The 72089-nt window shown below is 35.7% G+C and overlaps 2 protein-coding genes across 2 annotated transcripts; one reads left to right on the top strand and one right to left on the bottom strand.

The window, feature by feature from the left end:
* Positions 1–28791: 28791 nt before the first annotated feature.
* Positions 28792–29601, bottom strand: LOC137407935 (uncharacterized). Its single transcript, XM_068094322.1, has one exon. It carries the CDS (start codon positions 29599–29601, stop codon positions 28792–28794), a length of 810 nt encoding a protein of 269 aa, XP_067950423.1.
* A 6488-nt stretch (positions 29602–36089) lies between these two features.
* LOC137407934 (uncharacterized) lies at positions 36090–57506 on the top strand. Its single transcript, XM_068094320.1, has 9 exons — positions 36090–36095; positions 39931–39997; positions 40122–40162; positions 40819–40868; positions 45544–46603; positions 47616–47684; positions 50544–50608; positions 52316–52354; positions 57351–57506. The coding sequence occupies exons 1-9, from the start codon at positions 36090–36092 to the stop codon at positions 57493–57495; spliced, it is 1542 nt and encodes a 513-aa protein (XP_067950421.1). The 3' UTR covers positions 57496–57506.
* The last annotated feature ends 14583 nt before the right edge of the window (positions 57507–72089 follow it).

Raw genomic sequence — 72089 nt, 5'->3', positions numbered from 1 at the left:
TAATAAGTTGTACTTTTCATGCCAGAGTCTAATTTTCCATCAAACTCTCTAAAGCAGATCATGCTCTAAGCTAGTCTATATACTGTATATAAATCTCAAAGTCTGTCTGTAGTTCAGTTTGTCCAGCTATAGCTATTACAATATTGGTATGAATAATTCGTATCACAGAAGATTTGATCTGGGAGCCTCCCGTCTGCCAGTCCATTCTCTTACCAATTAAGCACAATATGTGTTGCTATGTGGGTGAAAATATGCAACCGCTCTACATTACGGCGAAATGTCATTCTATGCATTAGTATAAAAGCTTAGTTAAATTAGCCATTGGACATTGCTAATAAATTAGACATCGCTTATAAACTGACTTTTAATACACCTGCAACGTCAGACATTCTGCTAGTAATACATATATATATACACAAAAAATTAAAAATTGTTTTCTCACCCCGGTTTACCCACATGGGCGGTAATATCTGCTCTAACTCGGGTCTCCTACCAAAGACCTTGAGAGTTTGAGCACTCAACCGTCTTTGAACCAGTAGCCCATTTTTCACTGCCTTGTCCTGGTTCAGCTACAGGCAGCACGGTCTTTGATTGACCGGGCGACGTCTGAGCCGGCATGGCTTTGGTTATTGCACTCATCATAGAGGTTATAGACAATATACAGGCAAAGGTCATATAAATATATATATATATATATATATATATATATGTATGTATATATATGTATGTATGTATGTATGTATGTATGTATGTATGTATGTATGTATGTATGTATGTATGTATGTATGCATGTATGTATGTATGCATGCATGCATGTATGCATGTATGTATGCATGTATGTGTGCATGTATACATGTATGTATGTATGTATGTATGTATGTATGTATGTATGTATGTATGTATGTATGTATATATATGAATTACTAGTGAAATGTCTGGTGTTGCACGGGTATTAATAATCATATTCAAGCTAATTTTGTGTGTGCATGCATGTATACACAAAATTAGCTTGAAGCTAATTTTACAAAATTAGCATGTGTGTACAGGCATGTGTGTGCATGCACGTGTGTGCACATGCACACACACAGGTGCATACAAACACATGCAGGTGCACACACACACGCACATGCTCACGCACACACACGCACACACACGCACACACACACACACGCACACACGCACACACACACACACACACACCCACACACACACACGCACACACGCACGCACGCACACACGCACGCACGCACGCACGCACGCACACACACACACAAAGTCTTGTAAACGCATGCAATTGGGGACACAATCTTTTTACCATCACTTTGAGGACAATTTTCATATGTCATTAAGAGCTTTAAAAAATAACCTATCGAAACATTTTTTGTTGGGTTTACGATTGCACTGATTTTGGGAGCTGTCACTTTATTTGTTTTTCAGTTATAGCTCATGAAAATTTAACACTAACTTTGAGGACTTCACCTCACACACATGTATGAATTTTTTATCTAATAACTGGGGACTTTTGCATGGAGAAGATAACTCTGGCATATTTTTGTTTTTTCAACCATTTAGGAATTGTCGGTATGTGATATTTTTATACACACAAACTCGGATATCTTTAGTGTCTGAATTAAATGCACAGTTTCAACACCAAGCTGGCCAGGAATTCTCTTATCATTATCAGAGTCAGTTTTCCCGCTCTCACTGGCCTGTTTGCTAAAAGCTCAAGCTACAGTAAAAATGAAATGCTAGCCCAGGCATTTATGATCTAATGGCATATAGTGGCCTAAATTGTTCTGTGTAGGACATAAAATTGACACTAAAAACTTCAGAGAGCGTTATACTTAGGTATGTCATAAAAGACTGGCTTTTCCAATTTGAAAATAATAAGGAGCATTATATTGAAGCAAACAGTATACTTGGGAAAACTATTATGACTCACTAACATACAGGAGATAATAACTCTCTTTAAAGTTGTTTCACTTGAATTGCTTTCTGCAACAATAAACATGCTTACAATGTACATGTACACGTATTAGAAAATTGTTAAACAGTCTATTTTGCAATCCAGTGAAGGGAAATTACTAATTAAGTGAATTATATTTGCTCCAGTTGAGTTGTACTCCACTAAGGTATGCGATCTATACTAATCAAATTGCTATGGGCCATAAAATTTCATAAATTGATTTTTTTCTAGTCTGAAATACCACTCGGTCAAACAGTAATTACAATTTGTACTTTTACTTTACTTGAGTAGACCAAGAGGCCTCATGCAATGTCTGTGCATGGAAAATTCAAGGGAGTTCTGAAGGATAATATACGGTAAGATGCTTTTTAGCAATTAAACAGCTGCTAGAACTTACTAAGCAAACTAGTGTGCAAAGCTTTATTGTTATATAAAACTTTGCGCTATGCAAAGCTCTATTGTGGTGTATGTTTTATGCTATGCAATGCTTTATTGCTATGCAAAGCTTGATGCTCTGCAAGGCTTTATTGTGATGTAAAGCTTTACTCTATCTAATGCTTTATTGCTTGTAATATTTATGCTGTACAAGGCTTTATTGCTAGCTAACTCTAATATAGCTAACTCTTTTCCTCTCTTCAACCTCATATTTTAATGTCTGTAGGTATGACTGATAAAAAATCAGAGAGTGGCAGCACTTTAGTAGATTTACATTTATGAAAAGCAATCAGTCTACTAGGGGTCTAGTTCAACGTTAGCTTGGCTATCACGAGTCTCTTCTTCAACACGCGTGTCACGGAAAACACTTCCTTTACCTCCAATACCTATTACAAGAATGTTTTGCTTATAAATGCTTTAGAATCAATTTAGACATTCCTGTTTGCTATATTATGACCAAAATATAGTTTGATATACATGTAAACTTTGAAACAATAGGGGGAAGCATGATTTAGTGCTAAGAAAGCTAATAAATGGGCTCAGGAAAGCATGTTAAGATCAATTTATATGTCTATGTCTATGCAAAGACATATGAGTTATTTTCCTGTCAAGCTGAAACTCCAGAGGAACCATTTTGAGCCTTGTAAATGATATGAGCAATCTTCCTTGCTAAAGAAGTGAGTAATTGTGTCTAATAAGAACTTTTGAGGGTCACTCTATGTAAAGACATGAGAGTTGAATTCCTTGTCGACTATGGCAATAGTTGATGCAATAGCTTACTAAAAAGCTTTTACAAGTTGGGTAGGCTCCATATATGAGGGACTACAAAATACTTTACAGATAATGTGTAAGAGAACCTGCTTCATGTTGAAACTCAACAGAAAGAGCTTGTTGGATGAAAAAAAATCTAATTTCGTAATTTTGGAGAAATTGTCATCAATAATTGTCATGTATTTTTCATTTGACCTGAAATTATTGGAATAAAAGTTGTGATGATCAGAAATCTTGTAAAACAGATTTATTTACCATGTTTCTGTAAATACCACAGTTTTGGTAAGCAAGTTTATAATATTAATAAATATTTTAGCAATTGTCTGTAGAAGTTATAGTCGCAGCCAATGGGTTAAGCACCTTTGGCCATAGACAATGCGGATAAGGAATGTTGTACAGGAATTGCTATATGGCTGATGTTTAGTTTGATTATTTAAATAACTGTCAGCTACTTTTAATGTTGTTCTTGTGTATTTTAGTCTCAAGCAAGATAAAGGATACCTGAACGAAGAAATTGAGTAAGTTTACTTTTGTTTAATTCTTTTGCTTCTTTGAGCCACGTAGTATGGCTCGGTCAGGCATTTGCAAATGATCAAGGGTGTTAAAGTGGCGCAGCTTTAGTAAGGGTCGTAAAAAGTTTTCTGATTAGTGAGTAGTTTATTAATTAGCTTGTCTTGTCTGTACTTAGACAAAAGAAAGGAGTTATCTACACGGGCTAAGCTAATAGAAAGCATGTTTATAACCCATCCTGAGCGTACTCTGGCTTTTCAAAGACTATTTTTTATCACAATTTCTTCTTAGCAACGACCAGACTCGCCAGATGCAATACAGCTATGAACATTTCATTAGTTTTAGATCTATGGATTGAGGCAATTTTATTGAATAATAGTACTACTGAGAGTGGTTATCTAATGTTTTGCCCAACGATAATGCCGTAAGCTATAATAATATTGATAAATCGTCTGACTCATAATGTTTGACTAACAAATATTTGTGCTGATTAAGTTGGTATCAAAATATTTTTATAGACCGTGTGGTTCAGAAGTTACGACATTTTATATGCTCGCCTGTATCAAATAAAAAGTTCAACTAAATATGTGATTATCTCTGTGAAGAAATGAATTTGATAGTGGAAGGAGTTAAGACTCATGCTAGGGTGAATAGTCATTTGCTATTATGCAGTGGTGATTGCAGTTATGACACCATGTAGTAATGTTTCTTGTTTCTCATCACTGATGGTAAAATCTCACCTTCTTTATTATCTCAAACCATACATACTATTCATATTTGAAAATCAAGTTTTGCAGACACTCTTTCTGTTTGCAAAAGTATTCCTAAGAAATGTAATCTATTCATTGGAGCCTCATTTAGCCTACCCTGTGATAAACAATAAAGAATGGTCTACTAAATATTAAAATAATACTAATACCGTAAAGGCCACCAGTTTACTTTCATATAGTTACATGTATGCATGTTCAAAAACCATTTTTAATTTGACTAATTTTATCAGCGAATGCAAACTTAGTTTTTATACGATTTTTTAGCACAATGTGCAAATACCCCTATTCAACACCAAAACAAAGCTTAAAAGGTTATTAGTTGATATTTAATATGGTTCATGTGTACATGGTTCGTTCTTGCCATTCCATTGATATGCTATTGCCATAGTTCATTTAATAATTACTATTCAATAAATAATAGTTTAGAGTGCCTATCTCGACATACATGTGAAAACTGCCATCAATGTGAGCTTATCGAGCTGAAAGATGGAAAATCTGTACAAAAGATGCTAGCCAAAGAGGATCAATACTTACAGTGCAACCTAGAAAGAAGCTCTAAGACCATGTTGAAGGTTGTCAGCTCTGTGCGCAAGATGGCTAGTCATTTGGGTCAACGCACTGCCTTCAAAGTAGTGTTGAGAGTTGTCAGAAAGTTGACCAAGGGCTGACTAAAGTTGAAAAACTTGGCTACCCTAATACCTTGTGACACCATTCGAATGAAAACTTGAGCTGTCATGTGTGTGGGGCTGGTGTATCTGCAGGTGACCAGCACAGGACCATTAACCACTATGTATCAGGCACTCTCCGAAGACAAAGATATAACTTGAGAGCAGCTGGAGCTCAGAAGGACAAGAAATCCAGAAGTTATATGAAATCTATCAATCCTTGAGAATACGACCTATGGAATGTCAGAGGCCCTGACTTCTTCTCACTACCAGCAGATTTGGTGCGCCTTCTGCTCACCATCTGTCCGGAGGACCACTGTGTGGCAAATGCATGACTTGGCTCAATTTGGAGTAGACAAGACAATCAGTCACCTTTGTCTGACTTGGTCTAACACAACAGTAAACAAAAGTGAGACAAAAACAGCCAAAAGAAAGACAGAGCCTGTATGCAGGCAATCCCTGACAGAAAGTAGGATGGCATTTGGTTAGTCTCTGCCAGTGACAGAAAATGGCAAAAGTGGATTTTGATGCTGACTGACCACTTCACCTATTAGCAAGATGATTGGGCTTTCTTGCAAGCCACTGCGCCAGTGAAGATCAGTGCTCGAAAGGAATAAGTGTTCTGCTTCATGGGCTTACCCGGAAAGATCTACACAGACAAGGGAGCTCGATTCAAGATCCAGCTAAAAGGGAGCTGTGTTACCTGTAGAGTGTGGAGCAGTTCACACAACTCCATACGAAAATCCGCTCAAAAGACGCTAACCAGAGAAGATCAATACTTACCATGCAAACTAGAGGGAAACAAAAAGACCATGTTAAAAGTTGCCAAAAAAGCTGGTCATTTGGGTCAACGCACTGCCTTTTGAGTAGCAGCCAGGGAGTTGACTCACGGCAGGCGGAAGTTAAAAAACTTGGCTATCATGAAACCTTGTAACAAGTTTGAATGAAAAATTGAGGTGTCATGCATATAGAGCTGGTGTGGCTGCAGGTGACCAGCCCACGACTATTAGCCACCATGTATCAGGCACTCTTCAAAGATTTGACGTAAGAGCAGCTTGAGCTGATAGAGACAAAAAATCCAGAAGCTACTTGAAATCTGGCAATCCTTGCGAATGCGACTATGAAATGTCAGAGACCCTGATTTCTTCCTACTACCAGCAGAGATGGTGTGCCGTCTGCTCACCATCTGTCAGGAAAAAAGCTGTGTGGCAAATGCATGGCTTGGCCCACTTTTGGGTAAACAAAACAATCAGTCACCTTTGCCTGACTTGGTACTACCCAAGTCTGACGGCAACAGTAAAGAGACTGACCTGGAGCTGTGAGGAGTGTCAAGCAACAAAACAAGGTGAGACAAAGACAGTCAGAGAAAGACAGGCTGTATGCATGTAATCTCTGGCAGAAGGTAGGGTGTATTTGGTTAGTCTCTGCCAGTGACACAAAATGGCAAAAGGTGGAGTTTGATGCTGACAGACAACTTCACCCATTAGCAAGATGATTGGGCTTTCTTGCAAGCCACTGGGCCAGTGGTGACCAGAGCTTTAGAGGAATGAGTGTTCTGCTTCATGTGCTTACCCAAAAATATCTACACAGACCAGGGAGCTCGGCTTGAGAGCCAGCTAATGGCAGAGCTCTGTTACCTGTAAAGTGTGAAGTAGTTCACACCACTTTATACTCCTCCCAAGAAAACCAAATAGTAGAGAGCAATAAAAGGCAACTGGGCAACTTACTCAGGGTGATACTGTTGAGCTTGTGCTAAAAAATTGATGAGACGCTAGGTCAGCTGGGACTCTTAGACGCAGGAAAAAAAGGGCTTGAGGTATTCTATATTTGAATGAGAAGTTGGAAGCCATGTGTAAAAGCACAGTTTTAGCTAACTTGAACTGGGGAGTGGAGTCTCTACCAAAAAACCTTTTTGAAAATTTGGAAGTTTGTTTCCCAAATCTTAAAGAACTGGGGAGTGGAGTCTCTACCAAAAAACCTTTTTGAAAATTTGGAAGTTTGTTTCCCAAATCTTAAAGATTTGGCAAACAGACTTCCATTATCTGCCATTAAGATCTGCCATTATGCTAAAGATCTTGCCAAATTCTAAGGATCTGCTAAAAATCCTTTAACCAGCATCTTTTACTTTAGCATTTGTCCATTTTCATGTGTCCCTGAATGTGTCGAAAGATCAGGTCATGGAAAATAATGATAGACACGATGGTAGCCAATGTGATACTGTGTTTTCCTAGACTGGCCTAATTGGAGCAAGTTCTTGCATACCTAGGGTCGCGCCTAAGCCTACAGTTAAAGCCATGTACCCCTTCCTGACACCGGCACTCTGACTCCACAAAGCTCAGTTGGCATAGCTAAACGGGTAGGACAAGTATTGGCTGAACCTGCACTCAGAAGAAGGGCTCTTTGTCATAAGCTTAAGAAAATAGAGGAAGCTGTTACTCAGGTCCGGAACAAACCAAGCAGTCTACCAACTAAGAAGCCAAGCAGCCCACTGTCGACTTCTTTGTCCGGATCCTGGTATTCTAGCCAGTCGCAACCTCAAAGATCGTCAGATGATGAGGGCAGACCAGCTCTTGGCCAGCAGTCACCACTGGTTGAACACAACCAAAGTCATGGCTGAAGTCAGATTCAAGGCAAAGCTTTCAAGAATGGAACTTCTTGTGACAAGATAGTCAACACTTAGAGAATGTGGTCAGCAGCACAGCCTCTGAGGTCAACTGATAGATCTCTTTTTAGATAGAACTTTTAATAATCTTTAATGGGGAAAATGTGGAGGATGTCGACCAACCTCCAACTTGGCTATAGACTCAGCTGATCATTCAGCTACAGCATGCTCTGGCTGGAAGGAAGCCGGCTCAGCTTGACCTGGGCGAAAAAGGAGACGACTCAACCCTACCGGGCTGAGAGAAGTAAGAGCTGACTCAACAAAAAGTATGACTAGTCAGTCCAAGAGCATGTCTAATCGGCCACTGGCTAGCCATCAACCGTCGCTAGAGAAACTTGCTAGTCATCCAGAAAAGAGAGGCAGGGTTTCTCACTATTTAAATAGACTATCTGGCACCAGCACAGCAGGGTATGGTACAGACTCACAAAAACAGTTGACTGTATTGCACTGAACACCCATTGACTGCACAGTTTGTTTATTCACAAGTATAATGTTTTATACTGAAAAAGAAGCTGGTTTCAAGTAGAGGTGTAAAAGTTTACTGCAGATTCTATAGAGACATTGTTACTGCACAAATCTTTGAATTGTTTCAAGTACCTGTGCTTTTCTTGTTCAAGTACTTTGATATGGAAGGTGTAAAACCAAAGCGGCCATCTGATTTTATACTACATGTAAATTAGTGAGTGGGTGTATGTCTGATGCCAAAGTATGATTTATGAGTAAGTTTCTGACAAATCTAAAAGTGATAATAAAGGGTCCTAGAATGTGATCTAAAACAGTATTGTATTATTAGTCTATTAATAGTTGACAATGTTTGTTTATACGAAGCTTTTTTCTTGTATGTTGCTAACAAGAAACTAAAGACAACTAGAAGAAGCTGTGAGTAATCCCTTCAATCCCAAAATGTTTTACTGGGTTGTAGGAGACTGAGACAGGAAACTGATGAGGCAACTAAAAGTTTCTAAACAGACTTCCTTTTATGACAGCAGTGAGCAGGATTTAGACTCAGATGATGATGCAATTGAATTTGAGTGGATCCCAGGCTCGTCAGATGAATAGAAATACCATTACACGCCCCATATCTTAAAACATTTGCTTGTAGCTTCTGATGCTCTGTTCAAACTTATCCTCAAAGCAGTAACACAAACAATCTGTAGTAACTGATTTAGACAAAAGGTAATTTGCTAACATAAAATGTTAAAGTATTGATGTCTGTTTGCCTGTTCAAAAGAAAAAAAAATATTAGTAATACAATATGTAAAAATGTTAATCAAAAGTGTTTTGGCTTGTCATATATTAAATGGTTAAACTCCCATGAAATATGTGGCTACATAGCAAATGACAATTCTTCACTTCTCCATTGTACCAACATGTATAATCATAGATTAGTGATGCAATACCTACCAATCTATCCCTTGGAAAGACTGACACATAGAATTTGAGAATTCAAATACTACATTTTCAGTGTTTTAAAGGTTTATTACTAAGAATAAAGTTATTAAGTAAATTAAAACAAACTTACGGCTCTTATTAAATATCACTGTGAGTCATCAATGCTGACAAAACACCACTGCGAGTCATCTCTAGTGTTAGTATATACAACTGTCAGTCATAACTTCTGTAACTGCTGGTAATATATACCACAATCAGTCATAACTACTGGTAATAAATACCACTGTCAGTTATAACTACTGTTAATATATACCCCTGTCAGTCATAACTACTGGTAATATATACGGCGGTAGGTCATAACTACTGGTGATAAATATCACAGGCAGTCATAACTACTCGTAATAAACACCACTGTCAGCCATAACTACTGTTAATAAATATCCCTGTCAGTTATAACTATTGTTAATAAATACCCCTGTCAGTCAATACTGCTGTTAATATATGCCACTATCAGTCATAACTACTGTTAATAAATACCACTGCCAGTTGTAACTACTGTTAATATATACCACTGTCAGTCATGTCTACTGTTAATAATTACTACTGTGAGTCATAACTACTGGTGAAATATACCACTGTCATCATAACTACTGTTAATAAGCACCACTGTCGGTCATAACTATTGTTAATAAATACCACTGTCATTCGTTACTACCATTAATAAATACCACTATAAATTATAATACTGTTAATAAATACCACTGTCAGTCATATTTTCTGTTAATAATTACTACTGTCAGTCATAACTACTGGTAATATATACCACTTTCAGCCATAACTACTTTTAATAGATACCCCTGTCAGTCATAACTATTGTTAATAAATACCACTGTCAATCATAGCTACTGTTAATAAATACTCCTGTCAGTCAATACTATTGTTAATATATGCCACTATCAGTCAATACTATTGTTAATATATGCCACTATCAGTCATAACTACTGTTAATAAATTCCACTGTCAGTTATAACTACTGTTAATATATACCATTGTCAGTAATGTCTACTGTTAATAATTACTACTGTGAGTCATAACTACTGGTGAAATATACCACTGTCAGTCATAACTACTGGTAATATACACCACTGTCAGCCATAGCTACTGATAAGATATATTACTGTCAGTCATAACTACTGTTATGAGTTACTACTGTCAGTCATAAATACTGGTAATATATACCACTGTCAGTCATAACTATTGTTAATAAATACCACTGTCATTCGTTACTACCATTAATAAATACCACTATAAATTATAATACTGTTAATAAATACCACTGTCAGTCATATCTACTGTTAATAATTACTAATGTCAGTCATAACTACTGGTAATATATACCACTTTCAGTCATAACTACTGGTAATAAACACAACTGTCAGTTATAACTACTGTTAATAAATACCACTGTCAGTCATAACTATTGTTAATAAATACCACTGTCAATCATAACTACTGTTAATAAATACCCCTGTCAGTCAATACTACTGTTAATATATGCCACTATCAGTCATAACTACTGTTAATAAATACCACTGTCAGTTATAACTACTGTTAATAAATACTACTGTCATTTGTTACTACCGTAGAAAAATACCACGATCAGTTATAATTACTGTTAATAAACACCACTATCAGTCATAACTACTGTTAATAAATACCACTGTCGGTTATAACTACTATTAATATATATATATAACTGTCAATCATAACTACTGTTAATAAATACCACTGTCAGTCATAAATATTGCTAATAAATACCACTGTTAGTCATAACTACTGGTAATATATACCACTGTCAGCCATAGCTACTGTTAAGATATACTACTGTCAGTCATAACTACTGTTATGAGTTACTCCTGTCAGTCATAAATACTGGTAATATATACCACTGTCAGTCATAACTACTGATAATAAATACTAATGTCAGTCATAACTACTGGTAATAAACACTACCGTGAGTTATAACTACTGTTAATACTTACCACTGTCAGTCATAACCACTGGTAATATATACTACTGTCAGTCATAACTACTCGTAATAAATACCACTGTCAGTCATAACTATTGTTAATAAAAACCACTGTCAGGCATCGCAACTACAGTGAACAGTTTATTATATGTGCATACCATAAACAGTATTATATATTTATTGATAAATATATATCATTTATACTTGTACAAAGCAACCGGCTCCTTGTCAGGCAATCAATTTTCTGAACCTGTCCTTTACAATATTAAGCTTTGACTTTTGCTCTCCCCCTAGCCAGAATTCAGATTTAAGCGCTAAATCATTTATTACAAACGATCTACATATTAACTGTTGAGATTACTACATGACATTCTACCTACAAACTGTTTTTCTGGCTACAAGAGTTTTTGGCCTCTTTCATACTCTGAATGCATCTATTTTCTCAGGTGCATCTGAGCTTGTTTGTATTCAAAGTTAAGACTGTGTTTATTTCTTGTTCAAGATTATCATTTTTAATTGACTAACATGGTCTACCAATCTTTTATACCTTCTGGAAAACACTTGTAATATAACAGCGGTTCGTAGCAGTTCTGTAATTCTCTGGTTTTGCTCTTAACTTTCCCATTCTATTCTTTTCATCTGAAGCATTTCTCCACTCTCTACCAAGTTACATAAAACTTGCTGTATTTCTAGTAACAAAATAAAAAAACTTTAAATGAAAGCCCAAGCCATGACAAGTCACCACTTGCTGCCAAAAATGTTAATGTGTCCCTCTTAATTCTTTGAGTTGAGGGTTTCGTAGGCTGACTATGGTCTCTATCATTACCTCTCTATAACATACAATAAACCATTAAACTAACACTAATTATGCTATGAAGTATTTCATGCCATTGTAGCGTTTGCAATGCAATGAATTTGTGGAAGTTATTCTTTCTTGGATAATGAACAAGCCATTCCTATGAAAATCAAACATTTTATTGTTGAAGTGGCTCAGTTAGAGTTTAAAAACTAATTATCGACAAACTGCCTGCGATAAACAAGTTAGTAAGATTGTGCACACCGTGACGGACTAACAAGTACATACAGCACACGAGTGCAGTGAATGCTTAACACAAAATACACCAGGATCAAAAAAAGGTGAGCATCTGAAGGAATTACTCTGCCAATAGAAGATGCAGGAGTTGTACCTCTCTGCAACTAACAAGGTATGACTATATGGTACATCGGCACATATGGAAGTTGTCTGAACAATGTTATAAAAACATTTCACATGGAATGTCCTAGTTCAGTTTTTAAGAATATATGACTTTCATGTTCCATCCCAGATGTCCTCAATTTTTTCCTAGATAGAAAAAATCTCGAGTTGTCACCCCTCGTCTATCAATTGAAAGATATTTGCAGTGCATAGCCATGAACATAAATGTGACGAACCCTATGGCGGCTCAATATATCAATTCTTTTGTTACCACAAAATTTGATTGGTTCATCTACTGATTTCATACTGAAAGATAACGCCGCTATCTTTTTTGCATTTCACTAACACAGGTCAACGCAACTCTTATTATTAAATATAAGTCACAGCAAGCAGGAGCTATTGTCATAGTGCAAAGATACAAGTTGGCAAATGTTGATGAGCTTATAAAATATTTCTAAGCAGAAAGTGTAAAATAGAACTTTATTTGGGGACCAAAATAATAGTATTTTAACTTACAAATTTAGTTTACAAACCAAATGAACAATTGATTATTGTAACCTTGATGAGTTACTTGAATCAATGTTCGACATAGTTATAGATATCCTTGAAAAGACACTTCACGTTAAGATTTCTTTTCAAGTATTTTAACTTGAAAAGATAGTTTATAAACCAAATAAACCACTGATTATGACATTCCTCATTAAGCTACTTGAATCAAAGTTTTACATGTCTGTACATATCTTGTATGTCCTTGGTTCATCTCCCTTTAGCTCCAATACTAACCTTTTTTTGTTTTGCTGTACCCTTCACACTTGCATTCTCCTCCTTTCATCTTTTTTATGCAGTTTTATCTGCTAGTCCAGGTGTCAAGTTAGATCACTTGGTAATAATTTTAAGCCTATTCCTCACATTCTTTACAATCATTGTCATTGTTACTTAAGTTCCTCAGGGGTCACCTAGTTTGTAGCGCTCTTTGTCACAAGACATTCTTTGAAAGCTCGAGAAATGAGCCACCATTTGGCCCTCTTTGAATGGGTGTAGCACTAGTCGGCTGATCTATGTAAAATACCAAAGGTAGGTGTTTGGTAGTGCATGTGTGTGCGCGCGCGCCTGTGTGTGTGCGCCTGTGTGTGTGCCTCGTTGTTCTGTAGTTTAGAAGGTGTAATGAGTTTAGAATGAGTTATGTCAACAGGCATGTGGCATTGTTCGTTTGTAGCTTAGACAGGAATCTATAAATTCGTCACATCAGACACATCTTCTTTCTTTTCAGATTTAATAGTTCCGGTATTTCTAATTTAGAATAAAAAACTATTAACTATGTATTAAAATATATATGCTGAATATGTTCTCAAGAGTTGTTATTCTAAGAAAAAAAACACATGATGTTCACAGTAAGCCAATAAACTTAACAAACCACTATGTCCATTTTACCAGTTTGTTAATCTACTTTAGTTGTTTATTATAACTACTGTTAATATTTATATTTAAAATCAGGTGGTTACAAATAACTTTAGCATTTTTATGTACAAAAATAATGATTAAAATGGGATTGATTGGAATAGAATGCAATAACAATATTTTAGGGTTAATAAACTTTAGTTTAATTTTAAATGTATTTACAATCAGGTGGTTATAAATAGGGGAGAAGTAGGATATATGGGCATAGAAGATACATAGTCCACCATCATTATTAGAATTTATGTACTTTATTTTAGTTTTTCTGCTTGAATAATATTGTTTTAAATTTAATACTAAAACACAGGGTTTCTATGTTGGGCGTATTCTGTGCAATGGTCCTGGTAAGGATGTAGAGGTGATTTTCTACAGAAAAAGTTCAGATGGTGTCTTCAGGCTACCTGTCACTGTCACGTGTCACTGCCACGTGTCACCTGTCACTGTCACCTGTCACTGTGGACCAAAATTATGTGAGCAGTAGCTAGATTGTAGGTGATTAGTATTATCATTAATTAGTAGATGATCTTCACACTATGTTCTCAGAACCAACAACATTGTCTGGCAGCAGAAATAGGGAACAGAGAGATTTAAACTTTGACATTGAGCTTGACCATGAAATAAAATAGACCTAATACCCTGGTCACAGGCTTTATAAACAGTGTTGAACTAAGTTTTTGCGATGCAGGTTTTTTTTAATTAAATACTGATAACACTTAAATAGTTATAATAAAGTACTATACACTAACACCTGAAATGTCTTTTCTTATTGTAAACACTGAGGATATGTGAGCCACTTATACGCTCAAGTATCCTAAAATGGTGGCCCATGAATCCTCCTTAATGACCCATGTACCATTTTTCAAGGATACATGGTCCATTGACTTTACTTCATTATTATTTGAATGCAATTGAGAGTATAAAAGTAAAACCATATTCACAGATACACTTAACCAAGTTCTATGAGCATACAAAATTATAAATACAACAATGCCGAACTGTGTTAGTTATTTCACAATAGAGGATTTTACTGCTTTGTTGACCCAAATATCCTACTTCTCTCCTGTCTTCAGTATTTATATGTATATAAAAGATCAATGATTAAAAAAACGGGATTGATTGTAATAGAATAAAATAACAATATTCTAGGGTTAATAAATTGTTAAAATAAACAATGAATTTTGAGCAATGTTACAGTATGATAAGCATATAAACTAACATTGATGATGTCGTCCTCTAAAGCGGAGTAGAAAATAAACTAATGACATGACACCTGCATATGCTGCCAACTTGCCATCTTTGCTACTAAAATACAATAGAGACTATAGTACACATAAGCTGACAAACGTAGTTACACATCATACACATGTATAGCGGTAGCAGTCATATTATATACATATACAGTCATATGTCTATATACATATATAAAACATATGTATATATTAATATGCACACACACACACGCACGTGCACACGCGCACGCACATACATACATATATATATATATATATATATAAAAGTTATATTGATACACATTAGTAAAAAGAGTGCTCAATGTTTAGAGTAAAAACAGAGCTGATATAAAACTATGTGTACTAAAAAAACTACAAGTATTTTATTTAATCAAGTTTAATTTACTACAATATATATATATACTTGTATATATAAATACAGTAAATATATATTTATTTTAATATAAATATGTATTTATACATGTGTATATATATAAAGACACATTAAATGTATTTAAATACACTCACATGTATTACATTGTATGTATATATACTATAAAACTAGAATGTTGGAATAGGTTAAAGGTACTTATCTACTTTTAGATTGTTTCTCGTTAAAGTCACCACACAGACAAGCATACACGCACGCGCACGCACACACACACACATATATACCTGCAATATATATATATGCAGGTACCTGCATACCATATATATATATATATATATATATATACTAAACATACAGCTGCTAGACTCATCTTGAGCCTCTACATACAGCTGTTTATTTTCATATACTCATATATATATATATATATATATATATATATATATATATATATATATATATACTCTACATACAGCTGTTTATACTCATATACTCATATATATACTTACATACAGCTGTTTATACTCATCTACTCATCTATATACTCTACATACAGCTGTTTATACTCATATACTCATCTATATACTCTACATACAACTGTTTATACTCATATACTCATCTATATACTCTACATACAACTGTTTATACTCATATACTCATATATATACTTACATACAGCTGTTTATACTCATATACTCATCTATATACTCTACATACAACTGTTTATACTCATATACTCATCTATATACTCTAAATAAAGTTTTTTATACTCATATACTCATCTATATACTCTACATACAACTGTTTATACTCATATACTCATATATATACTTACATACAGCTGTTTATACTCATATACTCATCTATATACTCTACATACAACTGTTTATACTCATATACTCATCTATATACTCTAAATAAAGTTTTTTATACTCATATACTCATCTATATACTCTACATATAGCTGTTTATACTCATATACTCATCTGTATACTCTACATACAGCTGTTTATACTCATATACTCATCTAAATACTCTACATACAACTGTTTATACTCATATACTCATCTATATACTCTAAATAAAGTTTTTTATACTCATATACTCATCTATATACTCTACATACAACTGTTTATACTCATATACTCATATATATACTTACATACAGCTGTTTATACTCATATACTCATCTATATACTCTACATACAACTGTTTATACTCATATACTCATCTATATACTCTAAATAAAGTTTTTTATACTCATATACTCATCTATATACTCTACATATAGCTGTTTATACTCATATACTCATCTGTATACTCTACATACAGCTGTTTATACTCATATACTCATCTAAATACTCTACATACAACTGTTTATACTCATATACTCATCTATATACTCTAAATACAGTTGTTTATACTCATATACTCATCTATATACTCTACATTCAACTGTTTATACTCATATACTCATATACATACTCTACATTCAGCTGTTTAGGTTCATCTGGTCTTTTATTTTTTTCTAATTACTATCTCCTGTGAGGACATAGGCTACCGTGACTCACCCCACTGCTTAAAACCATGAATTTTTTGACAGGTTTCTGCAGTGGTTTGCCACTATCTTTTGGGTCATATTGTTGAGGCACCATCTCTATCTGGCTAACTGTTAGTTTGCAAAATAGCTTTTTCGCCTTTGTCAGTTTTTTTATCCTGCAGGGTTGCTACTTGCTAGCCACCCTCTTCATCCAGGCTGAAAAGCATATGTGAGAACTAGTTTATTTGCCTGTTACCCAATTAGGCAAAGAAAAAATTGCGGTTGGATACCTTTCCTAACACCACCAATAGTCTTTACGTGACTTGAAGCCCTGACATATTGATCATAAGCCAGTGCCCTGGTCACTGAACGACTGCTGTTCTTTATAAACTCTAGTTTGTATAGTCTCCCTATACACTGAACATGGTTGATCATCTTTATATTCTACATATAGCTGTTTATACTCATCTTTCAGTCTATACCTGTACTTCTATTCCAAAATGGGCGCTCGAGTTACATATGAATTGAGTTATAGGCTCAACTCACAGATGAATTGAGTTGATTCTCTGTTTCCTTTTACTGTAGAACTAAATTGACTTGGGGCATCCTTTCAAATAAAATTGAATTGGGTCTTTAATATCACCATAAAAGAGTTGACTTGATCATCTATTTCAATAAGCAAAAAGACTCGAGGCAAAATGCTTACATGCTCCCTTTTGTTATTACAGTATCTATGATTATTATTGTGCTGTCAAACGTTCATCAAAGGCTGTTATATCCTAAAGAAACAAATATCTTATTTTAGAAGCGATGAAGCAATCATGTTAGTGCACAATGATGGTAACTGCATACATTTTCACAAAACCTCAACAACACTGCGTGTATTTTATTGGTCAATAATATGTACTATGCAAGCATATAGTATAGTTCTATGGTTTGCTTGCGCGTGCATTAAGCTTGATTATGCTGTTTTATTGCAGTGTAAACACACACGCACGCACGCATGCAGGCACGCGCGCGCGCACGCACACAGGCACACACACGCATGCACGCACACACACACACACACACACACACACACACACACACACGCACACGCACACGCACACGCACACGCACACGCACACGCACACGCACACGCACACGCACACGCACACGCACACGCACACGCACACGCACACGCACACGCACACGCACACGCACACGCACACGCACACGCACACGCACACACGCACGCACACACACACATATATATATATATTTACATGTATATATATATATATTTATATATAGATATATATACCCAAAACTTCCTTTTTAGTGGATATTTTGAAAAACACCTCTTATTGAGACTTTGTTAAGGGCCATTAAATTACGATTGTTATGTATGTTTAATATAATATCCAATAGTCCAAGTTCTTCTGTTAAGCTCCAAACATATTTATATTGTATATATACATGGGTAAACAATATATATATGGGTAACTAACATTGACTATTTGGTATTTAATATACCTATACATGTATGTATCAATTGCAATTTGCTTAACATGCAAAAAGTCCCAAAAGAACCATTTTCTAAAATCCTTAAAGTAGGCAAATTTTTGAGTGTATATTTTTATACGAGCATTCTATCATATATTATTATATTATAATTTTGATAGAATTTACTGCAGTTCAGTTCGATAGCTTTCTTTTTTACTTTTTGCTCATGTACCTAGTCTCTGGATTCTTGTGGTTGTTCCAACAGCATCACAGCACACTAAACATTATACATACATGTTCATTGTCACATGTTCCTTTTTCTAAAATAGTTTTATGCATAGTTCAAGGGTTGGTAACAGTAATGTCACACATGCAGTTTCTTGTCAAATAACAGGCAATGCCATTTTTACAAATGGGTTCTAGGAATACCCTTCAGAAATTGTTGAAGTTCCCAGTCTGTGAAAGAGCACTAGGTAAGCCATTATTGACTTCCTAGAATACTGCCAAGTCAATGAATCTGGGTCACAATGACGTTCCTGTATCACTGCTACTCCATTCTATTGTAAGTTTGGGGGTTTGCAGAAAAATTATTTGAAGGTGGTTGAATGGGCATTTTTCATTGACAACACATGACAACACAACACCTCTTATTGGGACTTTGTTAAGAGCTATTAAATTACAATTGATATATATATATATATATATATGTATAATATAATATCCAATAGTCCAAGTTCTTTAAACATATTTATATTGTATACCTATATACATGGGTAAACAATATAACATATAATATGATAATATTATATGATATAATATTATACAATATAATATAATATGTATCAATTGCAATTTGTTTAACCTGCAAAAAGTCCCAAAAAGAACCATTTCTGAAATCCAATGGTTGTACATCACAATGTTGAACATATTTTAATACAATAGAAAACCTTAAGATCTACAATGCAAAGCAAAAATCCTATGTTGATAGTCGATTAAGGTATGCCAGTAAAACAGAGCTTTAAAGGTTGACTTGCAATAAAATTCACATTACAGTTATTTGGACTCAAAAGATTCACCATATTTTACTTTGTTGTGTTGTAGGTGCCAAATATGTGGAAATGTGATTATAAGCTCTTAAAAACTCAAAAACGAACAGTTAATCGCAGCCACACGAGACCGCCGTAGTTTGGATTCTCTTTCCAAAACGGCTCAAATGTGACATAATTGTGAGAGATGGTTTCTGTTTACACTTTCATGCGACCTTATTCGTCGAAATATTTTCACAAATATACTTTCCGTATTCAATAAAACCATGTCTATTGTTCTTAGGCGTCTATTTTATTGTCATTGTAATGCTGTCACTTTTAGCACTGATATCTTATAACTTACCGTAAAAATTCATTTAATTTTTTAACCTTACCTCGAAAGAGTACATATCCTTGTCTGATAATTATGACGAGCCTGTTGGTCACCTGTGATAATCGAAAAGTGCTGCAAAAATTATTTGTAAAGTATTGGGTCACATGATCAGATTACGACTTGCCGATTAAACCCGGCCGAAACAAAACTGTAAAGTAGCGAGCGTTTATATTTGATACGGGGTCTTCGGTAAAACCCAAAGTGTTTGTCATAAACTAGTGCTACGACAAGTTTTATATTGAGCTTTTTATTGGCTTTTCAATTCATGTGAGAACATACGTGACAAAACAATAACCAAATTTTTTGGCTACATCATCGAAATAAAAAGATTCCAATCTACGGCGGCTTTTCGTTTTTGAACTTTTGAGAGCTTGTAATCACATTTCCACATATTTGGCACCTACAACACAACAGAGTAAGACATGGTGAATCTTTTGATACCAAATAACTGTAATGTGAATTTTATTGCAAGTCAAACTTTAATGGAATTTCTAAATAGATGGTCAGTTTGAGACTGCTTATTACATTGATATGTTGAATGGAGAGGGTCCTGCTAATTAGTACGCAACATCAAAGAGTTGCAAGCTTAACAAAATAAATTATGTAAAGCAGATGTTTGTCTGCAATAATAGGATTATATTATCTGCAGAAAACAAAATAGCAAACTAAAACTGGCTTCATAAAATTTTTCACTTGCATCACAATCAACTTGATATTGTGGAGGGCTGAACATTTACCCTTATCTATGCAATCGTTAGAGTGGCACCATCAACCAATATCTGTGTCCTATTATTATAACCTTATATATGCCTTTCTCGTCTTGTCTTTGTTATGTAATATTTTGTATATAAGCCTGTTACGCATGCATGCCTTAAACAATGTATTATTATATAATATTCATTGCACTCCTTTTATGGGCCAGAGTGGAAGTAGGCGGAGAGTGCCAGTATATAAGCAGGGGCACAAGTCACATCAGTGGGATTGTTGAGAGCTTTATGCTATTGTACACATGTTCACATGTACACATGATAGAACTGCCTGAAAGAAACTTAGGGAAGGCTAGAGTTTGGTCTACGCTACGACTAGACCTGATCAGATATGCGCTAGCATAGGTGATCAGGCCCTAAAGCGAGCTATTCTGGGACCTAGACTAGCCAATGATAGGGACTTAGAAAGCAAGCTGCATTGGAGTTTAGCGTGAGCCTGAGGTTGGGTAATTGCCACGGACTGATCTGACCATCAAGTGTGTCAGTCAGGCCCAGCAAGGGGAAGACCTAGAGTTCAGGCTGCATCTGCCTATTAGTACAGTAAAGCTGGTGCAGCTACTGGGGCCAGGCCTTTACAACATATACAATGCATGCATTCCATGCATGCATTGTATAAAGTTTTGCCATGCAGTGTATAGTGGCAAAACTTGATATATACAATGCATGCATGGAATGCATGCATTGTATATATCATATGTAGCTGTTCCCTATATACTCTAGTTTGTATAACCTCCCTATACACTGAACACGGCTGATCATCTTTGTAATCTATATATAGCTGTTTATACTCATATTTCAGGCTCTACTTACAAAAATGGGCACTTGAGTTACATATGAATTGAGTTATAGGCTCAACTCACAGATGAATTGAATTGATTTTCTGTTTCCTTTTACTGTAGAACTGAATTGACTTGGGACATCCTTCCAAATAAAATTGAATTGAATCGGGTCTAAAGGAGTCTAATATCATCATAAAGGAGTTGATTTGATTCTCTATCTCAATAAGCAAAATGACTCGAGACAAAATGCATCAATGATTTCCTTTGTTGTTACTGTATGTATGATCACTGTTGCGCTGTCGCTGTCAAAAGTTCATCACAGACAGTGATATCCTAAGTAAACAAGTCTCTTATTTCAGAAGCGTTGAAACAAATATGTCAGTGCAGTCCATTGTTGCCAACCACGCACATTTTAACAAGACCTCTATATCACTGCGTATATTCTATTGGTCAATTATAATATGTACTACGCAAGCATATAGTATAGTTCTATGGTTTGCTTGCAACAAGCTTACTTATGCTGTTTTGATTGCAGTTAAGACAAATGTCACTTTGTTAGACATATATGTTTCATGTTTGCATGTAGATGTTGGTTCTAGTGTTCCAGAACAGGTTTTATTATTCACATGTGTGTTCTACCACTCTCTAGCTAGCTCTGCCTTACAAGACTGGCCCTTCATGCTGAAAGCCAAATAATGCGTATATAATGAGTATGTCATAATATTGCAAAATACTAGATAAACAGCAGTAATAGCATTGGCCTTTTCTTGACTGCATCAGCAGTGAATAACAATCCTGTCACATCTAGCCTAGCAATACTGTGACAATATATGTGCTAGTCATCTAGAAATATATATTTATTTTTTTGCTTATATTTTCACCCTTACATTTGTTTTTAGTATTAATGAATATCTGCTACAACTCTTGCATTATGAACGCTTTCATAAAATCTCAGCACATATCGTTCATTCCACATGAAAACCTTTATAATGGTTTGTCTATGTAAAATGTTACAGATACAAATTTAATGGATTTCCCCAAAATATTGCTAAAATAAATTCGGGATGTCAGGTTATCATTTTTCCAAGAAAAAAATAGTTACATGTAGAGGTTCTTATTCTCAGAAATCTCAGCATAAAATCATGGTTTCCAAATTTTTTATTTTTCAATTACCATGTGTTGCGGCACAGAGCCATGAACAGAGCCAGAAAGACTGGCCCAATGGTCATCGGCATCACCAAACCGAGCCTTTCTGCCATCGGGTAATGCTTGGTCATTGATGAACCGGCCGGAATGATCAAGTGATGAGTAAAAAAGTCGAACAATAAGAAGGGGGAAGAGCCTAACGGAAAAGTGATTGCTATAAAAGAAGGAGAACACCATATATGCACTTGTATGCACACACAAACTTTATGTATTTATATATATTTGTGATAAAATATATATTCTCTGGTGACTAAACACTCGGTGTGTTTATTTATTTGCTACTGTCTTGTGTAAAAGTAAAGGGAACCGGCAGTTTCCATTACAGATAGACAAAAGAAAGATATTAAACATAGATGCTGTTTGTCAAATGCATTGATTCTTGTGCAGAATTTTCTGCTGATTCCAAAAAACTTTAAATTAAATAAATCCTTTTAACAGAAACTTTAGCCTTTAAAAGAATAGGAAAAAGCACCAATTGTTTGCAAAGATTCTCAGCCTGTCTTAACTCTGTCCGAACAAACGTAATAGTGAAAGAGTTATTACTTGCTATACAAACAGTCAAGAGGCTGAGGTAGTCTGTGTAGTAATTGTGTTTAGCATATGTGTTAGTAATTGTGGTTTATTGTTATCTTGATAGATTGCCATGAGTCAACTTCTTGTTAACAATCGATAAAGAATTGACTTTGTTTCTTTTGGTAAATTAAATTGAGTTGGTTCATTAAAGCACATCAATTATATCAGTACTGTTTCAACTTATTCAGGTTCTTCAACATCTTGGCTTTCAAATGAGCCATTGTCTGACATGGTGAGACAGACATTGGTTGGTGTTTATAGGATTTCCAAAGAGCTCTACTACAGAAATGTTCGGTGGTATAGGCTCGCAAATTATGATGTCACAATTTTCATAGTCAGCATTGTGTGCTCTTACCGCTTATTCATCAACTACGATAATGACGCCAGTGGCAGGCGAAGGTAGGACAACTCCAGAGAACCAATGAAGATGACAAAGGAATCAGTGTCATTAGCTCTCCACGTACAGATTATTTCTATGACAAATAGCTCAGATTCCAAGCACCATACTATGTTTTCCCAATAATATTATGCACTAGCCCTCTCTTTTTATTGCGATGTTGAGGGGCAAGATTGAAGCTAATTAATTTCAAGCCTTGCTAGATCTCGCAACAGTGCAATTTATATATAGTCCTATAACAACGCCACTGCAAGTCACAATTTATTCGATGTGATTTCAATTTTTATCTACAACAGTATATTTATTGAAGCATAATCATGTGTAGAAATCAACATGGAAAGCAATACAAGTTCTTCAGATAATACTACTCCTACAACTAAGGATGAAAAAAGCAAACTATAACAATCACCCAAAATCTATAAACCCTGAACATGTGTTTGTATTGGTCGGGCGTTAGCACGATCTCCGGGCATCGTTGATTATCTAAAATCCTAGTTTATTATTAGCGCAATCTGGGTTTAAGAGCACCGATTGTCACAAAAAAGCGGAGCCTCGATGGCAGCAAAAGGGATCGACTACCTAAGGCTAAATGCTAATTATGACATCACATTGTGGGAACCACAATGTAGTGTATTTTTAATTGTAGGACATACTTTTGGCACCCTGTTTTTCATAGTTCTATTATTCTTTGTGTATTGAATATAGGCTCATGCCAAAGCCAAAACTCTGAAGTACTGGAATATATGATAAAAGTACTGATATAATTGATGTGCTTTAAAGTTAAAAAATTGGGAATTGAATTGTTAATTTCTTGATGAGAATGGAATTGAATCGAGTTACTTTTTAACGCCTTATAAATCATTCTACTATATCTGTTACCTCAAATAACATTAGTGTTTTGTGTTTCTACTAGCTTCATCGGAACATATATGTTTGGTTTTCCTTTTGGTTTTCCTCTTTTTCAGCTGTATTTTTATCCTGTTGACTTGAATTTCCAAACAAATACAGTTACAACTTTTTTGAAAAGCCAAAATACTCAAATGATTTTGTCTGTTATCTCACAACAAATAATTTTACTGAAAGCAACTAATGATTGACAATGGTAAAGCAATATAAGGTGCTGTGGGTATACTCAACAATAGAGAAATATAAGGTGCTGTGGGTATACTCAACAATAGAGAAATATAAGGTGCTGTGGCTATACTCAATAATAGAGAAATATAAGGTGCTGTGGGTATACTCAACAATAGAGAAATATAAGGTGCTGTGAGTATACTCAACAATAGAGAAATATAAGGTGCTGTGGGTATACTCAACAATAGAGAAATATAAGGTGTTGTTGGTATACTCAACAATAGAGAAATATAAGGTGCTGTGAGTATACTCAACAATAGAGAAATATAAGGTGCTGTGGGTATACTCAATAATAGAGAAATATAAGGTGCTGTGAGTATACTCAACAATAGAGAAATATAAGGTGCTGTGGGTATACTCAATAATAGAGAAATATAAGGTGCTGTAGGTATACTTAAAAATAGAGAAATATAAGGTGCTGTGGATATACTCAACAATAGAGAAATATAAGGTGCTGTGGGTATACTCAACAATAGAGAAATATAAGGTGCTGTGGGTATACTCAATAATAGAGAAATATAAGGTGCTGTAGGTATACTTAAAAATAGAGAAATATAAGGTGCTGTGGATATACTCAACAATAGAGAAATATAAGGTGCTGTGGGTATACTCAATAACAGAGAAATATAAGGTGCTGTGGGTATACTCAATTACAGAGAAATATAAAGTGTTGTGGGTATACTCAATAATAGAGAAATATAAAGTGCTGTGGGTATACTCAATAATAGAGAAATATAAGGTGCTGTAGGTATACTTAACAATAGAGAAATATAAGGTGCTGTGGATATACTCAACAATAGACAGATTGTTGTATTCTTGTAAATAATTGAAGCCTGAAGTAGTGTAGATTGTAAGTAGTTTATTCACTCACGGAAACACACAACTTGAACTGAAAATGTTGTGGGTATTTATATGGAACCAAAAGTAGTTTTATAAATATTAGCTTAGTATATGGTAAAAACACAATAGAGCGCTATATGACTATCTTGCTTCAGATGTAAACAGAATTGTTATAAGCAAAAAGATAATTATAGCCATAAACTATTATCTCATAATTGTCACAATTCCTTGTAGCTCAATAGCCATAACACCTTCTTCCTAGCCATAGGTACATCTATATAGTCTGGCGGTCTGCTAGTTTTTAGTTTGTCGGGGGTTTTCTGGTCCATATTCTCCTCCTGTTAGTTTCCTGGGGTTTTTTCATAGTTGACGGCTATTTGTAACCTCTGAATGGCTTGAGGATACATGTGGTTCAGCCCCAGTACCATCTTGTTGCTTTTCCCCGTCTGCTGGCTCCGAATCTTTCTCTACTCCATAGCGGGGTAGCAGTTGCTCGATGTGTCGCCTCCATGTTGGTCCTCCGAGAATCACCTTGAAATTCACACTTCGGGCTTTGAACACTTTGGTGACAATGGCTGGAACCCATCGAGGCTCTTTATCCCGTCGAGGCCCGCAATAGAGAGTATAGCAAGGGCTGTCAATTGTATAGGTGTAGATCTTTGCGATAGTAGTTTTAGGTTCAGTTTCCTCATTCTTGTCAGTTTCCTTGCTTTGTCGTCCTTGAGCCTGATGTGCCGATGAAGGCAGAAGAACATCGATCTTGCAGCGTATTTGCCGTCCATTCAGTAGCTCACTCGGTGATTATCCTCCTGTCAGTGGCGTATGCCGGTAATGCATGAGGAATTCTGTTAGTGCAAGCTTGGGTGGTAACTCCGATTTCTTCAGAGCTTGTTTGAATGACTGCACCAGCTGTTCTGCCACTCTGTTTGTCGCGAGGTGGTAAAGTGTTCCGGTTAGGTGGACTATTCCACGGTCTCTGCACCATCTTTAGAACTCTTCTGACTTGAAGGTGGTGGCATTGTCCGACACTATAGTGTAAGGATAGCCAAAATGTGCAAAGTCTTGTTCCAGTAGCTCTGTGGTTGTCTTAGTGGATGTTGACGTGGTTGGGTGAATGCATGAATATTTAGAATAAGCATCCACCACTACAGCCAGTTTGATCCCAGAAAGTTGATTGCGTGGTCGATATGTATACGACTCCATAGTTTTTCTGGTAGCATCCACGAATGGTTAAGAGGCTTAGCTGGTTGGTTCTGATGTTCGGCGCAGGAGGTGCATTGCTTACATGCTTCCATGATGTCAGCCTCAATCCTCGGCCAATACACAGCAGATCATGCCAGCTGCTTCATGCGTTTCACGCCAAAATGTCCTAAATGAAGTATCTGTAGAACTTGTGGTTGAAGGGTGAGCGGTATGACAACTCTCGATCCGTATGATAGACAACCACCGGAAATGGAGAGTGACCCAGCAATATTCTTGAAACATGGTACCTTGTAATCCGCGCGGTGAATTTGGTCTTCCGCTTCAATGTTAGTTTCTTCAATTGCTTTAGGCCATCCTTTTCTGGTGTAGCAAATGATAGTAGACAGAATAGGATCTTTCAAAGTCTCTTTATGTAGCACTTTTGGATCTGTCGGTTTTAGTTGCTGACCAATGGTACATATCGTGCAGACTGTGTCCATATCTTCGCCATCTTCCTCCTCATGAAAATTGTGATCAGGTCCGACAGGGAGACGACTAAGCGCATCTTCATTGCCGTGATGGTTGGTCTTCCTGTATTCGATGGTGTATTTGAATTGACTAAGCTGTAGAGCCCATCGAGCTAATTTGTTGGCCACTAATGCTGGCGTTTCTTTAGTCGGCCCAAACAATGCTAACAATGGTCAATGATCGGTGATTAATATGAAACATCTGCCATACAGATACTGGTGAAACTTTTTTAGTGCAAAGACTATAGCAAGTGCTTCTTTCTGTATCTGTCCGTACTTCTTCTGCGTGCTGTTCAGCGTCTTTGATACATTGAAAATAAGTCGCTCGGAATCATCTGAGTATCGATGGAAAAGAACAGCGCCCATTCCTACTGATGAGGCATCGCAGAAAATTCCATTTTCTAGTGATGGATCGAAATGAGCTAGTGCAGTCTCTGAGCATAGCATCTCTTTGAGTTGTTGAAAACTGGCTTCTTCTTCAGATCCCCATATCCATGACACATTTTTTTGAGTGAGTCGATGGAGTTGTTTTGTTACTGTTGGCAAACTCGGTAGAAATTTGCTGTAGAACACCACGGATCCAAGAAATGAGCTAAGTGATGAGATATCTATGGGTTTGAGGATGGCTTTGGCTGCATCTGCCTTTTCGCCCTTGGCTATGCCTCGGTGAGAAAGTAGATGTCCGAGGTAGTTGATTGCAAGTTTTGCAAATTCACACTTTTCCCTCCGACAGCATAGGCCCTTCTCATCTAAGCATTGCATTAGTTTTCTTAGGTTGCTTAAATGCTTCTCCACTGTAGATCCGCTGACTAGAATATCGTCCCGATACACTGCAACACTTTCTAAGTCACTAGTGAGCTGCTCCATGATTTCTTGGAAATAGCCTGGTGCCAAACTTATTCTAAAAGGAAGTCTCTGCTGTAGAAGAACTCTTCTGTGTGTATTCAACGCCAGGCGTCGTTGGCTCTCAGGAGGTAGTGCAATTTGGTTGTATGCATCAGCCAAATCTATCTTTGTGAATCCGTAACCGCCTTTTAGCTTCTGCATCAAGTCTCCTGGGAGTGGCATGGGTTGAGGATGTGTTTCTAGTTGGCTGTTAATAGAAACTGAGTAGTCCCAACATACTCACAGCTTTCTCTTTTGTTGACCTGGCAGTAAAACTTTCCTGATGGGCACTACTGGCGTTCTATAATTGTTGAACTGCACGGGTTTCCAAATCTCTCGTTTGATCCCTGCTTCATATGCCTGGACTAGATCCGATTGCATGGCAAATGGGACTGGTTGGGCTTTGCAGAAAACAGGTTTAGCATCAGGCTTGAATCTGACTTCCAATTTGAATTCCTTGAGGCATCCAAGCTCTGGTTGAAAAAGGTTTGAAAACTCCTGGCAGAGTTGCTCACCAGCTTGCCGCAAAGATCGGTCAGGTTGGAGATCCTTAAATATCATGCTGACTGTGTTAACTTTGGTTGACAGGTTTAGCAGGCAGGTTCAATGTGACCAAGCTCTTTACAAAAATTGCATTGGGAATTATTGTGCGTACAAGTGTTAGCCAAGTGGTTCTTTCCACATCGATAACAGCTTGGAGGTAGTCGGTTCCCTTGGCTGGCGCTGGATGAAAAACCGCTAGGCCTGTTGATTGTGGGTTTCTTCTCAGACTGAACTTTGTTAACACCTGTAGCCTTAGATCCATGTGCAGTCTCCTTAGCTACTTTAGCGGCGTCCTCAGTCTCTGTAGCCAATTCTACTGCTCGGGTGAAAGACAGCTCATCAACTTTAACCTTGAACAGGGCTTTCAGAACAGCTTCAATGTTTACAGAGCAAATTAACTTGGTCCGCATAGCTTCATGTGGGTTGGTGATGGAAGCAAAATCACAAGTGGTGGCATCCTGACGGATACGTGCAGCCAGCTCTTGGACGGTCTCTCCTGGTTTGTGCCGCATTTCACTCCAAAACTCGAACCTTTCTCTGATGATGAATTTCTTCGGATCGTACTGTTCTTTCATAAAGCCAGTTATTTCTGCCATGGTCAGCTGGTTGATGACTTTTGGTGGAGTCATCTGAGCCGAAAGATTGGTTAGAATCTTGCATGTTACTGCTGACTGTGATGCGAAAAATATTTTAGGCTTTCGATCCTCTGTTATAATGTGAGCCACTGCAAAAGTATTGAATCTAGCCCAGTAATCTGTCCACAACTCCGATGTTGAATCAAAGGCAGGAAAATTAGGTATAGAAACCGCATGATGCGTTTTCGGTTCTTTAGATGCGCCCTCTACCAACATTTGCATTACCTTCTATTTTCAACTTTTTGTTCATTAAGCATTGCAACTAGCTCTGCTACTTCGCTCATTTTAACAAGTGTTGAAGTTTAGAAATACAAATGTGTTAACTCACAAAACAACTGCAGCGTCAGTGTTGTATGTAAAAATTGGTGTGTTTCTTCAGGTGAATAATGTGAATCTTCTGCTGTATGTAGCTCTCTGACTGTATACGTAACTGATATATACTTTGAGAACTCCCTTGGTATCAATGTCGACTCAAAAAGATCCCATCCTTGTTGCCAATTTAGCCTGTTGTATTCTTGTAAAGAATTGAAGCCTGAAGTAGTGTAGATTGTAATGTAGTTTATTCACTGACGGAAACACACAACTTGAACAGAAAATGTTGTGGGTATTTATATGGAACCAAAAGTAGCTTTATAAATATTAGCTTAGTATATGGTAAAATACAATAGAGCGCTATATGACTATATTGCTTCAGATGTAAACAGAATTGTTATAAGCAAAAAGATTACTATAGTCATAAACTATTATCTCATAATTGTCACAATCCCTTATAGCTCAATAGCTATAACAAAGATATAAGGTGCTGTGGGTATACTCAATAATAGAGAATTATAAAGTGCTGTGGGGTATACTCGATAATAGAGAAATATAAGGTGCTGTGGGGTATACTCAATAATAGAGAAATATAAGGTGCTGTGGGTATACTCAATAATAGAGAAATATAAAGTTCTGTGGGTAAACTCAACAATAGAGAAATATAAGGTGCTGTGGGTATACTCAATCATAGAGAAATATAAGGTGCTGTGGGTATACTCAACAACAGAAAAATATAAGGTGCTGTGAGTATACTCAATAATAGAGAAATATAAGGTGCTGTGGGTATATTCAATAATAGAGAAATATAAGATGCTGTCGGGTATACTCAACAATAGAAAAATACAAGGTGCGGTGGGTATACTCAACAATGGAGAAATATAAGGTGTTGTTGGTATACTCAACAATAGAGAAATATAAGGATCTGTGGGTGTACTCAACAATAGAGAAATATAAGGTGCTGTGGGTATACTCAACAATAGAGAAATATAAGGTGCTGTGGGTACACTCAACAATAGAGAAATATAAGGTGCTGTGGGTATACTCAATAATAGCGAAATATAAGGTGCTGTAGGTATACTCAACAATAGAGAAATATAAGGTGCTGTGGGTATACTCAATAACAGAGAAATATAAGGTGCTGTGGCTATACTCAACAATAGAGAAATATAAGGTGTTGTGGGTATACTCAACAATAGAGAAATATAAAGTGCTGTGGCTATACTCAACAATAGAGAAATTTAAGGTGCTGTGGCTGTACTCAACAATAGAGAAATATAAGGTGCTGTGGCTATACTCAACAATAGAGAAATAAAAGGTGCTGTGGGTATACTCCACAATAGAAAAATAGTGTTGTTTTGGCAGGAGGTGTGGTCGAGATGTCTATGTAATCATATTATAATAACCTCAGTGTGGTGCTACTACATTAGCTCTACAAATGACCTTGCAAGTGAACTTTAAAAATATTTATTCACTTTGACATCTCATTGGCTGGTGTATGATTTGCTTTAGTGCCAGCCAGCGCATGTACCTGTTGCAAACCAGGCATAACCAGCATAACATTTGATACGAGGTGTTACCTTAAAACTGCTGCCTTCTGGATAGGTACGTAAGTCTGCCATGAACATTATCAACCACACCATCATATCAATTATCATTACAAAGTTTATATACAGCATACTGAACTCTTCAACAGAAGTGTGAATGTACGGTGCTATGATTGTATGTCAGTTAGAGATTTACTTAAATTACTACATACATTGTACAATGCTAACACACTATTTCCTAATAAAGGATGAACCAAAGTAGGATATGTATTACACAACGCTAGCATACTATTTTATAAAATTTTAATTAGTATTATATACATTGCACAGAACTTGTGCTTAGCATGCATATGCGAGTTGTATATGCAGCTATAAGTATTTATTTATTTTCGCGAATTCTACATGGCTACCATTTTTCAAAGGTTTAATTAATATTATATATATTGTACAGAACTTGTGCTCAGCACGCATGTATGAGATGTACTTGCACATGTAGCTATAGGCCTAAGTATTTTTTTATTTTCATGAAAACTATGTATTCTACACAGTAATGCATAAAGGTTTTGCTCTGCTAAAAATTGATTGGATGCTAATATCCGTTAGTTCAGAGGTGTAGACAAAAGTTTGAGATCAGAAGGCACTGTGGAAGGAATAGAGAAGCTATAAAAAAAGCCCAAACAAAAGCAACAATCAGACTGCAGTAAGCTGAGCAAATGATGGAAATATTTTGGTTTTAAAATGCTATTTTATGTTTCAGCACATATTATAAACATTGTTTGTTTGTGTTGCGGGTTTTTAAATATATATTTTTACTGTAGTATGTTATAGATAATTATTATTTAACTTATCAATTTGTAGATTTATAACATATTATTTAATAATATCATTTTTGTTTTCTTAACTCGCCTTTCGATGAGCCGACGCTCATATCTCATCTTCTATTGCACATAAAAAGACAATTTTTGCTGCAAACTGTTGCAAGCATATTGATGAGTGTAATGAGTTTTTATGCAACATTCTTAAATATAGTTATAAATAAAAATAATTTTTAAACTTTAGAAAAATCAATTTAAAAACGGAAGGCTCTAAATCTTTGCAGTCAGTCTATAAAATTTTGTAGGTTGGTTGCAAAAATAGGTATCGACTTGTAGGAATATTTGTTGGCATTCTAAGGCATATTTATTTAGAAATCTACAACCAGCTGGAGGTAAGTTATAGTAGGCTTCTTGCAGCCATGCTGAATGATATAATAGCTCAACTGACAGACTCCTTTTTACAAAAATAAAATTAATAAAACCATTTAATATAGAAGAATTACTGCTGCCAACATGCTGATGTTTGAAGTTTTTGTATCTAGTTCATTGTACGCCTATGGAGAAATTCAGTTGATTTTTGTTGGATTTATACACACAATAACAGAAGGAAAGTTGTTTTATTAATAAATAAAAAAGAAGCAAATTCTTAACAAGAACAACACTTTTCTCACCAATCTACATGTATTAGCAATAGACAGACCTCATTAAATTTTATAAAATACTTATTTAAGAAGATATATTTTGCATAAGTTTATGATGTTGCTTGGGATGACATTCTAGCAATAAATTTACATAACTGTAAGTTTAACAAAAGCATACTAACATATGCCCTAATAGTAACAAAAATCAACTTATAAACAATAAGAAGTAATGAGAGTTGTCTGCCACTTGCTGTTAGCCTGGCAGATTGCCAATAGAAAATTTTAGTACGCTAACTAATGACAATCACTTCTTTACCCAATCACCCCGCATGGTATGCAGTCGTTGGGTTTGTGCTTCCATAGGGCAACTTAATATATCAGCAAGTGAACAACTCAATCTCTGTGGCCTATTGGGTAGGAAAAACAGTACAACAGCACATAAATTACATAATTTTTTATTATATATTTCAATAAATCAGAGTCTTGGCTTTTGAATGAGCCTGTATTCAATACACAAAGAATAATAGAACTATGAAAAACGGGGTGTCAAAAGTACGTCCTGCAAAAAAAAACACTTGGTTCAGGTACTCAAAATGTGACGTCATAATTCTCATTTAGCCTTAAGTCGTCAATCCCTTACGCTGCCATTGAGGCTGCGTTTTTCTGTGACAATTGGTGCTGTTAAACCTAGAGAGCGCTAATAATAAACTAGGATTCTAGATAATCAACAATGCCCACGATCGTGCTAATGCCCGACCAATACAAACACATGTTCTAGGTTAATTAATTATGCTTCAATAAATGTACTGTCGTTGATAAAAGTAATGAATTCCCATCGATTAAATAATGACTGTCGTTGCAATGTCTGTGGCCTATTGGTTAGGAACAACAGTTTGTTAAGCGGATAGAAATATGATATGCCCTAAGAACCGCTGTACACTTGCTGAGCTTACACTAATAATTTATTCTTGCTTCTAGGTTAAACCTCATTCTATGTGGTAGGGTTGGCAAGGACCAGTGGAACAAAAGCTAAGCTGTATAAAACTGGTTTATCAATAAACTGGAAAATGCTGAGACTCTTCAAGTCAGCACAATCAAAGACAAGACCAACATCAAAGGTGCAGTAGCTTCATTGATTCGCTGCCATGTAAAGTTGCATCATTATTAAAAAAGCTGTATGTAGTACACTTGCCTCACAGATATGTAGCTAGATCTGATACAAACCTCTGGCAGATATATGCCTACATGTAACACAGTGTCTCACAGATATATACCTACATCTGGTACAATTGTCTCCCAGGGATATGCCTACATGTAGCACGGTTGCCTCTGCATGTTATAACTGCTTACATTACAGATGTCTTCCAGTTATAAGAAGTTTACTGTTTTCGTGAATACGCTGTGCCATGATACTATGATGTTTAAATTACTGATATCTTATTATTATTTGTACAAAATATTATATATAGTGTTAATACCACGATAAACAGGTTAAGGGCTCCGTTTTTTATAAACTCTTTTCTAACATCAAACGTCAGAGCGATTCACACTAGATGCAAAAGGTGTTCAATGGCGTAGTAGATGCTTAGATAAGCTTTCTATACCCTTTAGCATGAACCTTGATAGCAATAGGCAGTATCTCTGTTAATACAGTCACACTGCGGTGGCCAAGTTAAAAAATTGTAAATATTCCATACTTTTAAACAAATATTTTTAAATAAAGGTAATTATCTTTGAAAATCCACTTTTTTATGTTATAGTCTTGCAACAAGAGAGTATCCAAGTCATGTAAAGAAAGTGAAGAGGTGTAAAAAATGTTATAGCTGACAAATTACTACTGGAGTAGCTGTCACAAAAATTACAAAAATTATCTGTTATGACATAAGTAGCTATATTAACGAATTCCGTTTGTACAATTTTTTATGATGCCACAAAGGCCAGGGTCACCACCTATGCAATGCGCATGCTTATGTAAGTTCTAGTTACGAATGGTAATTGTTCGTATCAAATACATTGGAACTCAGGGGTTGACATTAATTCATTTCAGGGTGGAGATCGTGGGGTGAAATTATCGTATGGCTTTTCTCTTAACTCCTATGCTTTTGACCGCTTCAATTTTAAAATACTTCTGTCATTAGCCCTGTTTATAAGTAAACTTGTGAGTATTTTTTTGGGTGTTTTTGTACAATAAATTTAGCAAAGTTTTTAAATCAAATGACAGCTTTTCTTATTTCTGCTGATGAAATTTGTTGCGTTTCACTATTCATCAAATGTTTTATTAAACTCCGTTGCCATAGTAACCATTTTTTTTCTTTTCTTTACCTAACTGACAATTTTGAGACATATGGCTAACAAACTAAAATTTGATGAAGGCACTAAAAAGCGCAAAGTAAATACCATATCATAAATATTCACATAAAATAAGCACGATGCAAATCTCCCCTGGCTCTTCACTTAGCAAGTAGTAAACAATGGACAGTGTTTTAGATTGCTACCAGGCACTGTGGGAATATTTTGACCAATAATGTGTCGGCATCTTATTAATTGTTCTGCTACGAAGTCGAAAAAACATAGAATTTTGCATCGTAACCTGAACAAATCTTAAGCTAGAGCCACTTTATTTTGAGGTTCCACTGTAACTCAATATGGATACATTCACCAACACAATTTTGAACCAAACCCATTGTTATAGACAGAGTCTCGATTAGTGATGAAACCAACTAGTTGCTATAGACAGAGCTTAGATTAGTTTTACAGCTAGCTAATTGTTATAGACCGAGTCTAAACTAGTAATAAAACTAGCTAGTTGTTATAGACAGAGTTTAACTAAGTGATAAAACTACATGTAGCTAATCTTTAGAGAAACTCTGTCTGTCTTTATATGAATATAATTCACAATCATGGAAATCGTAACCTCACGAATAGAAGCGAAATTCCTCCAGTGTGAAGCGAGCAATGACACAAGCCATGGCGGCAAGATAGATCACTGATAAATGTCAAAAGACTTTGATTAAATAGTCTCAACATAGATAGGATACTCATGTGCATCTCGTCATTCTGTTAACCCTTTTGCCAGTATGGCCCTGAAGTGTCCAGCTTATAGAGCCAATCAGTATCAAAATTTGAACTTAAAGCTGCAAGAAAGCTGCTATGACTTGCCTTCAAGCTGTCATAGATTCCCAAATTAATAGGCATTAGAAAGCTGAGAAATTTCTCTACAAGCTGATACTTTTGGCTTGCAGTTAGCATTTAAATACTTTATAGTCTGAGTTACAACTTGTCACAGCTAAGAATATTTTCAATATTTTGTTCAATAAAGGCAAATGGCTCCAGTGTAAAGCCAGCAATAGAAACATTCCTTCATGGCTAAATAGATCACTGAGTCCTCCTAGAAGATGTCGGTATGAGTCACGTGCTAATACTGCAATCCAACTTTAATGACTTTCACCAGCATCAAAAGACTTGGCATTTGTTATTGATTGAGAAAATATGCTTAACTTTAATAAGATTGACTGATGGAACTATTTGTAATCTACTGTCAAGTAAGCTAAACAGTCAGCCAAGGCATGGCACTATGGCATCATAATTGTTTACTCAGATTAATAACAGTGATGTAAGCAATATCTCTAATGCATACTGACGGGGAAACACAAAGTGCCGGCCTGCATAGGATTATTATTAATTCTAATGGATTCACGCCAGCTGCTGATGTATTGAAAGAATTTTGTTTGCTGTGGCAACAATCGCTTGACATAAACAACATTGGTGTGACAGCACTGATTGCAAACCACCTGGTGAATTGAAACAAGTCTGGTTCCCATATCGATTGCGTGACTCCGGAGGTACCATGCGCAGTAAAACGCTTGCGACGCTAGGCGGCATCTGTTCACATAAAAGCCACATCGTTAATAATATCGTAAGCATAATTGCGTAATAAAATAAAATGTTCGCTCGCCATGCCGTTGCTATAATGGTGACATTTACCCGTACAGTGCATTTCGGGAAGGTTTTGCCTGCGGCCATTTGCAAAATTTGAACAGCGCTAAACTATTGCCATGTCGCCGGCAATTACCGGTGGTCCTCGCTAATAGCCTGCGGTGCTGTCGCCGGTGCTTTGCGACGTATATAGGAACCGGGCTTTAGTTTGTCAGAATTTCCTGATTGCCTAACTCTCAGGCAGTTTACTACTGGTTACCTATTGATTGCTCCCTTCTCTCTTTCTATTTGAATTTTTTTCTCCCCTCTCTATCACTCTATTTTTTCTTATTCCATTTTTTTATCCTCTTTCTCTCCGCTCTCCCTTTTCACCTATAATTGTAGCAAAAAACTTTTCTGTCATTCAGAGCTTGTGCGTCCAGTAGAGTATATAGATATACATATACATCTTAAAGTTTGTCTGTTTGTCTGTCTGTCGTTAATTCAGTTATAACAATAAAGTTTTAGCAATGAAAAATCACCTTCATCGTCGATTTGAACTCATGACATTGAAACCGCAAGTCTACAGATAAGTAACCACAAGGCCAACACAATCTTATTATTCCCAATGCTCTCACCATATACTGGATATCATTTTTCCGGTTGCACTCGCCAAATGTGCACGTTTTATTACACAATTCCACCTTGGGTTATGATGACCCTGTTATACGATTTTCACGCCTTGAGATGTGGAACACGATGTTTTTTCCCCCTTGCAGTACGACATATTTGCCGAACGAAATCAACAAAAATTTATTTCGAATTTCAAATTTGGCAGTCTGTGTGCTTAATACGTCAGAATCGTGTAATTACAAAGATGCCGATATTCTATTCACTGAAATCCTTCCCACAATACGTGAAAGAAATACAATGCTTGCTCTCTTTTATTTCATCGTTATTCATTATTATAAGTTATTATAATAATTATTACTTTGTAATAATAATTATTATTTTATAATAATAATTATTATTCAGTTATAGTGAAAACGAAACTGGAAACAGCTATGTAGGCAATAAAATTGTAGCTGCTGACAAAGTTGAAGTTTAATAAAATTCATACTAAAACTTAGCTTTACGTACGTGTTTAGTAAGCTAAATTCATTAAAGTTAGAATCAAACGTTATGTTGTACTGTAGGTGCTACCTACAGTTGTCAATGTTAAGATACTATTTTGTTACTAAAATTTGCCTTGTGATGCCAACGCTGAAACCAATTAAAGTAAAATGGTGAGGGTGCACACACACACACACACGCACGCACGCACGCACGCACGCACGCACACACACAAATATTAATTAATACTAGCTGTACAACCCGGTGTTACCCGGGTAATAAAAAAGTCTTTAAACAAAAAATTTATTTGTATTTAACATATAACAACATTTGCCATTCTAACTTTCAAACTACATATCATGACAAAAGTGTTAGTTGAAACAATTTAATAGAAAATAAAACAACTGTAAAGGTTTTCACAGTTTGTCAAACAACTGTAACTTTCAAACTTAATATCATGAAGAAAATGTTTTGTATAGGTCAAACAAGTTAAAAAAATAAAGCAACCATAAAAGGGTTTAGATGTAAATGTGAAATAATTAGCAAGCACGTAATAGCTAAATTAAGCGTGTTTGGCTACGATTACAATAAAAGATGATTCAGTAATGATACAATGAATACGAACTTAGAAAACAAAATAAGAACCATGAATATATGGAATTAATAACAGTTCTTGCATATATACATACGTGCCTGTATATAAAAAAGGCTACTGTTCCACCAGAAGCTTATCCATCAAACCTTTGAATATGACGATACTGGTACCTCTTGATACTGGTACAAATGTAAAAATGAGATATCGTACTGTCTCTGTCTGACCGAACGTAGAGAGTATGTGGAAGCTCTTCCTACGCAGATACACATAATATACCTAATTATCCGCGTGAGAAGAATTGGCCTTGACCTCAGATATAATAATTGAATCTTATGAAAAATGTTTCTTATAAGGGGCGTCTTAACGCTCGGGCGCATTGGTAAAATAATCAGCGTGCGCTATAGCCATAGCCAGAGCAACACACATATCCGCCTACATTGAGAAATATATATGTAAATTAGATTTAGCGTTTGTTACATTTTTAAAAATTTTTTTAAAGCTACTTTTTTATCTTCACATCCTATTTTTTTAATTTGAACTTTTCAAGTGTGCCGTTACACTCATATTTCTGGTTTCAGTGAATCTGTAAAAACTAAATACTTCTTACTTAAGCAATTGTATTCTTTAGAGTAAGCATTGCCTTTAGATTCTCCCTCCATTTGGTCAGGCAAAGTATCAGAGAAAGAAAGTCTGATATCTAATTTTTACACTTGTGTCAGTATCGAGAGGTACCAGTATCGTTCATCAAACTTTGAGTACAACGAGCTTCTGTTGAAACAGTAACCTTTTTATACACACAATTACATGATGTCATTGTTTATTTGTTCTCTTAATTGGTTTGAACCGCACAAAGGCACTTTTCTCCTGATATGAAGTTTAGAAATTAAAAACCTAAAAATAAGGTTTTTGCGCAAATACTTTTTAAAACCCTGGCAATGCCGGGGATTCACCTAGTCATAGTATATGTCATATATTATATCACAGCCTATATCACAGTATATCATAGTGTATATCATAGCGTATATCATAGCGTATATCATAGTGTATACTATAGTGTATATCATAGTGCATACCATAGTGTATATCATAGCGTATATGGTAGTATATACCATAGTGTATACCATAGTGTATATCATAGTATATATTATAGTATGTATCATAGTGTGTATCATAGGGTATATCATTGTATATATCATGGTGTGTATCATAGTGTATATCATGTATATATCATTGTATATATTACAGACTAAACTTACAATGTTCCATGATTCATTAGAACAGAGATGAACGGCTTAGCATAGAATTTAACATATCTGTATTGTTCAGAAAGATCTACATAAGTGTTCTGCTATATGTAACCATTCAATTTTATAAATTTTCATTTTTAATTTGTCCGCTAAACATCTTAAAAACTTTATTTATTATGAATAAACATAAACTTATTGCAAAGGAATATTGAACGAGTCTATTTAGGAGGTTACAACGTTTGGACAAGTATGTCACAACTGTTTGTATGACTTCTTGAGCTTCACCATGCTGATTACAATGTAGAGATTTATGTGTTTATGTACTGACTAACTACATGTAGGTATACTATATTTAACTACTTTTAGACAACGAGCACGGAGTTAGACGACTCTCAAGAATCTTCTTCTGTGTGTGAGCCAGTGATTGATCAAGGCAAGTTAATAACTGAACAAACCTCTGGTGGTTATTAAACCAAAGTCTTTGACATTATTATATATTTACAGATGGCATGTGTATTTTGTTAACTGAAATATATTTATTGCACTTTTCATTGCAGACGACAATGACTGCAGAACCACAAATGAGTTTGATGCAAAGGTAAGTTTAACTTATATCCTTAGCATTCTAAATTCTCAAGAGGGAGTATTTTTGCATTGTAAAGCAAAAAGGTAAAAGCAATTTTACACGAATAAACTTTAAGAAAAAACTGTTTTTTGCTAGTGAGTGAATTTTTATTTCAAAGATTGTTTGAATGATGAGCTAACAATGTTTGCATCGAGCACAGGCAAGCAAAATCTTCTGTCCACAGGTTATCAAACTTAAAAACCATCAATTTCTGACACTTACCTTGCATATGATTGTAGTTGTTTTGAAAGACTGCATGCATTTGTGATCAAACTAAGGCTATAGTATAATGTGAATTGACTAGCCTTAGTGCAATTTCAGCAGCTGGGTGATTAGAAAAATTATCATTCTCACAGATAATGGTAAACCTTTGCATGTTTCTACATTTACTTATACTTTTCTTTTTGATGCAGCTAATACCAAAATAAACTTTTTGAGCTTTTTAGTGAGTCTACAAGTTGAGAATACTAACGTCGTACAGCATAATGTAATAGTTAACACATTCACACAAATTTTAAGGCAATTTAATGCACAAAAATATCTGTTCGTTAAAATACTCTAGAACCTAAAACATTATGGACCATTTCATGTGAAGTATATATGTTTATAGCAGATAGTTCCTATTGCAGACAGCAGCAAGTGTGTCAGTCTACAGCAAAAGCACCTTGCGCAAAGTCAAGTGAGTATTTTACCTTCCAAACCGGTTTTATGTTCACATTAGCTTTTTTCCTTAACCTCAAACTGAGCCAATGCGCCTACAAAAACCATCATTTTTTAAATTATTTAGAACTGGTATTATAAAGGTTTCGTTTTGATATTTTTAGATGAAAAATAAATTAGTGTTACCGGTTTTCTAAAATCAGCTCATTACAGGCTCATAATTTGACCTTCTAAGAAGTAAATCTATGTACAATGTAAAGCCGCGATACTGATCTGTTAGTCTATGATGAATCTTACTCTGAAAGAAGCCTAGAGTCTAGCCAGCCTAGCGACTCGGCTCTGCTGGCAACTAGACTAATGCTACCTACTCTTAAGAAGTTTAGCAACAATGAGCGGTTGTAGCTTTGAGTGATATATTTATAGCCTCATCCGACTGGTAAATGACACTTGCTGGTCATCATACTTGCTTGTCTATGAAGGGGATGCCTGGAGCACAGAGGGAAGCTGGCCTTCTCTCAATAGTCAGAGCAAGGGGTTTGGGTGCCAGCTGAGTGTGCATGCTGTTTACTCAGCAGCTCTTTGGACTAGGCCATATCACCGGTCTTAAGGAAGGCATGGATAGCTGTCGGGTAGTAACAGGGACAGCTAGCTATCACGTATTATTGCTTGGTCAAACGCTGTGGCTACTGGTTTTATCTGTGTACCTACTAGTTGATCCAGCTTTTTATTATCTGTTTCCCTCAAAGCTACTCCAAGTCTTCCTTCATTTCCAGCTCCAATCTTGGAGCAAATCGTGTTGTGAAGTTTGTCTCATGAGTAGGTTTTATGAAGGCCTGTCTGTGTATTTATTGCTCGAGGCATATACAGTATTCCTTTTTGCTTGCAGCAAGGGCTTGGCTACCTCCTTCTTTGATTCTTATCACTCTACCAATTTATTGAACTTCTGAAATCACAGGCTGTAATGCAAAAAGTAGCATGATTTACTGCCTCTGCTTTCAGCCATTTTCCAGACCAGACTTCTTCCGTCAGAGACGGTCTTTTTGGATGTGCCTTTGTTTAAAGTTTCACCAGTTCTCTGTTGCCTTTGAACAAGATGTCGGGTTGATCTTGTAATTGTTCAACCTGCTCGGCCAATCTCTTCACCATCAGGGCAAGTTTGCCGACTACTTATTCGTTGCAACCTGTGATTGGCTTGGTTGCTCCCACCCCACAATTCTAACTGAAAGGCCAGTTGTTTGACATTATCCTATCTTGATTTACAAAGAATTTTTTTGTAGTATCTAGAATGTATCTTTGTAAGAGAGCGGTTAATTCAAGTAGTTGCAAAACATTTTGTTGTCATTGTGGTCTGGTATGGGCTTAGCAAGTTTGGATATCTAATGCAACCTGCCCTTCTACATTTATGACATGCTATTGCAAGGAGGCTCTTTTGCTCCTTCTTATTGTGCTCTGCTCAGATTGAGTTTGTCTTGGAGAGTGCTTCAATTAGGCTCACAAGGCGTCAAAAACGTCCTAGAGCTGGTTACCTAAGCCATAGGCTTTTTCTGCTTTTTTCAGTGCTTTTTTAGGGTACAGTAAATAAGTTTGACCTTCTACTAGTTTGCCTCACTTATCTCTTGAAAACGGCTGATTGAGCATGTACGATGCTCCGTACCAGTGCACTCCGGGGCTTTGAATTAATGCGGCAATGTGGGAGTCCAAGGAATCATCATCAGCTGCTCCAATGCCTCAATTAGTTAGTCTGTATTTGGGTCTGCACTTCAAGCATTTCTGTGGGCCATCAGTCAAAGCTGGTTCATACAAGTAAATTAGAGTCTAACCTGCCACAAAGCCAGGTTCACATTAAACCGTAACTGACACGTAAAACTTTTATCTTATTTTCTAATCAAATCCGACACGCTGATTCCGATTTTGTACTCAAAATAAAGATTGATCTACTAACGTTCAAAGTAATGAAGGCTTTCTTACAGCGTTTTAATATCGGTCTCAAAAACAAGACAATCGGCACAACAAGCTCTGCCCATAAATATTTGACGTAGCCTAGCTTTTTAGGAATGGAAGTTCAGGATGTTTAGTTCGATTTAGAATGATAGAGATGGGTGTCTTAAAACCTATTAATATATAAATTCAGCCTGCAAAATCTTCTGTTTTTTATGAGAGGTAGATAAACAGTTTAAAATGACTCGTAGCTTGTTACAGGATGTCTGATAGGCTGAACGCCAAAAAATGAGCTCAATAAAGCGCGATTTTATCACAAACTAGCAGTTTTATCACGCTTTTTGTGCTAATTTTTAAATATGCAATGTTAAATAGCTTATCAACCTTTCAGAAAAGACTGAGATTATTTTGAAGGCTGAATTTAGATCATAATGGATTTTTAGACACCCATTTCTATCATTCTGAATCTGACTAAACATCTCTAACTTCCGTTCCTCAAAAGCTAGGTTATGTCACATATTTATGGGCGGAGCTTGTTATACAGATTGTATTATTTTTGAGACGGATATTGAAATGCTTTAAAAGAGCTTTCGTGACTCTGAAATCTAGTGGAACAATCTTTATTTAGAGTACAAAATCGAAATCAGTGCGTCTGATTTACTTAGGAAATATGATAAAAGTTGTACATGACAGTTATGGTTTAATTATTTGAGACCCCAAAATCTGCTGTTTTTCTGGCAGAACTTTTCTGGTTGATTTTGGTTTTACCTTGACTGTTACTTTTGAAACAGCATGGGAAGGTCTATCACAAGAATCGCTTGAGTTGATGTGAAAACCGAAATCTGGAGATCTTACTGCTGCCACCATTATAAAGAAAGCCTATATTTTGGCCAGTTCATGACTCCAACCAGAGCCGTATAGTTTCACAGAGTCCCGCGACCAACAGAAGCGTATACGGGAGCTCGCTCGATTCCAAACAAACAGGCCACGCCTACTATTTTTATATAAGTTATAATGGAGAGGCCGCAACATTAATCAACAAAAACTACTCCCATTAGCAGTCACTTTGAAATTGATTGTTGTATCATGAACCATTTGAAAGAAAACAAAATTTCCTACAAAAAGGTGCTAATAACGTTTTTGTAAAAACGTAAAGTAAATGCAAAAAAGAGCGGTATTGAGAGCGAGGTATGAATATTCCATTATAGATCAGTATGTCGATCGGGTTTGTTTGGAATCGGACGTTTTTGTTTCCGGTTTTGGTCGCGAGACTTTTTAAAGCTATATGACTCTGACAGTACAGAGCTATATAACTTCACAGAGTTTTGCTGCTAACGTATGCGCATATCGAAGCTCGCACGGCTCCAAGCAAACAAGCCGCGCCCACTATTGTTTTATATAAGTTATAATGGAGAGGCCGCAACACTAACCAACAAAAATTACTCCCATTGGCAGTTCCTTTGAAATTGATTATTGTATTATACACCATTTGAAAAAGGACAAATTTTTCTACAAGAAACGATCAATGATTTTTTGTAATAAAATAAAGTAAATGCAAAAGAGTGAGATGTTGAGAGCGAGGTAAGAATATTCCATTAGAGATCAGTATGTCGATCGGGTTTGTTTGGAATCGGACGTTTTTGTTTCCGGCTTTTGGTCACGGGACTCTGTGAAACTATACGACACTGACTCCAACCATCTTGAATTCAAACACTTGACTATTGTCACTAACCTTTGTGGAGCTTAGCAATAAGGAGTGCTTTTGTTTGTATTTGTTTTAGAATTATATTGCTCATGTTTAGACAGAATGCACAAGTGAGTATGATCACAGGCACTTCTACTGTAGATTAACTTGAAGAGACTTCACTTTTTATGTCACCCTCTTTTAGTAAGCCCTGCTCCTAAGTGTTCCACCTGACTGGTTAGTACATCACTTATTTGGCTGATGGTGTGTTTGGAGGACATATATGTATCTGTTTGGTCAATCTTGGCTGGTCCTGCTGATCCAGTTTGTCCAGCTGGTTTGACTGATTGGTCAAGATATTGCATGCGACTGGTTTAAATTGCACTAAGTTTGGCACTCTTGTTGTTCAGTGTCTTTTGTATCTCCTTTAATCACTGATATACAGTACGGATATACAGTAGTACAACTAGTCACTAATAAAAGTTGAACTAGCAGCTGTAACAGCTATGCCAACGGTGTTCATCTTAGTAGTAACATCCTGGTGCAAGGCATTTTATGGTCTTTCATATTGTGACTTTGTAATTTGTAAGAACATGTTGTCCCTTAAAATTCCAAATCACTATGTTTCATGCTTTAACCATGCTCAGGTAGTTTGAGTATGAATCTTTTAATATCAACTTTCTATAATCAGCCAAATTTCCTCAACAGAACCAACTGGAAAATTATGGTTCAGTAATTTTATTGACTGAATGTTCATTCATCTTTTGTGGCATAATGTCCATTTGTTGCTATAGTTTAACTGGCCTAGAAGCAGATCAAAATTTTTTATTTAATTTATGTTGTGAACGATGGCTTTGTGAATCACGTGGTAGTTGTACTATGTGTCATTTATGTAAGTATATTATGCCAATTTTATTCTGAGAAATAATTTAGGATGCTGCCAGATAAATTCAGCAGCATTCCTTATTTGAATTGTCATGTTAAAGTCTTGATCATCTCTGAGGGGCAACAGAAAAACAGTTTGTGGATCACTCATCTCAGTACTATATTGGATCCTGATTATGATTTACAGGAATCTTGTACAGATATCTTTAAGAGGTGAGGAAACAGTAGAGTCGATAAGCCAACAGGCCTCAAGTATGAGTGAAACAGGCTGCCCTTCAGCCAGAATGAAATCTCATAGCAAAAATGATTCTGTGTTCTCATTTTCCAAAAAAGGTATGGTTAAAAACACCTTTCAAGCAAATGAGGTAACTCCAACACTCGCCGGAAAAAGTGGACTAGAAGATACGCCAACCGAAGATATATCCGATATTGATGAGAAACAAATGCTACAGCTAATGGGGAATGGATTACGAGTGAATGCACGGGAGGCTCTGAAAAACATGATGGAGATTGTGATGAGTGTCGCTATCGTTCAAAGGTGCACAAACAGTGATGAGGTTATGGATGTTACAGAAGCGCAGAAACGTTTAGAAAATTTTGGTGTTACTTTAGATCAGACTCAGAAGCCTTTGCTGGGATTGATCTATGATGCAGAAAACCTGAATGAGATAGCAACGAGGCTGGACTATCAATATTTAAGCTTTGATGAGATTCGAAGAAAGTTTTTAAAAGCTGTTGAAAATGTTGATAACGGTATTTCCTACCTCAACAAACAGGAAAAGAATGCGGACCAGAAGATTAGTTTGTACTACTCAGAAGCAGTACAATTTTACAACGAACACAGAGAAGAGCTCATTCAAAATGCCAAAAATGGTGATGACCAAATAACTGAAGAGAACCACAAACTGCTGAAATCAGCCTGCAAAAAACTTAAGCTGGGGGTGATGCACGAGCTAGTGCGAAGAATGGACATAGGGCTAAGAAGATTGGCTAAAGGAGAACTGAATGGATTCATTTTTTATCCAGAAGAAGAAGAAGCTGAACTGAAAGCGCGTCCATATCCCCCTTTCGAAGCACCTGGCACAAAGGGTGTAGAAGACATTGTCGATGCCATCGAAAATCCTCGTATGCCTGATGGAGAAAACTCGAAGACAATTAAAGAATTGTTTGATAACTGGAGCACCCTGACAAATGTATACTTGTCTTCATATGTACCAGAACTTGCTGAAAATGGACTTTGCAAGTCGGTAGGTAATTGAAGTCAACTTTATAGCTGCTTTTGGGCCATATTCATAGCCAAAGATCTGTAACTCGTAATCAGTTGTGTGTGTAATATTCCACCATTTGTCCCCATTTGTTGTGAAATTTCTATACAATTCAATTGAAATTGTATAAAACTAAAAATATTATCCTTTTTTTCATGCTAATTAAATCAATTCATTTTAACAACAATAATGAACTGCTGTGGAATCACATTTTAAAATGCTTTAAAATTGTGAAATAATAAAATAGATGCTCAAAGACATTGCCAGAGTCTTTGCTGAAGGAGATAAACTCTTTGACCAACAAAAACTGATTTAGCTATATAGTAAGAACATCTATAGATACATGTACATTGTTATTTTATTGGGCAATGATTATGTATATTTTTCAAAGCTGATCTGTCTGTGTATTTGTTAAACTATAGCTATTTTACCATTTGGAAAAACGAGTCCGTAAAGCAAGAGATTTGATACTAGAACTTCCTGCTTACCAGGTCATTGCCTTATTCACTAACCCACAGAGCTTGATAGATTTGCTAAACGATATATGTCACTATATGGGAGCAAATAGGCTACGGCTTTTGGTCATGATGCAAAGTCATGGCATCAGACCGAAACCTCTTATTAGTAAGCTTACTCAATTTATCCATTGGCAATGCGCCAGGCTAATAGGGAATGGCAGGCATCTCTCATTACCTCTAATTGTTTATAAGCTGATTTTTAATACAGACTAATAGTTTAGTCTAGTAGTAGACTAGTTTAGTATACTTAGTTAACTACTTCAGTCAACTAACTTTAGTCTAAAGTTTAGTCTAATAGTAGCACAGCTACTATTATACTAAACTTTAGCTTGACATGTGCTCTCATGTCATCAGCCGTTTTGTGCTGTTGCGTGCGGTAATGTCATGCTGACGTGTTGGACCCATCTATCAATAAAAACCTTTGCAAGTGGTTTATTTAGTTTCATCAGAGGCTCAATTTCTTCTCTGTTTGACAGAAGCCTGCAGATGATTATTTTGAATGTGACATTTCATTGGCTACTAAACTCTTCACTAAAGACAAGAAGGTAAGATGAGACAACAACTATTTGTGCTGCTACCAGTTTTGATAACCTTTCTGTTGGCTTTTTTAAAACTTTTTTAATAACTTAATAATTTGTACTTTTGATGCCAGAGTCTAATTTTTCATCAAACTCCCCACAGCAGATCATGCTCTAAGCTAGTCTATATACTGTATATAAATCTCAAAGTCCGTCTGTAGTTCAGTTTGTCCAGCTATAGCTATTACAATATTGGTATGAATAATTCGTATCACAGAAGATTTGATCTGGGAGCCTCCCGTTTGCCAGTCCATTCTCTTACCAATTAAGCACGATATGTGTTGCTATGTGGGCGAAAATATGCTACTGCTCTACATTACGGCGCAATGTCATTCTATGCATTAGTAAAAGCTTACTTAAATTAGTTATTGGCTATGTGCCAGGCTAATAGCCAGTGGCAGTATTTATAAACTGAGTTTATAAGTGTGGCGTTGCCATCATTGCTTATAAACTGACTTTTAATACACCTGCAATGTCATACATTCTGCTAGTAATACACACACACACACACACACACATATATATATATATATATATATATATATATATATATATATATATATACAGTGAAACATGGATAACTCGCCCTCGGATATAGCGAACACATGGTTAACTCGACTGGATTTGCTTGGTCCGTTCCTACGCAATGATAAATGGCTCTATATAACTCGAACTCAACACTGTTAATTCGAACTGTTTTTTGCCCAACTGCTACCGAAACGGTTGCTATCGCTTTAGAAAATCACTTTATTCCAAACCATAGAGGTAAACCTCAACTTTTCGTAATTCATAAGCGTCGTTACTACCTCCATCGGCAAAATATTTTTGTCAACGACTGTTCTAAAGGTTTGGTGAAATTCGATTTATACTGCTATACGATGAATAGCACGGGCTAGCCGGTCACGGGCGCACGGATTTTTGTCACGCACATACAAAACAAAACCAGCATGTTGTTTTTGTTTTGTATTTGCGTGGCGAAAATCCTTGAGTGCGTGACCCGGCTAGCCCGTGATGAATAGTTTTCCGACGTGGATTCCGTGTTGAATTAACGTCGAAATGTTGAATGTTTAAAACGTCTTAAAAATTGTTGTAATTAAACGTATACGTTGTCTTAGCTAAAAAAACTACTCATTGTTTGACCTAAACACAGAATACGTGTGTACATTCAATAAGTATCCATTCAAAAAACGTTAGTACTTTTAAAACTCGTAAAACTTTTAATTGAACTGCTTCGGAGTGTTGCTCTTAACGAATGCCAGGTAAAGTAAGGTAATCTTTGCATAAACTTCAAGAAAAATCGGCAAAATTGATCGTGGGTAAAACGCTCAAAAGAAAAAGATGTCTTTTCTTTTGAGCATTTCAGCAACGATCAAGTTTTGCCAATGTCAATCTAAAAAACGTCCTGGCAATAACATCACCTCAAACAACAAACCAATCTCAAGTGATAGAAAAATCTCAATACTTTTTGATAAAAACGTTTTAAACTTTACATTAGAAGCATTTAATTTGAAACAAGCCATTTGTGCTTTTGATTTACATTATAGTTTGTATATGTTCATGTATCTACTAATAAATAAGTAAATACATGGACTTGTGACAGTGCTCTGATAACTTGAACACTCTGATAATTCGAACACTTTTGCTCGGTCCCGTGAATTTTGAGTTATCCGAGTTTTACTCTATATATATATATATATTTATATATATATATGTATACATATGTATTACTAGTGAAATGTCTGGCTTTGCACAGGTATTAATAATCCGCTTCAAGGTAATTTTGTGTGTGTGCATGCATGTATACACAAAATTAGCTAGAAACTAATTTTGCAAAATTAGCATGTGTGTACATGCATGTGTGTGCATGCACGTGTGTGCACGCGTACACACACAGGCACATACACACAGGCGCACATACACGCACACATATGTGCACAGACGCGCTCATGCACGCAGACACATGTGCACACACACATGGACACCTGCGTACACAAACATACACACACACATACACACACTCACATAGAAACACACACAAGCACACAAATGGCAATGCACACAAACACACACAAACATACACAAACACGCACACGCGCGCACACGCACGCACACGCACGCACACGCGCATGCACGCACACACACACCGTACCAACATTAAACACACAATTACACACACAAACTCAGATATCTTTAGTGTCTGAATTAAATGCACAGTTTCAATGCCAAGCGGGCCAGGAATTCTCTTATCATTATTAGAGTCAGTTTTCTCACTCTCACTGGCCTGTTTGCTAAAAGCTCAAGCTACAGTAAAAATGAAATGCTAGCCCAGGCATTTATGATCTAATGGCACATAGTGGCCTACATTGCTCTGTGGAGGACATCAAATTGACACTAAAAACTTTAGAGAGAGTTATACTTAGGTATGTCATAAAAGACTGGCTTTTCCAATTTGAAAATAATAAGGAGTATTATACTGAAGGGAGCAGTATACTTGAGAAAATTATTATGACTCACTAACATACAGGAGAAAATAACTCTCTTTAAAATTGTTTTACTTGAATTGCTTTCTGCAACAATAAACATGCTTACAATGTACACATTATATTAGAAAATTACTAAACAGTCTATTTTGCAATCTAGTGAAGTGAAGTTACTAATTAAATGGATTGTATTTACTTCAGTAGAGTTGTACTCCACTAAGGCTGGCGATCTAAACTAATTAAGTTATTATAGGCCATAGAACTTCATAGATGAACTCTCTTTTAGTCTGAAATACCACTCGGTCAAACAGTAATTACCATTTGTACTTTTATGTTTCTTAAACAGACCCAGAAGCCTCGTGCAATGTCTCTGTATGGAAAATTCAAGGGAGTTCTGAAGGATAATAAATGGTAAGATGTTTTTTAGCAATGAAACAGCTGCTAGAACTTACTAAGCAAACCAGTGTACAAGTGTACAAACTAGTGTGCAAAGCTTTATTGCTATATAAAACTTTGTGCTATGCAAAGCTCTATTGTGGTGTATGTTTTATGCTATGCAATGCTTTATTGCTATGCAAAGCTTAATACTCTGCAAGGCTTCATTGCGATGGAAAGCTTTACTCTATGTAATGCTTTATTGCTTGTAATATTTATGCTGTACAAGACTTTATTGCAATGTAAAGCTTTATGGTACATGTATACAATGTTTGCTGGTAAATTCCATGCTATCCAAAGTTTTATTGTTTATGTAAAGCTTTGTAATAAACAAGGCTTTATTGCTATCTAAAACTTCACTGATATATAAAGCTTTAATGTTATGAAAGTCATACTTTTTGAATTGCTTTATTGCTGTGTAAAGCTTTGTGCTATACAGCTATGTAAATCCTTACTGTTATTCAATGCTTTGTTGCTATATAAAACTTTACTGTTATAAAAGGCTTGACTGCTGTATAAGATTGTATTACTAAGAAAATATTTACTGCCATGGCACACATTTTGATGCAACTTATTCCTTGGTACAGTACAATAATAAAAAACTATTTACCCATACGCTAATATACTGAATAGTTAGCTCTTTTCCTCTCTTCAACCTCGTATTTTAATGTCTGTAGGTATGACTATTAAAATCAGAGAGTGACAGCAGTTTAGTAGGTTTTCATTTATGAAAAGCAATTAATCCACTAGGGGTCTAGTTAGACGTTTGCTTGGCTAGCACGAGTCTCTTCTTCAACAAGCGTGTCATGACAAAGCTTCTTTAACCTCCGATAACTATTAAAAGAATTTTTTGTTTATAAATGCTCTAGAAGCAATTAGACATCACTGTTTGCTATATTATGACCAAAAAAGACTTTGATATAAATTTGACACCATTGGGGAAGCAAAGTTTAGTGCTAAGAAAGCTAATAAATAGGCTCAGGAAGGCATGTTAAGATCAATTTATATGTCTATGCAAAGACATTTGAGTTATATTCCCATTAAACTGTAAGTCTAGAGGAAGCCATTTGAATCCTTGTAAATGATATGAGCAATGTTCCTTGCTAAAGAAGTGAGTAATTGTGTCTAATAGGGACTATTGAGGTTCACTCTATGTAAAGACATGAAAGTTGAATTCCTTCTCCACTAAGGAAATAGTTGATGCAGTAGCTTACCAGACAGTTTTTACAAGTTGGGTAGGTTCTATATAGGAGGACTAAAAAATACTTTACAGAGAAAGTGTAAAAGAACCTGCTTTATGATGAAACTTACCAGAAAGAGCTTGTTAGATGAAAGAAAAATCTAATTTCGTAATTTTGGAAAAATTGTCATCAATAATTGTCCTGTATTTTTCATTTGACCAAAAATTATTGGAATACAAGCTGCGATGATTGAAAATCTTGTAAAACAGATTTATTTACCATGTTTCGGTAAATAAAACAGTTTTGGTAAACCAGTTTATAATATTAATAAATGTTTTAGCAATGGTCTGTAAAAGCTATCGTCACAGCTAATGAGTTAAGACCTTTCGCCATAGACAGTGCAGATAAGGCATGTTGTACAGGAATTGCTATATGGCTGACGTTTAGTTTGATTATTTAAATATCTTTCAGTGACTTTTAATGTTGTTATTGTGTATTTTAGTCTCAAGCAAGATAAAGGATACCTGAATGAAGAAATTGAGTAAGTTTACTTTTGTTCAACTCTTTTGCTTCTTTGAGCCGCGTAGTACAACTCGGTCAGGCGTTTGCAAGTGATCAAGGGCGGTAAGGTGGTGTAGCTTTAGTAAGGGTCGTAAAGATGTTTGTGATTAGTCAGTAGTTAACTAATTAGCTTGTCTTGTCTGTACTTAAACAAAGGAAAGGAGTTATCTACATGGGCTAAGCAAATAGAAAACATGTTTATAACCCATCCTGAGCCTATTCTGGCTTTTCAAAGACTATTTTCTATCACAATTTGTTCTTAGCAATGACCAGACTCGCCAGATGCAATACAGCTATAAACATTTCATTAGTTTTAGATCTATGGAATGAGGCAATTTTATTGAATAATAGTACTACTGAGAGTGGTTATCTAATGTTTTGCCCAACGATAATGCCGTAAGCTATAATAAAATTGATAAATCGTCTGACTCATAATGTTTAATTCACAAATATTTGTGCTGATTAGTTTGGTATCAAAATATTTTTATAGACCGTGTGGTTCAGAAGTTACGACATTTTATATGCTCGCTCATATCAAATAAAAAGTTCAACTAAATATGTGATTATATCTCTGTGAAGAAATGAATTTGGTAGTAGAAAGAGTTAAGACTCATGCTAGAGTGAATAGCCATTTGCTATTATGCAGTGGTGATTGCAGTTATGACACCATGTAGTAATGTTTCTTGTTTCTCATCACTGCTGGTAAAATCTCACCCTCTTTATTATCTCAAACCATACATACTATTCATATTTGAAAACCAAGTTTTGCAGACACTTTTTCTGTTTCCAAAAGTATTCCTAAGAAATGTAATTTATTCATTGGAGCCTCATTTCAGCCTAACCTGTGATGAACAATACGGGCTGGCCAACTAAATATTAAGATGATACTAACACTCTAAAGGCCACCAGTTTACTTTCATATAGTTACATGTATGTATGTTCAAAAACCATTTTGAATTTGACTAGTTTTATCGGCAAATACAAACTTATTTTTATAGGATTTTTAGCATAATATGCCAATACCGCTATTTAACACCAAAACCAAGCTTAAAAGGCTATTAGTTGAGATTTAATATTCCATACCATTCCATTGATATGCTATTGCCATAGTTCTTTTAATAATTACTATTTAATAACTAATAGTTTAGAGTGCCTATCTCAACAGACATGTGAAAACTGCCATCAGTGCGAGCTCATCGAGCTGAAAGATGGAAAATCTGTACAAAAGATGCTAGCCAAAGAGGATCAATACTTACAGTGCAACTTGGAATGAAGCTCAAAGACCATGTTGAAGGTTGTCAGCTCTGTGCGCAAGATGGCTAGTCATTTGGGTCAACGCACTGCCTTCAAAGTAGCATCGAGAGTTGTCAGAAAGTTGACCAAGGGCTGACTGAAGTTGAAGACACCATTTGAATGGAAAATTAAGCTGTCATGTGTGTGGGGTTGGTGTATCTGCAGGTGACCAGCACGGGACCATTAGCCACTATGTATCAGGCACTCTCCAAAGACAAAGATATGACTTGAGAGCAGCTGGAGCCAAGAGGGACAAGAAATCCAGAAGTTATATGAAACCTATCAATCTTTGAGAATACGACCTATGGAATGTCAGAGGCCCTGACTTCTTCCTACTACCAGCAGATTTGGTGCACCTTCTACTCACCATCTGTACGGAGGACCGCTGTGTGGCAAATGCATGACTTGGCCTAATTTGGAGTAGACAAAACAATCAGTCACCTTTGTCTGACTTGGTCTAACACAACAGTAAACAATAGTGAGACAAAAACAGTCAAAAGGAAGATCCCTGACAGAAAGCAATCCCTGACAGAAAGTAGCATGGCGTTTGATTAGTCTCTGCCAGTGACACAAAATGGCAAAAAGTGGATTTTGATGCTGAGTGACCACTTTACCCATTAGCAAGATGATTAGGCTTTCTTGCAAGCCACTGCGCCAGTGAAGATCAGCGCTCAAAAAGAATGAGTGTTCTGCTTCATGGGCTTACCCGGAAAGTTCTACACAGACAAGGGAGCTCGGTTCAAGATCTAGCCAAAGGGGAGCTGTGTTACCTGTAGAGTGTGGAGCAGTTCACACAACTCCATACAAAAATTCGCTCAAAAGATGCTAACCAGAGAAGATCAATACTTACTATGCAAACTAGAGGGAAACAAAAAGACCATGTTAAGAGTTGCCAAAAAACCTGGTCATTTGGGTCAACGCACTGCCTTTTGAGTAGCAGCCAGGGAGTTGACCCAGGGCTGGCGGAAGTTGAAAAACTTGGCTATCCTGAAACATTGTGACAAAGTTTGAATGAAAAATTGAGGTGTCATGCATATGGAGCTGGTGTAGCTGCAGGTGACCAGTCCACGACTATTAGCCACTATGTATCAGGCACTCTCCAAAGACAAAGGGTTGACGTGAGAGCAGCTGGTGCTGATAGGGACAAAAAATCCAGGAGCTACTCGAAATCTGGCAATCCTTGCAAATGCGACCTATGAAATGTAAGAGACCCTGATTTCTTCTCATTACCAGCAGAGATGGTGCGCCGTCTGCTCACCCACTGTCAGGAAAAGAGCTGTGTGGCAAATGCATGACTTGGCCCACTTTTGGGTAAACAAAAAAATCAGTCACCTTTGCCTGACTTGGTACTACCCAAGTCTGACGGCAACAGTAAAGAGACTGACCTGGAGCTGTGAGGAGTGTCAAGCAACAAAACAAGGTGAGACAAAGACAGCCAGAGAAAGACAGGCTGTATGCATGCAATCTCTAACAGAAGGTAGGGTGTATTTGGTTAGTGTCTGCCAGTGACACAAAATGGCAAAAGGTGGAGTTTGATGCTGACAGACAACTTCACCCATTAGCAAGATGATTGGGCTTTCTTGCAAGCCACTGCGCCAGTGAAGACCAGGGCTCGAAAGGAATGAGTGTTCTGCTTCCTGTGCTTACCCGAAAATATCAACACAGACCAGGGAGCTCGGCTTGAGAGCCAGCTAATGGCAGAGCTCTGTTACCTGTAGAGTGAGAAGTAGTTCACACCACTTTATACTTCTCCCAACAAAACCAAATAGTAGAGAGCAATAAAAGGCAACTGGGCAACTTACTCAGGGTGATACTGTTGAGCTTGTGCTAAAAAATTGATGAGACGCTAGGTCAGCTGGGACTCTTAGACGCAGGAAAAAAAAGGGCTTGAGGTATTGTATATTTGAATGAGAAGTTGGAAGCCATGTGTAAAAGCACAGTTTCAGCTAACTTGAACTAGGCAGTGGAGTCTCTACCAGAAAAAACTTTTTAGTGATTTGGAAGTCTGTTTGACAAATCTTAAAGATTTGACAAACAGACTTCCAAATGTTTGCCAAATCTTAAAGATTTGGTAAAACCTGCCAAATCCTGAAAGGATTTGCCAAAATCTTAAAGATTTAGCAAATCCTGCCCAGAATTGACAGGGTTTAGTAAGATCTGCCATTATGCTAAAGATCTTGCCAAATTCTAAGGATTTGCTAAAGATCCTTTAACCAGCATCCTTTACTTCAGCATTTGTCCATTTTCATGTGTCCCTGCATGTGTCGAGAGATCAGGTCATGGAAAATAAAGGTAGACACGATGGTGGCCAATGTGATATTGTGGTTTCATAGACTGGCCCAATTGGAGCAAGTTCTTTGTTACCTAGGGTCAAGCCTAGGCCTACAGTTAAAGCCATGTACCCCTTCCTGACCACGGCACTCTGACTCCACAAAGCTCAGTTGGCATAGCTAAACCGGTAGGACAAGTATTGGCTGAACCAGCACTCAGAAGAAGGGCTCTTTGTCATAAGCTCCAAAAAATAGAGGAAGTTGTTGCTCAGGTCCGGAACAAACCAAGCAGTCTACCAACTAAGAAGCCAAGCAGCCCACTGTCGACTTCTTTGTCCGGATCCTGGTATTCTAGCCAGTCACAACCTCAAAGATCATCAGATGATAAGGACAGACCAGCTCTTGGCCAACAGTCACCACTGGTTGAACATAACCAAAGTCACGGCTGAAGTCAGATTCGCGGCAAAGCTTTCAAGAACAGAACTTCTTGTGACAAGATAGTCAACACTTAGAGAACATGGTCAGCAGCACAGCCTCTGAGGTCAACTGATAGATCTCTTTTTATATAGAACTTTTTATAATCTTTAATGGGAAAAATGTGGAGGATGTCGACCAACCTCCAACTTGGCTATAGACTTAGCTGATCATTCAGCTACAGCATGCTCTGGCTGGAAAGAAGCCGGCTCAGCTTGACCTGGGCGAAAAAGGAGACGACTCAACCCTACCGGGCTGAGAGAAGTAAGAGCTGACTCAACCAAAAGTATGACTAGTCAGTCTAAGAGCATGTCTAGTCGGCCACTGGCCAGCCATCAACCGTCGCTAAAGAGACTTGCTAGTCATCCAGAAAAGAGAGGCAAGGTTTCTCACTATTTAAAGAGACTATTCGGCACCAGCACAGCAGGGTATGGTAAAGACTCACAAAAACATTTGCCTGTAATGCACTGAACACCTATTGACTGCACAGTTTGTTTATTCACAAGTATAATGTTTTAAACTAAAAAAGAAGCTGGTTTTAAGTAGAGGTGTAAAAGTTTACTGCAGATTCTTTAGAGACATTGTTACTGCACAAATCTTTGAATTGTTTCAAGTACATGTGCTTTTGTTGTTCAAGTACATTGATATTGAAGGTGTAAAACCAAAGCGGCCATCTGCTTTTATAATACATGTAAATTAGCCAGTGGGTGTATGTTTGATGCCAAAATATGATTTATGAGTAAGTTTCTGACAAATTTAAAAGTGATAATAAAAGGTCCTCGAATGTGATCTAAAACAATATTGTATTATTAGTCTATTAATAGTTGACAATGTTTGTTTATACAAGGCTTTCTTGTATGTTGCTAACAAGAAACTAAAGACAACTAGAAGAAGCTGTGAGTAATCCCTTCAATCCCAAAATGTTGTACTGGGTTGTAGGAGACTGAGACAGGAAACTGATGATCTTAGAGCTCAACTAAAAGTTTCTAAGCAGACTTCCCTTCATGTCAGCTGTGAGCAGGATTCAGACTCAGATGATGATGCAATTGAATTTGAGTGGATCCCAGGCTCGTCAGATGAATAGAAATACCATTACACGCCCCATATCTTAAAACATTTGCTTGTAGCTTCTGATGCTCTGTTCAAACTTATGCTCAAAGCAGTAACACAAACAATCTGTAGTAACTGATTTAGACAAAAGATCATTTGCTATCATAAAATGTTAAAGTATTGATGTCTGTTTGCCTGATCAAAGGAAAACAAATATATTAGTAATACAATATGTAAAAATGGTAATCAATAGTGTTATGGCTTGTCATACATGTATATTAAATGGTCAAACTCGCATGAAATATGTGACTACATAGCAACTGACAATTCTTCACTTCTCCATTGTACCAACATGTATAATCATAGATTAGTGATGCAATACCTACCAAGCTATCCATTGGAAAGACTGGCACATAGAATAGCATTTGATATTTCAAATACTACATTTTCAGTATTTTAAAGGTTTATTACTAAGAATAAAGTTATTAAGTAACCTAAAATAATCGTACGGCTTTCATTAAATATCACTGTGAGTCATCACTGCTGACAAAACACCACTGTGAGTCATCTCTACTGTTAGTATATACCACTGTCAATCATCACTACTGTTAATAAATACCACTGTCAGTCATGAATATTGCTAATAAATACCACTGTCAGTCATAACTACTGTTAATATATACCACTGTCAGTCATATCTACTGTTAATAATTACTACTGTCAGTTATAACTACTGTTCATAAATGCCACTGTCAGTTAAAACTTATATTAATAAATACCACTGTCAGTCAAAACTACTGGTAATAAATACCACTGTAGATCATAACTATTGTTAATAAATACCGTCAGTCATTACTAATGTTAATATATACCACTATCAGTCATAACTACTGTTAATAAATACCACTCTCAGTCATGAATATTGCTAAAAAATACCCCTGTCGGTCATAACTTATGGTAATATATACCACTGTCAGTCATAATTACTGGTAATAAATACCACTGTCAGTTATAACTACTGTTAATATATACCACTGTCAGTCATAACTATTGTTAATAAATACCACTATGAGTCATAAGTACTGGTAATATGTACCACTGTCAGTCATAACTACTGGTAATAAATACCACTATCAGTCATAACTACTGTTAAAAAGTACTACTGTCCGTCATAACTACTGTTAATATATACCACTGTCAGTCATAACTACTGTTAATATGTACCGCTGTCAGTTATAACTACTGGTAATATATACCACTGTCAATCATAACTACTGGTAATAAATACCACTGTCAGCCATAACTACTGGTAATGTATACTACTATCAGTCATAACTACTGTTAATAAACACCACTGTCAGTCATAACTACTGTTAATATGCACCACTGTCAGTCATATCTACTGGTAGTATATACCACTATCAGTCATAAGTTCTGGTAATAAATACCACTGTCAGTCATATCTACTGTTAATAAATACCACTATCAGTCATAACTACTGTTACAAAGTACTGCTGTCCGTCAAAACTACTGTTAATATATACCACTGTCAGTCATAACTACTGTTAATATGTACCACTGTCAGTTATAACTACTGTTAACAGATACCACTGTCAGTCATAACTACTGGTAATATATACCACTGTCAGTCATAACTACCGGTAATATATACCACTGTCACTCATAACTACTGGTAATAAATACCTCTATCAGTCATAACTACTGTTAATAAATACCACTGTCAGTCATCACTGCTAGTAATATATACCACTCTCAGTCATAACTACTGTTAATATATACCACTGTCAGTCATTACTGCTGGTAATATATACCACTCTCAGTCATAACTACTGTTAGTATGTACCACTGTCAGTCATGCCTACTGGTAATATATACCACTGTCAATCATAACTACTGGTAATAAATACTACAGTCAGTCATTACTACTGGTAATAAATACCACTGTCAGTCATAACTACTGTTAATATGTACCACTCTCAGTCATAACTACTGGTAATATATAGCACTGTCAATCATAACTACTGGTAAGAAATATCATTGTCAGTCATAACTACTGTTAATAAAAACCACTGTCAGTCATAACTACTGGTAATAATTACTAATGTCAGTCATAACTACTGGTATCATATGCAACTGTCAGTCATAACTACTGTTAAGATATACCACTGCCAGTCCTAACTACTCTTGATAATTACTACTGTCAGTCATAACTACTGTTAATATATACCACTGTCTGTCATAACTACTGGTAATAAATACCACTGCCGTTTATAACTACTGTTAATATATACCACTGTCAGTCATAACTACTGTTAAGATATACCACTGCCAGTCATAACTACTCTTGATAATTACTACTGTCAGTCATAACTACTGGTAATATATACCACTGTCTGTCATAACTACTGTTAATAAATACAACTGTCAGTTATAACTACTGCTAATATTTACCACTGTCAATCATAACTGCTAGTAATATACATGTATACCGCTGTCAATCATAAATTCTGGTACTAAATACCACTCTCAGTCGTAGCTACTGTTAATATGTACCACTGTCAGTCATAACTACTGGTAATGAATACCATTGTCAATCATAACTACTGGTAATAAATACTACTGCCACTCATAACTTTTGGTAATAAATACCACTCTCAGTCATAACTACTGTTAATATGTACCACTCTCAGTCATAGCTACTGGTATTATATACCACTGTCAATCATAACTACTGGTAATAAATACCACTGTCAGTCATAACTACTGTTAATATAAACCACTGTCAGGCATCGCAACTGATGAAACAAAGGAAGAAACACAGTGAACAGTTTATTATATGTGCATACCATAAATAGTATTATATATTTATTGATAAATATATATCATTTATACTTGTACAAAGCCGTCTGTTCCCTGTCAGGCAATAAATTTTACGAACCTGTCCTTTACAATATTAAGCTTTGACTTTTGCTCTCACCCTAGCCAGAATTCAGATTTAAGCGCTAAATCATTTATTACAAACGGTCTACATATTAACTGTTGAGATTACTACATTACATTCTACCTACAAACTGTTTTTTGGCTACAAGAGTTCTTGGCCTCTTTCATACTCTGAATGCATCTATTTTTTCAGGCACATCTCAGATTGTTTGTATTCAAAGTTAGGACAGTGTTTATTTCTTGTTCAAGATTATCATTTTTAATTGACTAACATGGTCTACCAATCTTTCATACCTTCCGGAAAACACTTGTAATATCACAGGGTTTTGTTCCTAACTTTCCCATTCTATTCTGTACATCTTGAACATTTCTTCACTCTGTACAAAGTGACATACGACTCGCTGCATTTCCAGCAACAAAATAAGAAACTTCAAATACAAGCCCAAGCCATGACAATTCACCAATTTCTGCAAGGAATGTTAATATGTCACGCCTTATGCTTTGAGTTAAGGGTTTTACATGAAGACTATGGTCTCTATCATTAACTCTCTATAACCTCGAGTAAACCTTTAATTTAACACCATCTGTGCTATGAAGTATTTTATGCCATAGTGGAGTTGCAATACATTGGATTTGTGGAAGTTGTCCTTCCTTGGATAATGAACAATCCTTTACTATGGACATCAAAAGCTTTATTGTTGAAGTGTCTCTGTCAGAGTTTAAAACTAATTATTGACAAACTGCCAGCGATAAACTATTTAGTAAGATCTTATTAGTCCATGACAGGACTAACAAGTGCAAACAGTACATGAGTGCAGCGCATGCTGGACACAAAGTACATCAGGATCCAAAAGAGGTGAACATCTGAAGGAATTACTCTGCCATTAGAAGATGCAGGAGTTGTACCTCTCTGCAACTAACAAGGTATGACTATATGGTACATCAGCACACATGGAAGTTGTCTGAACAATGCTATAAAAACATTTTACATGGAATGTCATGGTCCCATTTTTAAGAATATGGAATTTTCGAGTCTCATCCTAGATTTCCTCAATGTTTTCCGAGATGGAAACAAATCCCGAGTTATCCTCCCTGACCTAACAACTGAAAAATATTTGCATTGCATTGCTACGACCATAAGTGTGATGAATCCTATGATTGCTCAATATATCAATTTTTTGTAAGCACCGAATCTGATTGGTTGATCTACTGATTTCACACTGAAGGATATACCCACTATATTTTTTGCTTTCCACTAACACAGGATAGCACAACTCTTGCTATTAAATATAAGTAATCAGCAAGCAGAAGCTATTGTCAGAGTGCAGAGGTAACAGTTGGCAAATGTTGATGAGCTTATAAAATATTTCTCAGCAGAAAGTGTGAAATTGAACTTTACTTGGTGACCAAAATAGTAGTATTTTTCACTTGTAAATTTAGTTTATAAACCAAATAAACAATTGATTATTGTATTCCTCAGGAGTTACTTGAATCAATGTTTTATAGATCTTCACCTTAGGTTCATCTCCTTTGGTTCCAATGCTAATCTTTTACTGTTTTCACACCTGCATCCTCCTAATTTTATCTTTTTTATGCAGTCTTCTCCGCTAGTTCAGGTGTCAAGTTAGATCACTTGGTAATAGTTTTAGGCATATTCCTCACATTCTTTACAATCATCGTCGTTGCTACCTGAGTTCCTCAAGGGCCACCTAGGTTTGAGCACTCCTTGTAATGAGACATTTCTTGAAAGCTCTAGAAATGAGCCACCATTTGCATTCTTTGAATGGGTGTAGCACTAGTGGGCTGATCTATGTGAAATAATAAAGGTAGTGTGCCCTGCTGTTCTGTAGTTTAGAAGGAAGTTGTGTCAGCCAGTGTGTGGCACTGTTGGTTGGTAGCTTTGACAGGAATCTATAGTTTCGTCACATCAAACACATCTTCTTTCTTTTCAGATTTAATAGTTCCAGTATTTCTAATTTAGAATAAAAAAATTATTAGCTATGTATTAAAATAAATATGCTGAATATGTTCTCAAGAGTTGTTATTCTAAGAAAGAAAACACATGATGTTCACAGTAAGCCAATAAACTAACAAGTCACTATGTCCATTTTACCAGTGGGTTAATCTATTTTAGTTGTTAACTTTTATTATCACTATTGGTAATATTTATATTTAAAATCAGGTAGTTATAAGTATATTTAGCATTTTTTTGTACAAAAATAATGATTAAAAATGGAGTTGATTGTAATAGAATAAAATAACAATATTGTAGGGTTAATAAACTTTAATTTAATTTCAAATGTATTTAAAATCAGGTAATTATAAATAGGGGAGAAGTAGGATATATGGGCATAAAAGATACATAGGCCACCCTCATTATAGATTAGGATGTGTGTACTTTATTTTAGTTTTTTGTTGCTTGGATAATATGGTTCAATCAAGAAATAGGTCACTGCTGCCATCTGAGTTCTTTTCAAAGTGAAATCGTCAAGTGTGGAGGTAAGTTGGCTTTCATTATTATTTTGTAAATTTATTTAATATCCTAGCAGATCTAACATTCAGTAAATAAATGATATTTACTCAAATTTATCTTTTTAATATAAATAAACATCTTTCAGCGGATTTAAGACCAATTTTAAAACAAATCTGCAGACAACTTGAGAGTTTTGGCACTTCACAAAACTTATAAGCTGGGGATACATGGGCCATTAAGGATGAAGATAGTTGGGCCAGTGAGCCCAACTATCCTATTGCAATGCAAGCGCAGAAAAAGATGAGACCAACAGATTATCCTAGTTCTTCTGATGAAGATGAGGAAGATACAGTGATGGTATTAAATGATTAATCTGTAGATGAAGTAGAAGAGAGACCAACTGAAGATATCCCAGAGGTAAGCAGAGTGAGGAAACATTGAGAATTATGTATTATAACTACAGTCAAACATGGATAACTCGTCCACGGATAGCTAGAACACATGGTTAATTCGAACATTTCCTTTGGTCCGTTCCCACGTAATGATAAATTGCTATAGATAACTCGAACTCAACACTGTAAATTCGAACTGTTTTTTTGCCCAACAGCTACCGAAACGGTTGTTTTCGCTTTAGAAAATCACTCTTTTCAAACCATAGAGGTAAACTTCATCTTTTCGTAATTCATAAGCGTCGTTATTACCACCATCGGCAAAATATTTTTGTCAACGACTTTTCTAAAAGTTTGGTGAAATTTGATTTATACTGCGATACGATGAATAGCACGGGCTAGCCGGGTCACGCGCGCAAGAATTTTCGCCACGCACATACAAAACAAAAATCGCATGTTGTTTTGTATGTGCGTGGCGAAAATCCTTCAGCGCGTGACTCGGCTAGCCCGTGATGAATAGTTTTCCGACATTGATTCCGTGTTGAATCAACGTTGGAATGTTGAATGTTTAAAACGTCTTAAAAAATGTTGTAATTAAACGTATACGTTGTCTGAGCTACAAAAAACTATTCATCGTTTGACCTAAACACAGAATACGTGTGTACATTCAATAAGTATCTATTAAAAAAGCGTGAGTGATATAGAATGTACCGTAAAACCTCGTAAAACTTCTAATTGAACTGCCTCGGAGTGTTGCTCTTAACGAATCCCAGGTAAAGTAAGGTAATCTGCATAAACTTCAAGAAAAAACGGCAAAATTGATCGTGGGTAAAACCCCAAAAGAAAAAAATGTCTTTTCTTTTGAGCATTTCAACAACGATCAAGTTTTGCCAATGTCAATCTGAAAAACGTCCTGGCAATAACATCACCTCAAACAACAAACCAATCTCAAGTGATAGAAAAATCTCTATACTTTTTCATGAAAACGTTTTAAACTTTACATTAGAAGCATTTAATTTGAAACAAGCCATTTGTGCTTTTGATTTATATTATAGTTTGTATATGTACATGTATCTACTAATAAATAAGTAAATATATGGACTTGTGACAGTGCTCTGATAACTTGAATGCTCTGATAATTCGAACACTTTTGCTCGGTCCCTTGAAGTTCGAGTTATCCATGTTTGACTGTAGTTTTAACTTTTTTCAGAATCAAATTAAATAAAAATCTGGCAAAGTAGTTGTACTCAATGCTTGTAATGAACTATTTGATGAACAAGCAGGCAACTGCCATTAGTTGCCTTCGTAAATGCTAGATTTTGTTTAAAAATGTCTGCTAATTCCAACTTTCAAACAAATGGTAACTGAAAAAAAATGTTACCTTTTTGCTCAGGTATTTTCCAAAGGAAATATTCAAAATATGAACTTTTAGGCATTTTGAAGGTACAAGGAAACTAAAGTTAAAAAACCTCAAAATAATAAAATTTTCAAAAACATTGATGGTATCAATAGTAAGCAAGGATGTAACTTTGACCAGTTGAAGCCAACATTTTATTTGAAACAACCAATCAGCGTTCATCTTAGATAGCCACAAGTACAGTATATTTTATTTCAGTTATTACCATCAATGTGCGGAAGGACTATTTTGGTTGCCACGGCAAGTCGTATCTTTAGTTAATGAAATGTAGCGCCTGAAACTACATGTAGCTTAAAAACATGTATATATCTGTATATATATATATATATTTATATGTATATATTCATATATATATAAATACTGTACATACAGCTGTTTATACTCATATACTCATGTATATACCCTACATACAGCTATTTATACTCATCCATATACTTACATACAACTGTTTATACTCATATACTCATATATATACTTTACATACAGCTGTTTATACTCATATACTCATCTATATACTTTACATACAGCTGTTTATACTCATATACTCATCTATATACTCTACATACAGCTGTTTATACTCATATACTCATCTATATACTTTAAATACAGCTGTTTATACTCATATACTTATATATATACTCTACATATAGCTGTTTATACTCATATACTCATATATATATATACTCTACATACAGCTGTTTATACTCACATACTCATATATATACTCTACATACAACTGGTTATACTCATATGCTCATCTATATACTCTACATACAGCTGGTTATACTTATATACTCATCTATATACTCTACATAAAGCTGTTTATACTCATATATTCATCCGTACACTCTATATACAGCTGTTTATACTCATATATTCATCCATACACTCTATATACAGCTGTTTATACTCATATATTCATCCATACACTCTATATACAACTGTTTATACTCATATATTCATATATATACTCTACATACAGCTGTTTATACTCATATACTCATATATATACTTTACATACAGCTGTTTATACTCATATACTCATCTATATACTTCAAATACAGCTGTTGATACTCATATACTTATATATATACTCTACATACAGCTGTTTATACTCATATACTCATATATACACTCTACATACAACTGGTTATACTTATATGCTCATCTATATACTCTACATACAGCTGTTTATACTCATATACTCATATATATACTCTACATACAGCTGTTTATACTCATATACTTATATATATACTCTACATATAGCTGTTTATACTCATATACTCATATATATATATATACTCTACATACAGCTGTTTATACTCACATACTCATATATATACTCTACACACAACTGTTTATACTCATATATTCATCCATACACTCTATATACAGCTGTTTATACTCATATATTCATCCATACACTCTATATACAGCTGTTTATACTCATATATTCATCCATACACTCTATATACAACTGTTTATACTCATATATTCATCCATACACTCTATATACAGCTGTTTATACTCATATATTCATCCATACACTCTATATACAACTGTTTATACTCATATATTCATCCATACACTCTATATACAGCTTTTTATGTTCATCTGGTCTTTTATATTTCTGTAATTACCATTTCGGGTGAAAACATAAGCTAGCGTGGTTTACCCTACTTTTTAAAACCATGAATTTTTTGACAGGTTTCTACAAGTGTTTGCCATTGTCTTTTGGGTCTTATTTTTGAGACACCATCTCTAGGTGGCCGACCGTTGGTTTGCAGAAGATTTTTTTCGCCGTTTTCACTTTTTTAGTCCTGCAGGTTTGCTAGCCACCCACATGGATGAGAAGGATCGCTAGCCACCCTCCTCATGCATGCTGAAATGCAGGTGTGAGAGCTAATTGAGTTGCTGGCTACCAATTAAGAACAGAAGAAATTGCGGTTGGATACCTTTCCTAACACCACCAATAGTCTTCATGGGATTTCAATTTCTTACCTATTGATCATAAGCCTGTGCGCTGGTCAATAAACCACTGCTGTCCCTTATTCGCTGTAATCCCTCTCTGTAATCTCTAGTTTGTATAATCTCCCTATACACTGAACACAGCTGGTAATCTATATACTCTACATATCGTTGTTGATACTCATCTTTCAGTCTATACCTATACTTCTATCCAAAAATGGGCACTCGAGTTAACATGCTTGCTCAAGCAAGCTTTAAGGCTCCACTCACAAACTAATTGAATCGATTCTCTGTTTTCTCTTAATGTAGAACTGAATTGACTTGGGACATTTTTCCAAATAAAGTTGAATTGAATCAGGTCTTTACTGTCACCATAAAGGAATTAACTTGATCCTCTATTTCAATAAGCAAAATGACTAGAGGCAAAATGCGTCGATGCTTTCCTTTGTTATTACTGTATCTATGATTATTATTATGCGGTCAAAAGTTCATCACGGACAGTGCTATCCTAAGTAAACAAATCTCTTATTTCATGAGGGCTGAAAATAATATGTCAGCGCAGTCTATTGTTGCCAGCCACACAAATTTTCACAAGACCTTGATATCACTGAGTACATTTTATTGGTCAATAATAATCATGTACTACACAAGCATATAGTATAGTTTTATTGTTTACTTGCAATAAGCGCAGTTATGCCATTTCGATTGCCGTGTAAAATCTTTTCACTTTGTTAGACCTATGGCTATGACCTATGACCTATATGGCTAGTCATCTAAAGGTTTATATTTATTTTTATGCTTATATTTTCACGCCTACATTTGCTTTTTGTATTAATGTATATCTGTTCTAACTCTTGCATAATGGAAGGTTCTATAACATTTTGTGCATATCATTCATTCCACTTGCTAACTTTTATAATGGAAGTAAGTAAGAAGTTATACATAAGTAAAAAGCAAGTAAAAAGTAAGTAAAAATAAGTAAAAAACCTAAGTAAGAAGTTATACATACAGAGTTAATGGATTTGCTCAAAATATGGCTACAATAAATTAAGAATGTTGGGTTATCATTTCCCAAAAAACATATAGTTAGGTGTTCTTTTCCTCAGAAGTCTCAACATAAAATCATGATTTCCATGTCTTTTATCCTGTTAACTTGATTTTTTAAACAAATGCAATTACAACTTTTTTGAAGATTGAAAATACTCAAATGTTTTTGTTTGTTATTTTGTAACAAATCATTTTACTGAAAACAGCTAATGATTGACAATGGTAAAGCAATATAACAAATTGTGGGTTTACTCAATAATAAAGAAATACTGATTCTTTAGCAGGAGCTGTTGTCGAGATGTCTATGTAATCGCATTATTATAACCCCAGTGTGATGATACTACAATATCTCTACAAATGACCTTGCAAGTGAACTTTAAAGATTTATTCGTTGGCATCTCATTGGCTGGTGTATGATTTGCTTCAGTGCCAGTGCATGTTCCTGTTGCAATCCAGGCATAACCAGTATAACAATTGACACGAGGTGTTACCTTAAAACCTCTGCCTTCTGGATAGGTACGTAAGTCTGCCATGAACATTATCAATCACACCACAATAACTTTTTAGGACATTACAAAATTTATATACTTTAGACTGAACTCTTCAACAGCAGTGAAAATGTGCGGTGCTATGATTGTGTGCAAGTTCATGAAGGTTTACTAAATTGACACATACATAGGACAATGTTAATGTAATAGGAAAAATATGCTAAGTGTGTCATGGTTAATTATTCAAATTTGCCTCGGTTATATCAATAGTTTACTGTATATATCTATCTCACTGTCTGTTTGTCTCTTACAATCTATTTGGATATTTCTCTGCACATCTTAAACTTGCACTCTCCTTAATTACCTTCCAAGACACCCACATATCATCTTATTACAAGGTCTATGTGTAACGCACTATATCTAGACAATGAACTGAGCGTCCGGCTCTGCTGTGGGTTGTGTAGCGTTGTAGATGTGTACAAATCTTTAACATTCAGAACTGTTTGTACGAGTGAGAAGACTTCTTATTTGACCAACAGAACTAATTATTCATAGAGCACTAAACAATAATTATTATTAGATGTGGGGACAACAAGTTTTGGTTTAACAATGCATATACTCCAGTTATATTTTCAAAACTCAACACCTAGTGTAATATAATATTAGAAAATAGTAGTCAGCATCAGCCAAAAAGGCTTTGTCCAGATGAGGCAACCACAATTATCCATGAAGTTTTACTCTATACAATATATATATATATATAATTGATCTAACCAAAAGTATGTAGTGACCCCTGGAGTCCACCAGTGTATTAGATTAAAATTTTCTAACAGCATGTGTTCTTTCAAATGGAGTTCCGGTTGCCCTTCAGCATTCTCCCAATGTCCACCCCCTTACTTTGTAACAACACAATACAACTTACGTGTAGCCTGGAACTCTGGTGCTTTCTCTCACTCAGTGGTGCTTTGTCATTAGCAGTGACTGGAAACCAACTGAAGAGATGTCTACACGCTCTGGGTTTTTATACAATTCTACACGGATCTTGCTTAAGTTTTTTGCGGCGTCGTGTGGTATCTTCCGTAGCATTAACTTGGATTAACGCTGACGTCGGCACCACTCGTGACTGTGACTTTGCACAAAACCGCTCCTCAAATCCGGCTTAGGCGGTTGAAGGTTATAACTCGAAAATCCGGGTTACAACGTCAAGCCGCCCAAAATATTGAGACATTTGCTTGAACCGTGAGGAATCTGTTTATTTCTAGAGTTGACCAGATCTAGCTTGTGGTCACATGCAGGTGTGACCCTCTCGTGCTAAATACATGGATACTGCTCCATTATATTAAGCTGATGTTGCAATTTTTTATTTGTGTTGTACAAAGCAATAGATCCTTTTAGTATCTATTGAGTCTTTGCCTCATGCACTACCAGTAAACCTGATAGTGACAAGCAGTAAAGATTTTTAACTCATGGCTGCTGTATAATGGCTATTGCTAGTGTACCTAGCAATACACAAAATATATTGTGCATCAGTGTTGAATATTGCAAACGTGTTTGGCAATACACAATACAACTATATGGAACCTTATAGTTAACAACCAATTATCTAAAATAGGTTGAGCTGAAGTAGCATATGTATTGCGCAATGCTAGCATACCATTTTATAAAACTTTAATTATTATTATATACATTGCACAGAACTTGTGCTTAGCATGCATGCGTGAGATGTACATGTACATGCAGCTAAAAGTATTTATTTATTTTCACGAAAGTAGTTTAGGCCTATTATAAATGGCATTTCATAAAAGTTTTGCTCTGCTACCAAATTGTTTGGACTCTGATAGTAACTAGTTCAGCAGTGCAGGAAAAGGGTTGAGATCAGAAGACACTGCGGAAAGTGTTAAAAAGCCAAAAAAAGAAATAAGCACAAATGAAGGCAACAATCACACCGCAATTAGCTGAGCAAATAATACAAATATCTTTGTTTCAAAAATGTTAATTTATGTTTCTGCATGTATTATAAACATTGTTTGTTTATGTCACTCGTTTTTAAATATATATTTGTAGTGTCGTTTACTATCAATTATTATTATTTAACTTATGAATTGGCAGATTTATAGCATATCATTTAATTGCCTCACTATTGTTATCTAAACTTGGCTTTCAATGGATTAGCACTCATACCTCATCTTCTATTTCACATAAAAAAAGTTTTTCACTGCAGACTGTAGCAAACATACCAGTAAGTGTAACGATTTTTATGTAACATTGTTAAATATAATTATAAAATAAAATACATTTTTAAATTTAGAAAAATTACATTAAGAACTGAAAGTTCCAACTTTTTGCAGTCGGTTTACAAAATTTTTGTATGTTAATTGAAAAAATTGTTATCAACTTATAAAAATATTTCTCAGTTTTTTAATGCACATTTATTCAGAAACCTACAACCAGTTACAAGAAAGTTATAGTAGACTTTTTGTATCTACGTCAAACGATATAACGGCTCAACTAACAGGCTTTCTGTTTTTTACAAAGATAAAATTATTAAAACCATTAAATATAGAGAACTTACTGCTGCCAGACAAGCTGATATTTGAAGTACTTGTATTTAGTTCATGGTACGCCTTTAGTGAAATTTAGTTGATTTCTATTTGAATTATACACACAATGACAGAAGTAAAGTCGTTTTATTGTTAAATAAAAAGCAAGCAAGTTTTTAAAAAAGAGCAGCACTTTTCTCACCTATCTACATGTATTAGCAATAGACAGACTTCATCGTTTTTTAAACTATATAAAATACCTATTTAAGAAAATATGTTTTGCTGTAAGTTTGTGATGTTGCTTGGGATGACGTTTTAGCAGTAAACTAACATAACTGTAAGTTCAACAAGGGCATAATAACATTTAAATATTTTGATCATAACACTATTTAAGCTTTCAGACTTCTCAGATGCTAATTCGTCTTTTAAGAGATTGAAGGTTAATTTTCATTTATTGCACTTGGAAGGTCATATTTATATATACAGTAGATTATTGCATTTTTGAGAATGTCATCCCAAAACATACTTACATAGACAAGTATCTAAAGGTGATGTGAGTAACATAAACTCAGCTTATGTAAGAAGAATAACAACGCACTCAAATTTTATACATATTCAGATAATATCTAAGTTCATGAAGAATGTAGCAAGATACTTATCATGGAATTAGATTTCTTAAGCTCCTATGTCTGACATTCAATATGCGGGCATCAAATTATACTCTAAAAACTATTCAAATGATAGAAGTGAATACTAGTTCACCAAGTGGATAAAATGTGATACGCCCTAATAACCGCTGTAGACTTGCTGAGCTTACGCTAAAATTTATTCTTGCTTGTATGTAGGTTGAATCTCATTCTATGAGCAAGGGTTGGCAAGGACCAGTGGAACAAAAGCTAAACAATATAAAACTGGTTTATCAATAAACAGGAAAATGCTGAGATTCTTCAAGTCATCACAATCAAAGACAAGACCAACATCAAAGGTGTAGTAGCTTCATTGATTTGCTGCCATGTAAAGTTGCATCATAATTTACAAAAAGCTGCATGTAGTACTGTTGTCTCACAGATATACATGTAACTACATCCGGTACTGTTAGCTCAAAGTGATATGACTACATGTAGCATGGTTGTCTCAAAGTGATATGGCCACATGTAGCACGGTTGTCTCAAAGTGATATGGCCACATGTAGCACGGTTGCCTCAAAGTGATACGGCTACATGTAGCATGGTTGTCTTAAAGTGATATGGCTACATGTAGCATAGTTGGCTTAGAGTGATATGGCTACATGTAGCATGGTTCTTTCAGAGTGATATGGCTACATGTAGCATGGTTGCCTCTG

The sequence above is a fragment of the Watersipora subatra genome, chromosome 11, assembly GCF_963576615.1.
Source record: "Watersipora subatra chromosome 11, tzWatSuba1.1, whole genome shotgun sequence".
In the NCBI taxonomy this organism is placed as follows: Eukaryota; Metazoa; Bryozoa; class Gymnolaemata; order Cheilostomatida; family Watersiporidae; genus Watersipora; species Watersipora subatra.
The sequence above is the reverse complement of the archived record's forward strand: the minus strand, read 5'-3'. Positions and strand labels throughout refer to the sequence as shown.

Coding starts and splice junctions, on each gene's coding strand:
- LOC137407935 (XM_068094322.1), bottom strand. CDS start 29,601: ATGCAAATGTTGGTAGAGGGCGCATCTAAAGAACCGAAAACGCATCAT.
- LOC137407934 (XM_068094320.1), top strand. Junction 39,998..40,121: donor TGAGCCAGTGATTGATCAAG/GCAAGTTAATAA, acceptor TTTTCATTGCAG/ACGACAATGACTGCAGAACC. Junction 47,685..50,543: donor TCTTCACTAAAGACAAGAAG/GTAAGATGAGAC, acceptor TTTCTTAAACAG/ACCCAGAAGCCTCGTGCAAT.